Here is a 72,089-nt window from a genome sequence, read left to right on the forward strand (position 1 = left end):
CCTACCCTACCTGCATGCCAGCACATACCCCCGCCCTCACCCTCACCCCCAGAACCCCAACTCCTCACATATGTCCCAACATCACAAACCATCCATCCCAACACCAAGCCCTGCATGCAACAACAAAGCATGGACACACATCACTAAAGCATGCCCACTGCACATACCCATACAACCCCCTAAGTCATCATCACACAAGGTCCCACACAGGAATGCAAGCACTGGGGTACACGGTCACCCACCCATTGCACACCATGACACACACAGATGTAATAACCATCCTTTTGTACCCCTGCAGGACCCCTACCCAACGTCACCGGACAGGAGGGTCCACACATGTCCACACCACCAACAGAAGAGGCCCACAGTGATGACAGCAGCTCTGTCCAACTGGATCTATATGACCAGCCCGGCCCATCGGGGACCTCGGGACAGTCGGTTCACCTCACCCATTCACAGGCCACCACAGACCTTCCCCCCTCTGGAAACACCAGCACAGCACCCACCCAGCGGGCCCATACCTCCGTCCCCAGGACACGTCAATCAGCTGTGTGTCCAGCACTACAGGGAACCCAGGATAACCCACCACCCCAACAACAACAGGGACCTGGGGGCAGTGGCAGTGGGCACACGGTCCAGGGGACGGAGGCCCAGGAACACAGGGGAACTGGGAGGGCTGCTGTGCGACAGGGGGCGGACAGGCCAAGGGAACCCTCTCTCCACGAGGCCCTCTCCTCCATCATGGGAGCCTACCACCACTCGCAGGAGACGATGGCAACGGTACTGGCCAAGTTTCAGGAGACCCAGCGCCTGCAGGAGGAACAGTATATGGGCTTGAGGGAGGAACTCAGAACCATCAGCTCCACCCTGGGCACCATCGTAGGGGTTCTGAAGGAAGTACTCAACACCAGGAGGTACACTGTGGCACTACAAGGGGCCCCTGACACTAGCATGGACGATGAACTGCCCACCACCTCTGCCGGCACTAGTGGACAGGACGCCCGCCACAGGACCACCACATCAGCACCCCACCCCCTGCAGAGGGAGAATCACCCCGCAAACGGTCCCTGAGATCCAGGACAAAGACAGAGCACGATGCCAAGACCCCCGCCAAGAAATGAGACCACCCTGATTGTCATCCTACTGTCCCACTTTGTCACCCTGTCCATACTTAAACTGCCCCAGCTCCACTTCCTATGCCCATATGGGCAATGCACCTGTGAGACTAATAGACTGGACTCTGCCATGGACATTCCTCCGCCATCACCCCTCACCATTTCACTACCCCCTCCAATATTGAGCACTTAAATAAACACCCTTGAAGCACAAAACAATCTGGAGTCTGTCTGTGATTTCGAAATAGTGTATTAGCAATTACAGTGACAAAATGCTCTTTCAATTGTAATGTCAACATACCTATGTCACACAGCTCTAGTCCATGAGGAATCTAAGCAGATTTCACACAGTGGGACCCACATCTGTGAAATCGTAAGGGAAAGTGACAACTCAGTGACCATACACTGGGTGAAAACGACAGACAGTAGAGAGGTAGTAGTGTTAAAGTACATGTAGTAGGCAGGTATGTACTCTTACCTGTGTCTCACTGGAAATATTGCTGGATCACTGAGTCCCTGTTGTTCATGTCTTCTTCCTCTGCTTCCTCGTCTTCACTGTCCACAGGCTCCACAGCTGCCACAACACCACCATCTGGACCATCCTCCTGCAGAAAAGGCACCTGTCGTCGCAAAGCCAAGTTGTGAAGCATACAGCAGGCCACGATGATCTGGCACACCTTCTTTGGTGAGTAGAATAGGGATCCACCTGTCGTATGGAGGCACCTGAACCTGGCCTTCAGGAGGCCGAAGGTCCGCTCGAATACCCTCCTAGTTCGCCCATGGGCCTCATTGTAGGGTTCCTCTGCCCTTGTCCTGGGATTCCTCACTGGGGTCAGTAGCCATGACATGTTGGGGTAACCAGAGTCACCTGCAAATGGTGAGGGACAACTGTTAGACACGCACTAACCTGTAGGGATATCCCCAGACCCAGACAACCATTCCCACTGACTTGCTTCCAGGTGCTCACCTAATAGCCACACCCGGTGCCTCTGGAGTTGACCCATCACATAAGGGATGCTGCTATTCCGCAGGATGTAGGCGTCATGCACTGAGCCAGGGAACATGGCATTCACATGGGAGATGTACTGGTCGGCCAAACATACCATCTGTACATTCATCGAATGATAACTCTTCCGGTTTCTGTACACATGTTCACTCATGTGGGGGGGGGGGGGCAAAGCCACATGGGTCCCATCATGGCACCTATGATGTTGGGGATGTGTCCCAGGGCAGAGAAATCACCTTTCACTGTAGGCAAATCCTCCACCTGAGGAAAAACGATGTAGCTCCGCATGTGTTTCAGAAGGGCAGACAACACTCTGGACAATACGTTGGAAAACATAGGCTGGGACATCCCTGATGCTATGGCCACTGTTGTTTGAAAAGACCCACTTGCGAGGAAATGGAGCACTGACAGCACCTGCACTTGAGGGGGGATTCCTGTGGGATGGTGGATTGCTGACATCAGGTCTGGCTCCAACTGGGTACACAGTTCCTGGATTGTGGCACTGTCAAGCCTGTATGTGATAATCACATGTCGCTCCTCCATTGTCGACAGGTCCACCAACGGTCGGTACACCGGAGGATGCCGCCATCTCCTCACATGTCCCAGCAGACGGTGCCTATGTAGGACAACAGCGAGCACAGAGTCAAACAACTCAGAGGTACGTACCCACAGTTTACACAGAACACCATTCATACACAAAAGATGGCCTGTATGTGTGTAGAGTCTAGGCCTAGTTATGTGTGACGCAGTTTAAAATGAAGCCATGTGGACCCCTGAAATGGAAGCTGCCTGACCTGTAAAGTGTGACAATGGGATGTGAGGTAACTGCACTGGCGTTGTACACCGTTGCGGTAGGCGGTCGAAGACCGCGGCGCAATGCTACATTGGTTAACATTGGACCCTATGGGTCCCAGGAGCCAATGACGATGTACGCCGGCGGTGACGGTACGAACCGCCACGGACGTGACCGCCATTTTCTATCTGTTCAATCACTCGATACCTGATCTTCGACAGGAGAGGACCTACACTGCAAGTGCTGCTGTGACCTCGGTCTGGAAGAGACAATGGCTCGAGTGTCTGGGGAAAGGGCCCCTGCCTTCACATCGGAGGAGTTGGAGAAGCTCGTGGATGGGGTCCTCCCCCAGTACACGCTACTCTACGGTCCTCCAGACAAACAGGTAATTACACAGTGAGCATGTTGTGTGGGCTATGCCTGTGTGGAGAGGGCTGGATGGAAGAAGGAAGGGGGGAGAGTGCTGCGTGCATGAAAGACGGTGAATGCATGTGCCACATGGCAAGGGTAGGGATGGGGGCCAATCAGTTTGACGGTGCAGTTGGTAATAACTTCTCTTTTTCCCCTGTACATTTCATGTAGGTCAGCGCCCACCAGAAAAAAGATATTTGGCGTGCCATCTCCAAGGACGTCCGCACCCTGGGGGTCTACAACAGACGGAGCACCCACTACCGGAAAAGATGGGAGGACATTCGGCGCTGGAGCAAGAAGACGGCGGAGGCTCAGCTGGGGATGGCCTCCCAACGTGGGAGGGGTGCCCGTCGCACCATGACCCCCCTGATGTTCAGGATCGAGGCGGTGGCCTACCCGGAGTTGGATGGGCGCTTGAGGGCGAGTTCCGTAGGCAAGGCCCCTCCGTAAGGCAGGCCATGTGGCACCCCACCTCTGTAGAGTGCCAAGTACACCTAGTCATGCCCCTGTGTCATCTATGTGTGCAGATGTCGCCCATAGCCTTGTAGGCCATTTCCCAGGAATTGAACGGTGGACCCCAAGAGCGCAGCGTAGTGCAGGGGGCTTCTGTGTCTGTCGTGTCCGCCAACGGTAGCATGCACTCAACATGTCTTTCTTCTGTCGTCCCCCCTCTTTTTGTGGTCTCCCTGTTCTTGTGTGCATTAGCATCATCAGGCGGAGGAGCAGTGGCACCGGAGCATGAGAGAGCTGCATCCCACATGACCCTGGAGGGCGAGACTACGGACTCAGAGTTCACCAGTGGGACGGAGGGTGAGGGGAGCTCCACGGCGGGGACAGGAGCTGACACCAGCGACACGGACTCGTCCTATGATGGGAGCTCCCTTGTGGTGGCGGCAACATCTGTGCCCCTCGCATCTACAGATACAGCCGCCACCCCTCCTACCAGCACCGCCCTCCCAGCAGCCCCTCAGCCTTTGCCCGTGCCCGCTCACCCAGGAGGGTGGGCATCACCTTCGCCCCAGGCACCTCAGCCCCTGCCCCAGTCACCCCTGCTGCCCTCTGTGAGGAGGCCATTGACCTACTCAGGTCCCTCACTGTTGGTCAGTCTACCATTTTGAATGCCATCCAGGGTGTAGAGAGGCAGTTGCAACAAACAAATGCATTCCTGGAGGGCATTCATTCTGGTCAGGCGGCCCTTCAGCGAGCTTTTCAGACTCTGGCCTCAGCACTGATGGCAGCCATTATCCCCGTCTCTAGCCTCCCCCCTCCAACTTCCTCCACCCAGACCCAATCCCCTGTACCTCAGCGTATCCCAAGCACACCTACAGACCAGCAGGCACACACGTCAACACACAAAGGAAGCTATGACAAACATAAGCACCACACACATGCAGACACACCAGCATCCACTGCCTCCACTGTGTCCCCCTCCTCCTCGTCTCCCTCCTCCCTCCCAGTCTCGTCTACACTCACACCTGCATGCACTACATCCTCAGCCACTACGTCCCTCTCCAGCACACCCACCACCACACCCCGCTCACGTGCAGTCACCACCCCCACTACCATTCACATGTGCCCTGTGTCCTCTCCCAGTGTGCCTGTGACGCCCCCTCCCAAGATACACAAACGCAGGCACACACCCACCCAACAGCCATCCACCTCACGACAGCCTCCAGCGGGTACACCTCCTACAACCACCACCTCTTCCTCCACTCCCAAACCCCCTCCAGCTACCCTTCCCAGTGTGTCCCAAAAACTTTTCCTGTCCACCCTTGACCTCTTTCCCACACCTCCCCCACCCTGTCCGTCTCCTAGGTCCCGAACTAGCACCTCAGCCACAACATCTCCAGGACCAGTGGTGCCTGTAGTCATCGGAATCTGGAGTGCACTGGCCACCAGGGCAGCCAGTGTGGCACGGAGCCACAGCACAGACAGTCCCCCACCTGTGAAGCATCAGAAGTTGGCCAGTGCCCGGCGGGAGAGGGGGAAGACTCCAGCCACCAAAGCCGCTCCCAGGGGTCCCGGTGGGAGTGTGAAGTCAGCTGTGACACCTTCCAAGGTGGGGAAGAGCCACAAGAAACCCGGCAAGTCTGGGAAGAGCAGCACGGCGGAGAAGACCGCCATCATGCCCGATGCCCCGGAGCCCACCTCCAGCACAAGCCCAGCTGCCCAGGACAGGACCGCCAGCACCAGCCCACCTGCCCAGGGGGCCAGCACCAGCCCACCCTCCCAGGAGGCCACCGCCAGCACCAGCCCACCTGCCCAGGAGGCCAGCACCAGCCCACCTGCCCAGGAGGCCACCACCAGCACCAGCCCACCTGCCCAGGAGGCCACTGCCAGCACCAGCCCACCTGCCCAGGAGGCCACCGCCAGCACCAACCCGCCTGCCGAGGAGGCCATCTACAGCACTAGCCCCGCTGGGCCATGAATGACCGCCAGCAAAAGCCCCGCTGGGCCATGAAGGACTTCCAGCACAAGCCACGCTGGGCCGTGAAGGACCGCCAGCAAAAGCCCTGCTGGGCCATGAAGGACCGCCAGCAAAAGCCCCGCTGGGCCATGAAGGACCGCCAGCAGCTGAGACCGTGCAATGGAGACCGGCATCTCAAGCACCGCTGAACAGGGCACCTCCAACTCAAGCACCGCTGAACAGGGCACCGCTGTGTCAAGCACCGCTGCACAGGGCACCGCCATCTCAAGCACCGCTGAACAGGGCACTGCCAACTCAAGCAGGCTGAACAGGGCACCGCGTCTCAAGCACCGCTGAACAGGGCACCGCTGTGACAAGCACCACTGCACAGGGCACCGCCATCTCAAGCACCGCTGAACAGGGCACCGCCGTCTCAAGCACCACTGAACAGGGCACCGCCATCTCAAGCACCGCTGAACAGGGCACCGCCATCTCAAGCACCGCTGAACAGGGCACCGCCATCTCAAGCACCGCTGGCCCATGAGCGGCAAGGGCACTGACGCAACTGAGTCCATCACGGGCAGAATGAAGCACTCTGGGCACCATGCCCCCTCCAGAACCAGTGGAGAAAGGCATCTACCACCTCTATTCTTAGCAGGATGAAGCACTCTGGGCACCATGCCCCCTCCAGAACCAGTGGAGAAAGGCATCCACTACCTCTGTCCTTAGCAGGATGAAGCACTCTGGGCACCATGCCCCCTCCAGAACCAGTGGAGACTGTTATCTACTTGTGAGATTGTGGCTTTGCACTCCCCAGGATTGAACAGTGGGCAAACCATCCACTGTAGAGACTTGAGAGACTGTGGCTTTGCACTCCCAAGGATTGAACAGTGGGCAAACCACCCACTGTAGAGACTTGTGAGACTGTGGCTTTGCACTCCCCAGGATATGGCAGTGGGCAACCCACCCACTGTAGAGACTTGAGAGACTGCTGCTTTGCACTCCCCAGGATTGAACAGTGGGCAAACCACCCACTGTAGAGACTTGAGAGACTGTGGCTTTGCACTCCCCAGGATGGAACAGTAGGCATGTGGCCCCCTCGTGGATTTGGCGTCGTGCACTCAAGCAGCTGAGGTGCCCCCCCTTTCCCTCCCCCTGAGGTGCCTGTTTAGTTGCTCTCTGATGCCCCTGCAGTGTTCTCTCCGTCATGGTCGGGGATCTTGTGTGGGCCTCGCCCATACCGTGTGGTCCCAGTGTTCCACAGACTTTTTTAGAGCACTACCTGGACTACTATGCATGGTATATATTATGTACATGGTGTATATATATATTTCTGCCTACTTGCTTTTAATATATTACAATGGTTACACTCATTTTCTATTGTCTTTGCATTCTTCCAGGGGGTTGGGGCGTGTAACTGTGATGTATTAGTATGCATTAGTGTGTGTGTGTTGTAGTGGGTGAGGGTGGGGGTGTTGCGTGTGTCCCTGTTTTTTCCCTCCCCCCTCCCCTGTGTCGTAGGTGCAGTACTCACCATGTTCTTCGCCACCGGCGTTGGTGCTCCTGGTAGAGGAGCAGGAAGACTATTGCAGGTAGAATTTGGAGTTCCGGGTCCATGGCATCCTCGTGGGGTGTGTAGAGGCGAGCCTTTTTCCTTCGGATTCCTGTTTCCGCCGTGTTTTTATCCGCAGTGAATCCGCCCCGGAAAAGGTGGCGGATTGGCCTGTCATAATAGTGTGGGCGGTACATTGTCTCCCGCCTGTCTGTTGTCGGTGACCGCTGAGCTGTTTGTTTGTACCGCCGTGGCGGTCGGAGTGTTAAAGTGGCTGTCTTTGTTGGTGGTTTCCGCCACGGTCGTAATTGCAAATTCTTTACTGGCGGCCTGTTGGTGGTCTTACCGCCGCTTTAACACCGACCGCCAGGGTTGTAATGACCACCTTAGGTGATGCGGTCACCGCCATTTGGCCGCTCCACGGTCAAAAGACCGCGGAGGCCATTCTGGCTTTCCCGCTGGGCCGGCGGGCGCCCACCAAAGGAGCGCCCGCCGGCCCAGCGGGAAAGGCCCTGCAACATAGAAGCCGGCTCCGAATGGAGCCGGCGGTGTTGCAGGGGTGCGACGGGTGCAGTTGCAGACAGTGAAAATCATGATGGGGCCCTGTTAGGTGGCATGGCACCCGTTCCCGCCATCCTGTTCCTGGCGGTAAAAACCGCCAGAAACAGGGTGGCGGGAAGGGGATCGGAATCTCCATGGCGGCGCTGCTCGCAGCGCCGCCATGGAGATTCAGCCCAGACAGGGGAAATCCGGCGGGAAACCGCCGGATCCCCTTTTCTGACCGCGGCTTTACTGCCGCGGTCAGAATGGGCAGGGAAGCACCGCCAGCCTGTTGGCGGTGCTTCGGTGGTCATCCACCCTGGCGGTCGATGACCGCCAGGGTTGGAATGACCCCCTTAGTCTTTTTCTCCCCTCCAGCACACACAAGGTGTGAGGCAGTGTGCATGTGCTGAGTGAGGGGTCCCCAGGGTGGCATTATACATGCTGCAGCCCTTAGAGACCTTCCCTGCCCACAGTGCCCTCGATACCAGGGGTACCATTTACAAGGGACTTATCTGTGTGCCAGGGCTGTGCCAATTGTGGAGATGAAGCTGCAGTTTTAGGGAAAGAACACTGGTGCTGGGGCCTGGTTAGCAGGGCCCCAGCACACTTTCAATCATAACTAGCATAAACAAAAGGCAAAATGTTAGGGGATAACCATGCCAACAGTGGCATTTCCCTACACTATTGTATGCAGCCTAGGAGTGAATACACAATGAAAATGTAATGCAAATAAATGAATAAGAAATTCTGCATGGAAGGGCAACTGACAAAAATGAATAACAAATCTCACTAGAATGAGGTTTTGCTAAAATAATAAGAGCAATAAAATGACAAGTGACTAGGTTAAAGGGCACAGGCCTCAGACCCAAAGCTAAATCAAATGAGCCTACATAAATGCTAAAATAGCCTCACAACAATGCAGAGAAAAGAGTTGTGCCCAGAAATCAGTGCCAGAGAAAAGCCCAGTGCCAGTGATAAAAGTGCATACTACCATTGCTGAAGTAACTGAAGAATCAAGTCAAAGTGACAGTGTAACTGAAGATCTTGTAACAAGGAGAGCAACCGTGCCAAGTCAAAGATATTTGGCTCCTGAGTGGACTTATTCCACAGCCAATGAATGGGAGAAGTAGTTTGTTGCCATTTTGTGTTAACAATTCAACTCCAGCTGAACATTTTGGAAATTGAAGTTGCCCTGGAATTGAACTCTGAAATCTCATTGCCGCTTGTTGAACAAAGACATTATTTGTTGGAAGTGCCTATCAGTGATTATCAGTTGCCTTATTAATAGAGACATTTTGACTTTTGGTAGGACTTTTGGAAGTAGAGAAACTCTTGTTGAACTTTCTAGAAGATCAAAGATTTTTGTGCATAATTGCAGCAACTTTTTTTTTCAAAAGACTATTTAGATTTTTGCTTTTCTCAAATAAGGAAAAGACTAAAAGGAGACAGTGAAAAACTAAAAGCCGCTTTGCATTTTTGATGCGTTGAGAATTGAATTTTTTAATTGGAGTCATAATGAGGTCTGAGTCTAGACAATCCATGAAACCTGGTCGAAGTAAGGAGAAAAAATATAAGTATGCGTGTGTAGGTTAGCGAAAAACATTAACAGTGTTGGAGGATTCTTTGAACCTGCCCTGACCTTTAGAACAGTGTATGTCCACAAAAATAATTTGACTTGCATTCTTAGCCCAGTAGAAAAGGAGTTAATTCGACAAGTAGAGTAAAGAAGGAGGGCAATGAAAGCCAAAATAGAAAGGGGAGTAGGTTTCCAAAATTGGGAGAGAGACCCCGCTTATGTCACAGTAAATAATAAACAAGAGTCCTTGACCTTAGATTGGCAACATGTAGGGAAATTATGGGGGTCATTTTGACCTCGGCGGTCTTTTCCCAAGACTGCCGAGGGACCGCCGTGCGGAAGACCGCCAGTGGTGGCGGTTTGCCGCTCGGCGTATTATGACTCTTGGCAGCTCTCCGTCCTTTTTCGGACGGAGAGCCGCCAACAGCCATACTGGCGGGCGGCGGGGAAGTGGAGGTAGCTCCACCTCCACCGCCACGCCAACAGAACACCGCCCATGGAATCACGTCCTGTGATTCGGCGTGGCGGTGTTCTGTTGGCGGTGTGGTGTTGGCGGAGCTGCCCCCATGGATCCCGTCCCCTCCCGGAGGATCGACGGAACAGGTAAGTCGATCGTCCGTTAGGGGAGCGGGGTGGGGAGGTGTAGTGTGTTGTTTGCGTGCATGGGGGTGTGCGTGTGTGTATGTAGAGGGGGTGTGTGAGTGCGTGTATGGTTGCAGGGTGTTGCGTGTTTCCCACGAGATTTAGTATTTTACCGAGACCTTCAGAAGACTATTCCTGAAATGCTAATGACTTTGAATATTTCTTTTTCCAAATTCTTTTATCCCCTTTTTGATTAGTTTTTATGTGTATGTCCCAGCACATTCTAGCCCATGATTTGGTCATGAAAGAGTTGTCCCTCTGTCCTGTAATTCTATTTGAAGTTCTATTGAATTTAAATTGATGTATTTCCAAGCTCGGCAAAGACACTTGACACTTGTTTTGTATTGTGGCCATTGAATTTTGAGTTTTGTTTATGTTAGTAAGACTAAACTTTTTCGTCGCCTTGGGCAACCTTCGGTGATAATGTACATTTATAAGTTTATTGCAAGAAAACCAAGGCACACCGAAGTAGTCCACGGCATTTGAAGTATATGAAATAAGTCAAAGAAAGTCCCAGATACGTCTTGTTGTTGCTTATAGTTTATTCGTCCCACGCTATGATGATTCCAGTAGCAACAGCCGACACGTGTTTCGTCATCTAGACTTTTTCAAGGCTGTAAAAAGTTGATATATGATAAACCCTTCCGGAGGAAAACCAGTCCTTGCAACATGAATTACAAAGATACAGACCTCGACATACTCAGTGGGATAACGCCAAGGAGAGAATAAAAGGCCCGGTAATGCAGCCATCTCATTTTGGGTTTGTTACAAGTGGTTCAACCACTACTACTGGTTCTGCTGCTACTGCAACTCCTCAGCCAGTGCCGCTTTCACTAACTATACCTACATCAGTTCCTCTATTCCCCCCCAGAGTTTCTTTGGTAACAGCGCTAAGTTTAATGTCTTCCTGAACTAGTGCTAGTTGCAAGTCCTCTGTCAACCTGCTGCATTTCCCAACGATACTGCTAAAGTTGCCTTTGTAATTTCCTTTTTGGGTGGGAACGCTGCCTCTTGGTCTGTCCCTCCGGTTGAGCGTAATGACCGTCTATTGTATAATTTTGATCACTTTAAGAAGGCTATGCGTAAACTCTTTGCCAAACATTTATTTGTATAGGCCAGAGAACATGAGTTGCTAAATTTGAGAAAGGAAAACAAGGATCTTGTGACCTATATTACGCTCTGTCCTATCCTGGCCTTCGGGATGATCTGAAAGATGTTTTAGCAAAGATTGTTGATCCTCCCACCAACTGTATGAAGTTCATTGATTTAGTTTTTTGCTTAGACAATCGCTTGGGGGAACGTAAAGGTGAAAAGTCCTGTGGTGACACACATCTTCTAGTAGTAAAAGCAGAAAGAAAAGACTCCCCTAGCTCTTCTCATGGTACTTCTGAGCCCATGCAAATGGGGACCATTGTCAAAAGAAGAGAAAGAGCATAGAAGAAGACTGACTGTGCCTTTATTGTGGCAAATGTAAAAACAACAGATGATGGAAGGAATGCAGAACAAATCAAACATTCACCCCCAGTCACAGATCCGGGTTTAATCCATCAGTTTTTTTTGCTTGCTATGCCATTCCAGTTTGAACCCAGCATATGCAAATCAGTCTTGACCCTATTCCCCATGGGAACAGTCCAGCATGAACTGCCAGGTCAGGCCCTCTGTGGACCAGAAATAATCATCCTGGGATCAGTTTCAGGATAACACCCTTAATCAGCCAGGGTGAATGTTTGATTGATTCCACATTCCGTCCATCATTTGTTTTTGATTGCTTTTGTCGCCATAAGTGTGCCGGGTATGCCCAGACATGGGTCTTGGGCTCACTTTGCCACTAGATTCAAGCTAGCCTGGCTGATGAAGGGTGATGCCCTGAAACCGGTCCCAGGATACTTGTTTCCAGTCCAGGGAAGACCTGGCCTGGCAGTTTGGGCTGGACTCTTCCCATGGGGAACAGGGTCAAGACTGATTTGCATATGGCTGGGTCAAAACTGGGCTGGCATGGTGAGCAAAAGAATTGAAGGATTAAACCCAGATCTGTGACTGGGGGTAAATGTTTGATTGATTCCATATTCTGTCCATCATTTATGTTTGTTTTTATTGTGGCAAGGCAGGGCACTTTGCCAAGGGTTGCACCAGTAAACCCAGTTTGCTCTATAAAGCAGTGGGAGCGATGATGTAAATGAAGCCATTTTGTTGAGCTACTCCTCCCCAATGGTCTCTCACCAATTAGCAAACGCCATGACCTTGTCCCTCGTCACCTTACCCTCATTGTGTCTTTGACCCTTTCACCTCATGCTCGTAAAGTTCTTCCTATTTTACTAAACTCAGGAGCTATGGGTAATTTCCCTGACCTCAGTTTAGCTAAAAGCTTAGGCAACGCCATGCTGCGAAAAGAAACCCCAGAACCAGTCCGAGCTGTGGATGGCTCGGAATTGTCTTCTGGTCTTATCATTGATCAGATTAATCCGTTAACCATGGTTTGTGCTAGTAGTCACTCTGAGCAGATTCAATTTGACCTAATTGATACTCCAGTTTTTGGAGCAATCCTGGGCATTCCATGGTTACAACTACACAACCCAAAAATTGATTGGGTCACCAGAAAGGTAACCATGGGTTCAAACATTGTTGGCATTCTTGTTATCAAGAATTTCCTATTCTGATTACCCCCCTTGCACTGCGCTCATCACTAATTCCAACAAATATTGAGCCACAGATGCTACCAGCACCCTATCAGGATTTTCATGAAGTGTTCTGTGAGCAGAGTGCTACTCAGTTGCCACCCCACAGGTCATATGACTGTCTAGACTCACCTCAAGGGGTAACTTTGCCACACAGTAGGGTTTATGCCTTTTCTGAACCAGAAACTCAATATCTACGAGAATATCTTGAAGATCTGTTGGCTAAGGGGTTTCCACGGCACTCTACATCCCCAGTTTCATCACCTTTGTTTTTTTGTGCCAAAATGGAACGGCGAACTGCGCGCTTGCATTGACCATATCACAGTGAACAAGGCAACGGTGAAGGATCGCTACCCTCTTCCATTCATACCGGTACAACTGGATCAAGTATGCAATTCAACTATATACACCAAGCTGGACCTATGAGGGGCCTATCACTTAATTCATGTGCATGAAGGTGACAAGTGGAAAACTGCCTTCCGGGCAAAGTTGGGGCTGGACAAATATACTGTCATGCCTTACGGCCTCTGCAATGCTCCTGCAGCCTTTCAATTGTTTCTAATGAGGTGCTGCAGGAGTTCCTTGATGCCTGTGTTATAGTTTATATAGACGACATCCTTATTTATTCTACTTCTACTGAAGAACATGTTGAACATGTCAGAGCTACATTGCAGCGGTAAAGGGAACACCAGCTGTTCGCCAAACTAGAAAAGTGTGTTTTCCATCTTTAGAATTGATTTCCTTGGTTACATCATTGCACCAGAAGGTATTTCCATGGATCAATCTAAATTGCAAGCCATCCTAAACTGGGAGAGCCCAAAGTCTGTGAAAGAGATCCAACAGTTCCTGAGGTTTGCCAACCTTTATTGGTGGTCCATGGCCGCAGTAGTGACCCCAATTACCCATTTACTGCAAAAAGGTGTGACCTTTCACTGGGACCAGAAAGCAGAAGACGCTTTTCAAAGTCTCAAGGAGACCTTTACTCAAACTTCGTCATCCTGATCCCTCACACCCTTTTTTCGTGGAAGGCGATGCCTCCCAGATGGCAGTAGGAGGTGTCCTTTCCCAACGTGACCCTGATACAGGCTGTTTTCACCCAGTGGCTTAATTCTCTAAAAAACTACTCTCTGCAGAGCAGAATTACACAGCGGCTGAACGCGAGATGTTGGCCATCAAACTCACCTTCAAAGAATGGCGTCACTATCTTTATAGGAGCCAGACCTACCGTACACATTTACACCGACCACCGTAACCTCCAATTCTTTCAAGCCACTAGAGCTTTAACACCTCAACAGCTTTGGTGGTTGTTATTTTTTAACAAATTTGATTATGTTGTCACTTACAGACCAGGCTCGGCCCAACAAAAAGCAGGCACACTATCCAGGTTAGGTTTCACACAAGAGGACACAGACTCAGAACAGGTCTGTTCTATCATACCTGCTGAGAAGATTGTGTCAGTTTGTTCACCCCATGATTTTCTTGACAATCTACGTATGGTTCAACAGACAGCTGACTGTCACCTAAATGTTTCTTTACAAGGAGGATTCCTTTATCATGCAGACAGTATATACAGTCCCATACCAGATTTGCAAGAGACCATCTTGCAGTGGGGACATGATTCAACCCTAGCTGGCCATTTGGGTGAAAAAAAGACGTTAGACATCTGTAAAAGATAGTTTTGGTGGCTATCCGTGACACAAGATGTCATGACTTACACGCCAAACTGTTCTATCTGTGTCAAGGCCAAGACTCCTCATACTCCCTCCGTAGGGTTGCTTCAACCCTTACCCATCCCACCTGCTCCATGGCACACAGTTAGCATGGAATTCATTACTGATATTCCAGTCTTTAACGGGTACTCAGTCATCTGGGTGGTAGTAGATTATTTAACTAAAATGGCCCATTTTGTTCCCTTGAAGAGTGTCCCCAATGCTTCCATTCTGGCAAGCTTGTTTATTCAGCACAATATGAGGTTGCATGTTTGCCCTCCGCAGTAGCATGTGATCGCGGACCCAATTTGTCTCTCGATTTTGGTGAAGTTTTTGCTCAACCTTGGGGATCGAGAAGCATTTGTCTTCTGCTTATCATCCTCAATCGAATGGTCAAATGAAATGAGCTAATGAATCCCTGGAGCAGATTTTAAGATGTTTTGTGTCCTCATGGTCCAGCGAATGGGAAAAGGCATTACCCCTGGTGGAGTTTGTGTATAATTATGGCACTCATGCAGCCACAGGAGTGTCCTCATTTTATTGTATATCTGGTCGACATCCTAGAATGCTCTCCATTTTAGACCCAAATAATCCCTCCAAGGTACCTTCAGTACAAGAGCATCAAGTTCAGTTATAGGAAATTCAATCACAGACCCTAAAACACTTAGAACAAACTGTATGCATATGAAAAGGCAGGCTGACAGACATAGACAACCAGCCCCCGTTTATCAGAAAGGTAACCAGGTTTGGTTATCCACGGAGAATATCCGGCTAGCAGGATCATGAAAGTTACAACCCTGTTTCATTGGCCAATTCCTCATCACAAGAATAATGAATCTAGTAGCTGTTGAATTAGCCCTACCCTCAGACTATAAAGTGCACACTGTATTCCATGTGTCCTTACTCCGTCCCTAAAGTGTAAGTATTGGACTCCAAATGCATTCATGGAGTATTAAGCTATCTGTTGGCCTGGAAGGGGTATGTCCCGAGGATAATTCCTGGTAACCTGCTAGTTCAGGCTGTCAGTTCCATTTCCGTAGTCCGACCAAGCCCCATCCGGTTGGGCGTTCTTTGCTGGGGGTGGCTGTTATGATTCCCCCACCTTTATCTGCTTCTTGTATTGTGTGCAATAAACTACCACTGGGTTGTTGGCTTGATCATGTTCAGTTGGGGTGGTTATGTTAAGGTGTAATGTTTACAGTAATTTGGCCAAAGTTTGTTGCCTTTGTAGGTTGAAAAGTATGTACATCATATTTTTTACCAAGGCTTGTTTACCCAGTGTTGCTTGATTTTATCAAGGCTTGTTTACTCAATATCCACAAGGTTATTTGGAGCATCTACGAGGTTAATTAGAAACACCTGAGCTCCTGCATGTTGTTGGACAGCTGCCTTCTCTGATTGTTAGGCAGCACTTGTGTTTTCAAAAGCCATGTGCTAATCATGACTCATCACTCATGCCTTGTGTTTCTAGAGCCATGTGCTAATCATGACTCATCACTCATGCCTCATTCCTGCACAAACTATAAAAAGCGTCACAGGTATTAATCAGCGCTTGGCTTTGTTCCGGTTCTTCTTGAAGCTGACATCGAGGGCCTGCTCCTGGGAATTCCCTGCAAAGCTTCTGCATTGTTGCTAGCAAAAGAGAGGAAACATCTTATTCAGCCTCTGTGCACTGGCAGCTGTTTACAGGAGCTAAGTGGAGGAAGCATGCTCTGTTGAGCGAACCTTTTTTTTAGATTAAGAACTTTCGTGAATAACTAAATGACTTTATTTTCAAGAAAGAACAAAAGTTTTGAGGTCGATTGAGAAAGTGTACTGAAATGCTTAAAGCTTTGACATTTATTGTGCATCTGTACCCTGCCTTGTTGATTAATTCTAAAATCGGAAAAGACATCAGCATGCAAAGAGAGTGTTGTGAGATGAACAACCTTCATATGTGTGTGACTTTGCTAATTACGTGTGTGTAGCTTGTTATGATAACGATCCTCATTTTGCAGGAACTCTTTTAGTATTGTCTTGAATTGATATTAGTGATGCCTCAAAAACAGAAAAAGCAGGCTTTCACTTGACTGTATAAGTCAGTGTACATTTATTACTTTTATGGAAAGAGTTTTTGTTGTGTGTTCATGTGCTATAAGTTTTCAGTGTGAACAACTACACCAAGAGTGATTACTCTAAGCAGTGTGAGACAAAGAGAAGATCCAGGCAATGATGGTGCATTCCTGTAAGCCCAATTGAGTGGAGAGGAAGTGTGAGGAACATGTTGAGTGACAGGTGATTAGCTGAGATAATAGACTGTGTGCATAAATACTGTACAAGAGTGCCCTCAACACATCACTTATCCCTGTCCTTTCCCTTATAGCTTTGGAAACGCAACAACTAATGCTGACAGCAATTACCTGCACCCCAAAGCATCTGGAGCCCTGCTGCACCAGGCAGCAGAGACAATATCCCTTCTTCTCTCTTTTTCTCTCTCTATCATCCAATCCCCTCACCCTTTTGGGGACACTTGCTGGGACTCCCGTATTACGTCTGCAGTGCTGAGAGGTGTCCTGGAAGTACGGGAGAAACAGTCATCTCCCCTGCAGACAACCTGCCTTTCAGGTGAGTAGTCAAGCTCTTACAATACCAAAAGTACACAAATTCAGAGAACTTACTTGGATAGTGAGGAAGGAGGTGAACCAAGAAATAGAAAGATTGCTTAAGGAGAACATAATTGAGCAGGTCGATGCTGCAGAGTGGATTGCCCCAATTGTTGTTGCAAGGCGAGCTAATGGGAAAATCCACCTCTGTGTGGATTTGAGGAACTTGAACAATAATACAGTAGTGGAAAGATTCCCTTTCCCCAAAATAAATGAGATGTTGGCACACACTAAAGGGATGAGTTGGTTTATGCCGATTGATTTACCCTTGGTGTACCATCAAATCAGATTACATGAGGATAGTAAGGACTTGACAAACTTTATGGGTCCATCTAGGTATTGTGAAAATCAAAACAAGTTATTGGTGGCCAGGGATGGATGCAGAAATGGAAAGAATTATCAGGGAGTGTGAGTTGTGTAAAGGAGCTGATAAGTCTCAAGTGGTAATGAGACCACCCAATATCCTGTACCTTGTCCTGACATGCTGTGGGAGACTATTGTAGTTGATATTATGGGCTCTTCGAGGAAGATGGTAGTAGCTAGTACGTGTTGGTAGCCATGGATTATGTTTAAAAACGACCAGAGGTGGAATTTGTGCGTAATGTCAACGCTAAAACAGTAGTGACATTTTTAGATGGTATTTTTCCAAGAAAAGGACTTCCTAAATGTAATGTGTTGGACAAATGAGTGCAGTTTGAGAGTGAAATTATGAAGGATTTTTTGTTATGGAATGGTATAAAACACAAGTTAACTTTTCTTTACCTTCCCAGTGGTAATGGAGAAGGTGAGAAATTTAACAGGGTGATTAAGGGAACCTTACAAATGGCAAGAAGTAAGAATTTCAACTGGAAGGTGAGCATAAAAAGAACTATCTGGATGTATCGCACTAAACCTACTGTCACAGGCTTTAGCCTGTTCACAATCATGAGAGGTAGCGTTCCTTACACAAAGGATAACGAAGGTTGGCTAGTGAAATCCAGATTATTGCATTGGTCCCCTGAGATCAAGGAAAACATTTTGGAGGCTCAAAGGGAGCACAAAAGATATGAGTACTGCGAGAAGGGAGCTAGACAGTGTAAAATTAAGGAAGGAGATATAGTCAGAGTGCAATTACCTTTTAAGGTGAGCAAGGGTAACACTTACATTTCTAAGCTCTTGTAAGTTTGTGAGATTTTCAATAACTCAGCAAGGCTAGAAGATGGCAAGGTTTGGCACATGAGTCACTTAGCGAAAAGTAAAAAAAGACGTGCAGAGGAAAAAGATTAGGTAAATGAGCAATATGGATTGGATGGATTGTGGATGTTTGAGGATAAGAATATGTAGACGGGTCTAGGAGGTCTTCAAAGGAAGAACAGTGAATATGGAAATTACATTGGTGCAAGTGGTGGGGCGTTCATAGAGAATAATGCTGTTGATGGCGAGATCGAGGAAGGTAGACCCCTGGATGTTCCATTGAGTAGCAGGTATGGTAGAGGGATTAAACGGCATGCATACCTTCAAGATTATAATGCTTGATAATTCTCTATATTTTTTTGTAATTCTTATAGTTGTAGGTTACATCAATAGTTACATTTATAACTTCATTTTGAGAATCATTTACATGACCTTTATCCTGAGTATGTAACAAAAACCCTAATTTTATTTTTGAGAAGAGTTTTTTCTTGTGTGGCCAAATGGGTCACACTGTTTAAATTTATTTGTTTAAAAGTTTGATTTTGTTTGTATTTGAGCTGTGTTTTCTTATCGTATATCAGTGTTATAATGGTATTTTTCTTGTTTAAGAGGGAAGATGTGCTGTGTTTATTCTTGAATTTTGTTTTGTAGTGTAATGTTGGAATGCATACACTTAATAGTTGACCGCAAGCAGCTAGACATTCTAGGATGTCAGTTGCTCCCTGGAAGCTGTTATGGACGGTCGTGCTGGCCCTTGTTTGCACAATAAAACTTCCTTCAACTACCTTGAACTCCTGTACTTACTACAGTTCTGAGGGTTTGAGTTCCAGGTGGATTCTATATCCTCGTTCATCAATGAAGAAGAGCACACATTTCGCATTTCAAAGAGGTAGATTGTTGTGTACGTGGACTTATTATATGCTATGGATGTTCTGTTCTAGATGTTTTACTTTATGATGTAAAAGGTCTATTAAGTGCTGCGTGGAGTGACATTAAAGGAATAATGCATAATGTGTCTTTAATGAAATTCATATTCGCTTGGCATATAATTTGGATAATTGTTATTCTCCCATTGCAGTACTATCCTAGGTGTGCCCCCATCCGGCAATAAAGTATGTGATGCTTTGTCTACTCTCCAAACAGAGAGGTCCAGAATCACAAAGGGGTGTTTTGCAAAACATATCGGTGGTCATAACGAGTTTGGCAGTCTCAGGACTGCCATGTTGGCATTGGCGGTCGTACCGCAAACAGACTGGCAGAAAAGACTGCCAATTATGACCATGGTGGTATTCACAACAGAATCTAGCCAAATCGATGCCCGCACCGCCAGTGCGGTCAGGCCGGCACGGACGGCGGTAGGCACCTTCAGGCCGGCAGAGACCATTTTTTCCGTCAGACAGATTACGTGGCTGCACACCGACAAGGTTCCCGCCGCAGTCGCACCACCACGGAAACCCTGGCGAAAACCAACTCTACAAAAGGAGACACTCACCTTCAGGAACACATACCCGTCTGGAGCTGCCATGTTACCTGAACTACACATCTTCCTGCTGCTCCTGCTCCCCCAACGACTTTGGAACCAGTGATGACAACAACAGCAACCGTGAGGACACACACTTACCTGACACCGTTGCACAAATGTCAATGTATAGATGTGCACACAACGTACACATCCTGAACGGGTGGCGATTGCGACACACACACATACTCTCACACTGACACGCACACTCACAGCCACATACACACACGCACATACATAGTACACACACTATGGCCAACATACACACTTTCAAAACACACACCAACACCCAGATACACAGCACGGGCACAGTCTAACACTACAACACACAACACAACCAAATAACACAACAACGCCACAACCGCTACACCACGAAATCACTGTCATACATCCATAATACGCACCTTTACTTGACAAATCATACATACACCACAACCTAACAACACACACTATCAAACATCCATACAACAAGCAATACGTCATATCCCGCCAACACACATCACAATGGATGAGACATAACAATCAACACACAAACTCACACACACAGTACAACCACAGAAGGGCACACAACACTAAAAAATAACACGTCAACACAATTATTACATACAATATCAACATAAATCCATGTCCCTTACTCATACATTCCCATCACACAATACACAGCGGGACAAATGCAATGCATACACCCACACATGCTGGCCACATACAACTGGTAGCACTATCAAAACACACACAAAACATACTCACTCACAAACGTAAGCAGGCAAGACCAAAACAGCCATAAGGAATGAAAGGCAGGGCAAAAAAGTAACCTTGGAACCAACAACTGGTTGGCCCAGATGTATGGGAATAAATAAATAATTAGAAACAAAACTATGTACAAGTACAGTAGGCCAATGGGCAGTCCAATGCAACATGTGCAGCATGCATAGATTGCACATTCCTGTGCCCCTACTTGACTCCTGACTGCCATACAACCTTCACAGGTAGGGTCATCAAGTGGGCAGGCAGGCACATTAGGGGATGGGGGGCTGGAGGAGGGGTTTGGGTTTGGGAGGTGGATCCTTGGGTTTGGGCTTAAGAGGGGAGGCTTAGGTCAAGGCTTAGGGGAGGGCTGGGAACTCTTGGGAGGGGTCGACTTCTTGGCGGGGTAGGGGCATGGGTACCTGCAGAGGGGCTGGAAATGACATGGAGGTGGAAAGGCTGGACACGGGGAGGGACACAGATCTTTGGGGGGGGTCACACAGGGTGGGAGAGTAGTAGGGAAAAGGTTCAACTCCGAGAGGAAATTTTCTTAGACACACGGGGACGGTCATGACAAAAGGATTTGGGAGTGGAGGAATAGGGAGTAGTTGTAGGAGGTGTCTTGGTGGATGTTTTGGGTGCATTTGCGTGTGACGAATGCTTGTGTGTGCTGGATGTCTGTTGGGTGGGTGAGTGTGGGCATTTATGTGTCTTGGGAGGAGGGGGATAGGAGGTGCTGAGAGATGCTGTGGTGGGTGGGTGACTGTTGGGGTGGTGACTGCAGGTATGGTGGATGTGCTGCATGTGGATGTGTCTGTGGTTGTAGTGTCTGCGGATGTGGTGACTGGGGTGGATATCTGCGGGTCTGCTATTGTGCGGACTGTGGGTAGAATTGGAGTCATGGCTGTATCAGTAAATATGGGTGTGGTGTCTGCATGTGTGTGCGGTGTAGTGTCTGTGAAGGTGGGGGTGGTGGCGGCGTCTGTGCAGGTTGTGGGTGTTGGTGTGTCTGCAGGTGGGTGTTGTTTGTGTGCATGCTGGTGGAGGGTCTTGTGGTGCTTGTGTTTGTCAGTGGTGCCCTTGGATGTTGAGGTGGGTGCATGCTTGTATGTCTGTGTACTTTGGCTGGGACAGGGAAGAGGGGTGTGGGATTGGGAACAGGAAGGGGGAGGGGGAACGGAAGACAAAGGGTGACTGGCTGCCATCAGTATGTCTGTAGGCCAGCCAGTGCACCGTGAACGTCCTCCACTAATGCATTGCTCTGTTGGACATGAGTTGCTAGTCCCTAGATGACATTCACGATGGTCGACGGACCTACAGCGATCGACCTCATGAGGTCAATAGCCTCCTCACTGAGGGCTGCAGGGCTGACAGGGGCAGAGGCAGCGGCAGAGGTGCCTGCGGTAAAGGAGACACCCACCCTCCTGGATGAGTGGGCATAGACAACTGGGTAGGGAGCTACAGGGAGGGCGGTGGTAGTAAGGGGGGAGGCGGACAAAGATAGTGCTGGGGTGGTCCCAGAAGGGTCCGCCACCACCAGGGAGTGTCCACTGGAGGGGGGTTCTGAAGATGATGAGGTGGAAGATCCAGTAACCCCGTGTCCCGTGGCACTTCCCTCGCCCTCCGGGACACTGGGTCCCTCGCTGTTGGTGGTCTCAGCACTCCAGGTCGCGTTGCCAGCAGCATCTTCTCTCACCTGTTCCCGATCTCCTTCACCTGCTGATGCTGATGCACACAAATAGAGAGAGAGGGAGGGAGAAACAGAGAGGGAGAGAAGGGGTCAATATATTTCACACACACATATGTAAACATGCAAAACTGTATATAAGTATTGCCTTGTTAGGCTAACTCTGTTGCCAATACACATATCCTACATCATGTCACAACTTACTAGCCCAAATAACTGTGTAACCCTATGTTGTGCCATCATGGTTGTGCAACATAATGTGACAATCTTGACACAATGACATGTTGAGGCTGTGTATATGTTGATAGCTCTGTTAAGCTACTCAGAGGTACAAAGGCGATGACGAAATAAAGGTAGATTACAAATATATAAGTGTGATCAGTGTAGAACTGCTCAGTCACCCACACATGTTCGATTACATATGTTACACATGTCCTATCCAACTTACATGTTAGCCAATGTGCAGCAATGAGGGTGTAACATTTGCATTTCCATGGTCTGTATTGTATGTCAGCAGTGCTACGCATCTCCTACAGATGTTTGGTGTGAGCTAATATACCATGTGCTGCAGACGTGTGCCTACTGCATGACTCATTGTACATTCTCTCCTCCCAACATAGATATCCTGCAATGAGGAGAGTGAGGCAACCACCAGTGTACCGTCCACTAGTAGACCTGGCAACCATGGAGGATAGGCATGTCATCCAGACATATTGTCTGAATCGTCAAACCATCATGGATCTATGTCGACAGTTGGAGCCAGATCTGATGCCAGCCATTCGCAATCCCTATTGCATACCTTCCATTGAACAAGCATTGTCAGTGCTACACTACCTGGCCACAGGCTCATTTCAGAATACTGTCGCCTTAACAGCAGGGATGTCTCAGCCCATGTTCAGTGTGGTGTTGAAGGATGTACTGTGTGCTTTGTTGAAACACCTGGACAACTACATCAGGTTCCCCCAAAGAGTGGGTTTGGCCTATGTGAAGGCAGACTTTTATGAGATGGGACACATTCCTCATGTGGTAGGGACCACTGATGGCACACATGTAGCCCTGGTCTCTCCCAGTCAAAATGAACAGGTGTATAGGAATAGGAAGAACTGCCACTCTGTCAACATGCAAGTGGTGTGTCTGGCAGACCAGTACACCTCACAAGTGACAGCCAAGTTTCCTTGATCAGTGCATGACTTCTACATATTGCAGAACAGCAATGTCCCACACATGATGGCATGACTACACACAGAGAGAGCCTTGCTGCTTGGTAAGTATGCATTGTTATGTGTTTCAATGTTATGTCACCTGTCATCACATTCTGGCCAGTCGCTGATCCTATTATTTCAATTTTCCTACCATTGTGTTCACAGGTGACTATGGCTATCCAAACCTTCCTTGGCTGTTGACACCAGTGAGGTACCCAGCCATGCCAGGGGAACTCCATTTCAATGAGGCCCACGGGAGGACAAGGCATGTAATCGAGCGAACTTTTGGCCTCCTGAAGGCAAGATTCAGGTGCCTGGGCCTATCTGGAGGGGCCCTCCTCTACTCGCCCCACAAGGTTTGCCAAATCATTGTTGCCTGCTCCACAAACTAGCCCTGAGACGTCAAACACCATTGCTAGCTGATGAGGGTGAGGCAGCTGGACCAGCTGCTGGAAATGCTGATATGGCAAGTGATGAAGACCCAGAAGGAGCACTTGACTCTAGGACAGAGCTCATCAATCAGTACTTCCAGTGACATACAGGTATGTTGAGTGGGTCTTTTCAAGTCTTGAATGTGCAATTCAGAAGTGGATTGCTGACATTACACCTCCTGACTTGATTCATCAGTGGGGGTGTAATGAGGTCCAATGCCAGTGTGTGAGTTGTGGAAGCAGACAGGTAAGATGTCAGGTGTACAGTAAGTTCAATTCTAATATGTGTTATTACAACAGATTCCAACATTACTTCCCTAATGGACTGACCAGTATTGAGCTATGTTTCCTGCATTCTCCTATTCTCATTTACTTCCACCCACTGAATGTGGAATATATCCTGTGTTTCTGCTACCTATGGCTTGAGGTAGTCATTGTCAGTAGCCAATGGAAAGTTATTACAGACATGAGAGGTGTACATGACAAATAGCTGGTAAAATGGATCTTGTCAAGAGCCTGTGACTGATGATGTATAGGTTCAATCCGAGTGCCCCTGCTTTGGAGGTATTCTATAATGGGCACAACATCTATGACCTGCATATGTACTTTGTGTGGCACCATGCCTTCCATCCTGATGGTATATCTGTAATGCTCTCATTGCAGATTGGTACGCGGACTATGCCCTGGTGTTGCTCTGGATTTCAACCTCACTCTCTGACATCTGTCCAGTGACATTATTTTTGTCATGTGTGTCCTGCTGAGGGAGGCTCCATCTGATGGCCAATACACTGCCAGTTCGAATCATGGGGGCATTACCAGACCACAGTTGGAAATCATTACATTTGTTGTTGTATCATTAGAGACAACTGTGTTTTATTGTGCATTTAAGATGTTCAAAAGTCAAAAGAAATGTGAACAAAATAACAAAAAGGTGATGAGTGGTGACATGGTAGATGGATTCATCAGAGTAGCTGCTACAACTGTTGCTTACACAGGTCCTGTGCCCTTGTACTATGGGGAAATGGAGTCCTGTCTCAGAACAGTCAACAGGGAGTCTCAGTGGCAAACAAAGGTGACAAATCAAGAGAGGTTCACTTACAGGCAGTGGGTTTTGTCTTGGCATCTGCTCCAGCCGGATGTCCGGATGGACGTCCATGTTTGCGGGGGGCTCTTCAGCTACAGAGGGAGGGATGTCTGAGGCATGTGGTTCCCCTGACAGGGCCTCCATTCCACTAGCTGCCGCTGATGTAGATGGGGTAGATGTAACTTTGCTATTGGAAGGGGCCTGATGGTGGGTTGAAAAACCACTCAGGGTGGTTTTGATGTCCCTCAGCACACCTGCAATGGAGTCCATGGTGGCATTGTGTGCCTCCCACTGCTGCCACTGCTGCATGACCTCCTGGTGGGGTTCCCCTTGCAGGCTTTGATTCTCCCCAACATGGTGATAATCTGGCCCATCCTGAGAACCTTGGTATGCTCCCATGACTTGGGAGATGGTTTCCTGGGCAGTGGAGTCCCTTGGAGGCCCCATCCTCTGGCCTACAGCATCACTCCCACGCACCCAGCCCCCAGGTGCTGTGCCCCTGGCACGGTGTGCCCACTCCCAGTGTTAGCGGGACCATCATTATCTGGGGTGCGAATGTTAGACTCAGGTGCCTGTACTGTTGGGCACACAATAGTTTGAACTGTCCTTAGGACACAGGCTTGGGGGGCGTATGGTTGACTGTGATGTCGATGCAACAGGATTGGGGGGATTGATGTGGGCAGGGTGAGGCTGGGAGCCGTTGACTGACCAGGTGTCCCAGATGGGCCAGGTAGGTCGTCACTGTCCAAACATCCAGGCAGGTTGTCCTCACTGGGGCCTTCATTCTGAGGAGGGCTGGCAGTGTCTGGTATCTTCTCTATTGTGGCACTGGTAGGGTTACCTGTGGACGGAGTGATACACAGAGTTCAGTTTAGAAAGTGTGTTTCGTTACCTCTTTGTCAGATGCATACTGTGGTTTTACATGATTCCCTGCAATGACAATGACAGATGCTGCACAGCATACCTTGTGGTACATACAAGTGTGTGACATGAGTTCCATATTCCACGTTGGGTGCTGTCATTCAGGTTTGGTACATATAGCACTGCGGATGGGTTCTGTTTCTGTCTGATACTGCACATGACTGTTCAGCTTTGTTACCTATGTTTGCTAGATATCACACAAAATGGCTGCACATTGCACCATTGTGTCCCATTGGCAACACAGTATGTGAGTATGCAAGGGTAATAGTCCTGTCTCTGGATGTTGTGCATGTGCATGGAGTCTGCCATCTTACTTTCCAAACCATGGTCAGTCCATTTCAGGCTTGGTAATACGGTTCAGTGGCCATTTGGATTTGTCACTGAGCTGTAGCTGTGTTTAGCCTTGGTTGCCATTGAGGTGTGCCATTGCATTGCTGTCATTGCCATGTACTGGTCCTCAGTTGTACATTCTAGTTAGTGTAGCTAGTACAATAGTCATATATACATGAAATGTGATGTGATGTGCACATTCCAGGTTTTCACATTGATGGGTTAGTGCATTCTGGGAGTTGTAGTGATAGGATTTGCCTATAGTATCCATGCCTATGCCAAGGGCTGTGTGTGGCAGTTGGGCAGTGCTGGTGGTGGAACTGCCTCTTTCCCGCCCTCCAGTGTCCTGGTGGTTTCGGAATTTGGGCTGTTTTTTGGCAGAATTCACAGTATGTGTCGTAATACGGCGAGCGGATGACCACCTACATGGCGGTCTTTTGGCGGCCACCACCGCAGTGGTCTTGCCAAAAGACTGCCAAAGTGGTAATGAGGCCTATAGCGTTTTTGGCAGTGTGACGAATTTAAAAATCACCTCTCTCCCCATTATCGTAGGTGGGAGTGTTTGCCATCATTGAATGTCTGTTTGGAACTCCTATAGAATTCTTTCAATTTGTTTCTTGAAATATGGTTCTATTCAAAGCTATATTTATTCTCAGAAAATTTTGGAAGCACCCACCTGACACCTCATATTTCCCTCCAGCTGCCAATTTTCTATATCACTTATTCCAGTTTATCTTGTATGCTGTATCCATAAACCCTTGAAGTAAAGACAGTGGGGGTAATTTCAACCCTGGCGGTACAGGACCGCCAGGGCTGAAATGACGGAAGCACCAGCAACAGGCTGGCGGTGCTTCCAAGGTCATTACGACCGCGGCGGAAGCGCCGCGGTCGCACCGCCGTGGCCGGTGGTTTCCCGCCACAATGGCCCCGGCGGTAGTAATCCGCCAGCATCGCTGCCCAGGGGATTACGAGTCCCCCTACCGCCAGCCTTTTCCTGGCGGTTTGAACCGCCAGGAAAAGGCTGGCGGTACGGGGAGTCGTGTGGCCCCTGGGCAGCGCTACTGGCGGATTACTACCGCCACTGGCATGGGCATGGGCAGTGCAGGGGCCCCCTGACAGGGCCCCATGCGTCTTTTCACTGTCTGCTCTGCAGACAGTGAAAAGCGCGACGGGTGCAACTGCACCCGTCGCATGGCCGCAACACTGCGGGCTCCATTTGGAGCCGGCTCCCATGTTGCGGCCCACATCCCCGCTGGGCCGGCGGGCGGCCCGCCGCCCAGCAGGGATGTCATAATGGGCACCGCGGGAGTGCAGCCGCATTGGCGGTCTCACGGCAGTTAACTGCCGCCCGCCAATGTTGTAATGAGGGCCAGTATTTTTGGTATTGATGGCTTGGGATCTGTGAGATAGAGCAAGATATTGTCTGCGTATAGCGAAATCTCTTTTGGCTGCCTGTGATCTGAAGGAATACCTTCATGTCTACCATAGATCAGACCCAACGTGCCGAATGTTCTATGCATAGGGCAGACAACAAAGGTGAGAGCTGGCCTGACTGGTGCCTAACTCCAGTATTAATAGGATCAAGAAGTCCACGTAGACTTTCACCGCTGCTGTTGGCGACTTAAAGGTCCAGCGCACCCAACAATAAAAAACTCAAATCATTTCAAAGTCAGTTGCATGGCTGCAGGACTAGGATGGCCATTAGTCTGGAATTTCTATACTGTCTTAAGTCATTTTCTGTATGCTATTGCATTTGTACTACTGGGTGGTTACATTGCATTTTCTCCATGCTGCGGTACTTTATCTTTGTATCATGTATTTCAAAATCCAATAAATACACTTGTAAAGTCAGTAGTAGGTATGCCCAATGGTATGGCATTTTGGCATCAAGGGACATAAGGGTGACATGAGGTGCATAACAATAGGTAGAGTTTCATATCATAGGCAGAGCCATCTTAATTATCCTGCTGTTTTTTTTCTCACTCCACCATTCGCACACCATTGTTTTGATTTCATTTCTTGTTCCTTCATCCTCCAACTTGTTTTCTTCTTTTCTTTTGTCATGCTTTTTCTGCCTTCCCCCTGTTTCTTCATTATTTTTCTTCTCCCATTTGCTCCTTCTTCCATTCTTCTTCCTTTTTTCTGTTTTAGTTTTCCATGTCTATGTATTTTTCTTTCCTTTTCTCCTCTTTCCTCATTTATTCATTTTATCTGCCTCTTTCTTACCTTCTTTCTATGCATTTCTATTTTCTTCCTTCCTTTTCATTTCACCACCTTATATTCGACCATCCTTTCTTTATCTATTTCTTGTTTTGTACTTTCCACTTCAAACTCTCTTTCAATTTTACCTTTTTCATCTCACTCTTTTCTTCTTAATTTTATCTATCGTTTCCTTTCCTTCCATCCTGCTCCCTTATATTTTTGTTAGCTTTCTTTTCCTTTTCACTTTTTATGTCACATTCTTTCTCTTTCTTTCTGTTTAGCCCTTTCCATCTTCTATTTTTCCATCTCTTTTCTTCTTTCTACATTTCATTGCTGTATTTCACCCCTCTTTTTGGGTCTATAATTGTAACTTCTTTATCTCACTTTTCATCCTTTATATCCTTTCTCGTCATGTCTTCCTTACTTTCTTTGGTCTTTTCTTTCATCTGTTCTTTTTGCCTTTCTTCCATTCTTTTGTATTTACTTCTTTCTTATTTTCATGATTTCTTACTTTTTCCACCTTTTCTTTCTTGCTTTTCATCTTCCTTCTTCCTTTCCTCTTTGATGCTTTCAGCCATTATTTAAGCTTTCCTCATCATCATACTCATTTAGGGCCAGATGTAGCAAAGTCCGATTTTGCGAATCGGAAATTGCGAGTCAGTGCGACTCGCAATTTCTGATTCGCAAAATCGGATGCAGTACGGTGTCTCAGAAACCGACAATGGGGTCGCAAAGGCCCACCTCATTAATATTAATGAGGTGGGTCGCATTTTGCGACCCCATAGCGAGTCCCTGCACTCACAGGGATGGTGGCCTGCTGAAGTCAGCAGACCTCCATGTCTGTGACCTCCATGTCCACGTCTGTGACTGCTTTTTAAATAAAGCAGTTTTTTAAAAATTTTCAGCCCGTTTTCCTTAAAGGAAAACGAGTTGCAAAATAAAAAAAATAACGAAACCATTTGGTTTTGGATTTTCAGAGTAGGCAGTGGTCCACTGGACCACTGCCTGGTCTGAAAAACCCTTTTTGGCAACATTCACAAAGGGGAAGGGGTCCCATGGGGAACCCTTCCCTTTTGCGAATGGGTTACCACCAGTGTGACAAAGCAATTTAGCTTAGCGATGCGAGTCGCAAATAGGAAGGGGACACCCCTTCCTATTTGCGAGTCGCATTCACAATTTGCGAGTCGGTACCGACTCACAAATTGTGAATGAGCATCGCAAAAGGCATTTTGCATGGCGCAAACTGCGATTTTTGCAGTTTGCACCATGCAAAATGCTTTCTACATCTGGCCCTTAATCCTTTTGCATCTTGCATTGCTTATTTCATCCTTTTTCTACCATTTCTTTGTTCTTTTTTCTTTTATCCTTCCTTTGTTCTATTTTTTGTCCAATTATGTCATTGATTCTTTCTTTCATTTTTTAAAATTTCCCTTTCATCGTTTCTTTCTTTTATTTACACTCACTCGATCCATTTGTCTCTCCCACTTGATTTTCTTTCTCGTTATCACACCTTGTCTCTCTCACTCTTCAGCACATAGGTGGTCCGAGCGCCACATTATGACCGTGGCGGTCATGCAGCGGTTGGACTGCCAGCACTGCCAGGATTAGTTGTCCTGGTGGTCTGGCGGTTGTGGCTGTCCTAATCCGGCAGGGCAGTGCTGCAAGCAGCACTGCCCTGGAGATTACGACCTCGTGCTCCGCCAGCGATTTCATGGTGGTAACACTGCCAAGAAAAGGCTGCTGGAGAATGGGTGCAGAGACCCCCCGGCCAGCACGTTGCAATGTTCACTGCTTTGCAGACAGTGAACATTGCGACGGCGCTGGTGCACCGTGCGTCCTACAGCATTGCCGCCGGCTCGATTACGAGCCGGAGAAAATGCTGTAGGCTATTTCCAACTAGGCCAGCAGGCGGCGACGACGTAGCAGGAAACTCATAATGAGCCCGGCGGGCGGGTAGCCACTATGGCGACAACCTCCCCGTCGGAAGTTCGGCAGACAGGCAAAACCGCCACCGAACTAATAATCAGGCCCTTAGTTTGACTTAGTTTGTTTTGTTTCACATCATGCAGCCCTATCCTTCAGCTTCTTAATAATATAATTTTGTAATATTATTTATGCTCTTTTTGTTTGGAGACATGTGTCACTAATCTGAGTTTAATGTGAAACAGAAATGTCCCAGCTGGTCCAGCGGCTGCCCTTGCTGCAGCTTCTGGAGCCGGACCTCTCAATGATTTTGTCCCTAAATGTTTCCTCTTTATGTGTCTGTGCGAATATTACAAAGCTGTTGCCTTTGCTGTGCCAGTACTGTGTGTTATGGATGTGTGTTTGGTGTCATCTTTGCCTTATTATTGTTTGTGGAGGGCATTTAGGGTTCTCGCATGCTTCAAGGAATCTACATAGCACCAACAGTAACCGCAGTTGGCTTAGTAAACCAGTTTGTGAAATGTAACCTTTTCAAGACCCAGGTGTCATAGCGTTCATTAGTGCTTGGTGGTAGGCATTTGGGCTTCTTGGACACTTATGCCCTCTACATAGTGACAGCTAAGCCCGAGGGGCACCAAAGCCCTGCACTTATTTATTCCAAAAGAGTGCAGTTAGAGTAGACCCAGTGACTTACATCTTAACAGGCACGGATAATCCATTTGATTTACATAAGCTATGCATCAAGTTAAAGCTGCATGTGTTGTAAAATGCTTTACTACTTGGTGACAGACCTTTGGCCATCTCACAAATTTATAGGCATCTATGTTGTACCAATCTAGCAAACTGTGCAGCTTTTATAGTCATAGTTAAAACCCATTGAAGTACATTTTATTTAAATGACTATGAAACAATTAAAAGAGGAGTCAAAGTTGATCACCAAAGCATAACCTTTGAAGGGCATATACTGGAAACCAAAAACACCCCTGGCATCGCATAGGTGGTACAAGGGTGTTCCTGTGCATCCATGCATAATTATTTACGCAAATCTTAACGTAGCAAAAAAATTAAATGAGCCAGGGTTTTGCTCTAAAAATATATGCCCCCGTGAGGCTGGCATGTTTGAGAGGCGTTTTCTTTTCTTAAAACATTTCTAAGTTTGCATGTAATGTACCCTTCCTGACAAAAACAATGCCAAACATCACACATAAACGTGCACTATTGTGAACGTTTGTGTGTGTGCACGTGCACAATGGTGGAAGGGTATGTTTGTGCCACAAAGCAGCCTAAATTGTGCCAACACATGGGATGACAGCAACAGTGGCAACATCTTAGTAAATTTGATGCTGCTTTGCTCTCTCATTTCATGCAACGCACAGAAGCGTAGCTCTAGGTGGTGGATGTGTGGTGTGTGACACCACCCAGATAAATGCATTATTGGCTTCACAGATGAGTATTGGGCCCTCAGTTGGGTCTGCTATATTTGTATTGCTTTTTCTCATGGTTCTGGTTTCACTAAGAGCTTTTAACCTATTATTTTTTTTAATCAATAACTTAAATATAGATAGTGACCAGTTTCCCAACACAGTAGTAAGTCTGCACCCATGTAACTATTTCTTGAATGGATGCAAATTTACTACGTTATGGAATTCATAAAAATAGGCAGTAGTAGGCTTGGAAAGCTGTACCAGTCTCAGATTTCCAGGCACACTACCAGCAATCAAAAACTCGAAAGTGGGTGGGCCGAATGATTGCAAATAGTCTAACCACTGGAAATCTCTCAGGGTAACATTCGAAATAATCTTTATTTGCCCACTGTGCCATTCTAGATAAAGGGACTGATTTAGGACGTTGTGGACAGAGTAAAGGCAGACAGAGTGGCGGAGGACTTAACCTCAACCACCATATTTGTATTCTGCCTGCAAAATGTAGAGATGTCCCCTTTCCCCCCGGAACAGCCATAATGGCAGTTTCTGTGAATGTAGGAAAAGTTTGACGGACATCTCAATCAAACATAACAGTTGGCCATCAAACCTTTCCAAAGTTTTTTGTTTTGCAAAACAAACTCCTAAAGCTGGCATTTGTTTTTGAGAAATAAAAAACTACCGACCCCACTCCATGGAAGTTATCTTCCCCGGTGAGCAGGTCCTTTTCTATTTTTTTACTGCCCCTCACCACTAGGCTATGCCTGGTGGTAACGGACAATTAAAATAAAGCCATTTAACATCCCACTCTAAATATATGGTTAGGTAACTCCAATGGCCCCTACTCCTTTGGGCTGTCGGAGGACATTTTACACTGACAGAGTAAATATTACTCTTTCAGAGTAAAACTTTAGGTCCGCCAAACTCCAAAGGAGGTTGGTGGACTTTGAGTTTGGTCCACCTAATTCAAATCAGTACTAACCCTGCTCTCCATGGGAACAGTCCATCCCAAACCCTGCCCATCTCACCCATTTAGCCTGCAACCCATTGCTATTTCAGTTGGTTAATTTGAGATTCACACCACCGAATGTCCCCGACTAAGCTACGTCCCTATCAACCCAGCATACCAACTTTGGTTGCTGCTCCGTGCTGCGTGATTTGCAAGTAAATCTGGCCCTAAATGCTTTCCTTTCCTTACTTTGCCAATCAAGACCAGTACATTAGTCCTTTAATGATTAAATAATGACACACAAGTGTTCTTTTTTTAAGTCTTGTTCATTCATTTGGCACTTGTTAAGTCACGCAGCATGTGCATAGCCACATGATGTCTCCTGCCAGCTCAGCTTTGGTTTTGTGCCCTGGAGGGAAGCTGCCAACCCCCCTGTTGCTGCTTCTCAGAGGGTGTTTGCTCACTGGTTGCAGAATAGGCTTTGATATACAACTGGTCTCAGAGGGTTAATGTTCAGTGCTGAGAAACAAATCAACCACAAGAACGGAAATAACAGGCTGGTTATTCCAATGCCTTTGTGCCTCCTCTTTCTTGGGAAAAGACTTGATGCAGTTATTCTCAGCTCACTGATTATGAAGGGGTAACGTGCTGTTCCTAAGAGAACAGAATATGTCCCTCTACCATCTGTTTCCTTATTTGTGCCTTCTGTCTGTCAGGGATTCAATGATTCAGATTTTAAAGTAATGTATTCCACATAAATAAACAAACAGGCGACAGCATATTCACATAAACTACTTTTGGTGTTTATTTTGTGTTTCTTAAAATGTTTAAACCATCTAGCCTTCTACTCTACATTATATTCTGGTCTTATGCATCTGAATCCACCACTTGGGCAAGCTGCTTTGAGAAACATTTAGGGGGTCATTCTGACCCTGGCGGGCGGCGGTTGCCGCCCGCCTGGCGGGAACCGCCATTTGGCCGCACCGCGGTCAAAAGACCGCTGGTGCAATTACAACTTTCCCGCTGGGCCGGCGGGCGCTACCCAAGGCATGGGCAGTGCAGGGGCCCCCAGGGGCCCCAGGACACCCGTTCCCACCATCCTCTTCCTGGCGGTGAAAACCGCCAGAAACAGGCTGGCGGGAAGGGGGTCGGAATCCCCATAGCGCCGCCATGGAGGATTAGCCCAGCCGGGGGAAATCTGGCGGGAAACCGCCGGACCCGGTTTTCTGACCGCAGCCTGTTGGCGGTGCTTCAGTCATCCGCGGCCCTGGCGGTCTTTGACCGCCAGGGTAGGAATGACCCCCTTAAACCCCTATGATATTACCACCGCTAACCCTGCTTGGGTGCCAGAAACCGGATCACAAGTTGTCCAGTGGTTCCACAATTTTTCCCTGCACAAATTTGATCAGGTCAAAACTTGCAGGATTAGTGTAGTGTAAATACAGCACATCACACGTTTTGCAGTTCACCAAGGTGAGGATGGGCATCTGGTGGAATTAACACATCATCTTCCATTCCGAGGTGCATAAATCAACATGAAAAGGTAATGCCACATTTAGTAAATACGGCACCTGTCTCCATCAGTATTTACCATGTGAGATAATTCTTCTCAGAACAGACAGCTCTGAGTGATACCCTTAGCGGACCCACACAGTGATCATTCCTGCCCTCACTGCCTCAGGAAGAAAACTCTCTGGCTCCACCTGTTAGCAGTACAGAAAGGCAACTTTCAGATTGGATCTTGCATCAGCACCTGCTCTTCCTTTTTAACTAAGAAGAAAAGGTTAATACATGGGAAGCTCCTTGTGGCATTCTTTCTTTACTTCTCATAATCAACTCTTTGCAGTACTCTGAAATGAAGCTGCAATGAAATGCTCAATTAGACTGCCACATGTTGGATACTGCTGGTCCTTTTCCCTTCTGTTCATGTGTTCACTTGCTGTGACCTGCAGCTGCTATGAGACTCCTAGATTACTAGTTTTCTAGTTACTTGGAAGTCGGGAGACACTAAGGGCCTGACTTGAGAAAAGTGTCGCTGCACCTGGTGCAGCGCCACTTTTCTTGCACCCCTTAGCGACCCCCTAACGCCACCATATGTGCGACATATCTAAGATATGGCGCACCATGGCGTTAGTTAGGGAACTAGTTTCAAAGTTTTTGACGCTAGTTCCCAGCTTTGCAGGATTAGCGTAAAAAATGTTGACACTAATCCTGCAAAGCCCATTGAGGCCCATTGTAAACAATGGTGTTCCTCTTTTTAACGCCTGCTCTGAGCAGACGTTAAAAGTGGCAAAAAATGATGTAAAGAAATCTCTTGGATTTTCTTGCACCATTTATTCGGCCCCCCTTACAGGGGAACGCCCTCTTTGCATACATTATGCCTGGCACAGTCATAATGTAGCGCAAATGGTTACAAAGTGGTGCAATGCATACATTGGGCCACTTTTTAAATTTGGTGCAGTGATTCTGGCCTTGTTTGGCCACATTAACATAGAAAAATAATGATGCTACTGTGGCGCAAGGAGGCGCTAGGGGCTGTTAAATCTGCCCATAAGATTTTTAACAAGCGTTTCTTTTAGGGATGGGGTGAGTCCCTATTGGTCATGATATGGATGATGGAGAGTTAGTCTGTTGCAAGCCATACAGCAGGCTGTGTCATCTTAGAACGTGCTGTTACCTTTGATATCATGTATCTCTCCATTCTAGTCCACTAGTTGACACCTGTTGACATCCATGGCTTGGCTTTAGCTACTTTCATCTTTTCTTTCTTACCGGAGTCATATTAGGAGTCAGATTTGGGATCCTCTTCCCAATTAATCTAAAAAGTCCTTGACTCTTGTGGCTTTCCACAGTGGCCTGCCCGCTCCTCTATCCAATATTATACCTGCATCCAACCATTGGAAACCTCCATTAGATCCTTTGACATCAGCTCTGTGGATTCTCCACTATGTCTGTATTTTGAATTACCTCTTGTCTGGCCTTCAACAGTGTCTCACTTCCTGCATTTTTGTGGTTCAGGCCTGGAATACTACACTGCTGTTTGACTGAGGTGATGATACTGGGGACTAGGAGAGTTTGTAGACACATGCCTTCTGTCCAGAGAGATTGCGTGCCCTCCTCCCACTTCGAAACACCAGGGATTAACAACCTAGCATTTCACTTTGACAAGTCTCAATCCCTGGGGGATAACGTTGTTTCTTTGACATTGGCTTGTTTTAATCAAATGAGGCAGCTCAAGAAGGCTTTGCTATTCAACCCACTGCAGACGTGTGTGTTGGTATTAGGACTGCGTCTTGTCATGGCTTTACAACACCAAGGCTTGATACCTTGGGTTAGGAGCAAAATTTACATCTATTTGTTGCAAATTGTCTGGGCATGTTCTTATTTGCTCCCCTCGATCTGGGTCCCTTGTTTTCTAGTTGCTAATGGTACTGTATCATAGTGATGGTGTTGCTATTCCATTCTTTGTTCCAAATTTGAACTCTTTGCCAATCTGCATTCACCTGATTCTGAATTATGTCAGGTTTTCTGCATTTCATTTATGAGGGCCCAGTTACTAGCTGAGTTCCAGTTTTTTCAAATTGAATGCTGAGACTGGTCTCAAAACACATTAAAATCGGTCTATTATTAGGATAGGTTCAAGTTGCAAGTAAGAGACATAGAAAAAAGCACCACCAGGAACCGAGACACACACCCAAGTCTCCTAATCTTTTAACTCCCAAAGTCAACAACTCTATGGCAGTGGAAGTTGCAGGAAGGATCCTAAACTAAAGATTGATGTACAAGACTATGGGCCTGACTTCGAGTTTTGCAGATGGGGTTACTCCTTCACAAATATGGCGGATATGCTGCCCTGTGATTTTCATTCTATTATATCCAATGGCACTTGTAATACGACAGATGGGATATGTCACATTTGTGATGTAGTAAACTGCCTGCTAACTCTAAACCAAGTCCTATATATGGTACACTAGGATACACATAGGACACCATCTGACCCAGGACACAGCAAATACCTTTTTATGACTCCTTTTAATGGAAAACAGGCAGCATTGAAGGTGCTTTTAGGTGTCAGGTAGATCCTATAGAAAGTATAAAAATGCTTCTTCTTTTGAGCTTCAAAAACGTCCTGTAGAGTAAAGTAAATCCAGAGATACTTTGCACAAATTAGGCTGCTCCGTGCTTCTCAAGTATCCTTTCCAGAATGCTGTGAAACCTTCAAATTTTCCTTCTTCGGTTTTACTAATTCCCAGTACCAGGCTGACACCTCTTTCTGTTAATGGTTTAGCGTCCTGTACCCTTCCTTCATATTATCATATGCCTTTTGTGTACCACGTTCGGTTTGACCACCGAGAGGCCAATAGAAGGTACTTAAACCTACAAAATTCGCCCCATTGCTTCCACAAGAGTATTTCATGTGATGAGTTCAGTACCATCCCTCAACTTTATCCAGCATTTTATCACTGCCTTCATTTTCGGGAGATTAAGTTATCCCTCCAATGAGGGTGGAGTCCTCAGAGAATCTCAAAATGGCGCATAGGTTGAGTGGTATTTAGTGCATAGAATTGTCCACACATTATGCCATGTTTATAAGAAGCATGAAGCACTTTCAACCAAATCTTTTTTTTTTTTACTTCAGGTGCTAAATATATGAAGAAAGACTTCCTGTCCTCTATCGCCTAACATGCAGTCGTGTAGGTTCTCTATGCATCTGTCATTGGGGTTTCAAAGTAAACCTCTGCAATACTTAAACTGGAAGGATTAGCAATGCAGCTGAACATCTGGGACTGCTACTGCCCCTTTATCTATACTCTCCTAAATGTTTTCCACTAACGAAGTTCACTGTAGGCAGTGCTCAGTTTCAGAAAGGACAGAACGAAGAATGGCAACAATGCGCTTATGTGCGTAAGTTGCTCACCCTAAAAAAATTCTGGCATGAAGTAAGTGGCACAATTTCAGAAATTCTGTCATTGAAGGTTGAGGTAAGCACTTATTTGATAATTTTTGGAGTAGACATGCAGTTAAATGTTTGCATCTCTACTGCCTTAAAGAAGTGTCTCTTTTCGATGGTACGCATAGCTAGGATGGAGACTTGTGCAAATTGGTTGAAATTAGAACTACCAGCTTCCCAAAATTGGCTAAGTACTGTGGATAGAGTCTGTATGATGGATTCAGAGTGACAGCAGCATAGAAGAGCTAGTGACATATCGTCAGGCTTCATGACATGAAGGCTAGGTAGGTTCAATTATTAACCAAATTGCTGATAGAGGTGGGATTTGGGAAAACTCTCTTCAGACCTGTTGGAAATGGGGTCTTTGCTTGGCAGTCAGGTTGCCCCCTGTCCAAACAAGGACCCTCACTCTAGTCAGGGTAAAAGAGAATCCCCCTCAGCTAACCCTTGCTTACTCTCTTGGCAGCTTGGCACGAGCAGTAGGCTTAGCTTCAGAGTGCTAGGTGTAAAGTATTTGTACCAACACACACAGTAACTTAATGAAAACACTACAAAATGACACAACACAGGTTTAGAAAAATAGAAAATATTTATCTAAACAAAACAAGACCAAAATGACAAAAATGACAAAAATCCACATTACACAAGTCAAGTTATCAATTAAAAAGCAAAAAGAGTCTTCATATAGTTTAAAACACACACTAAAATGTACTTGCATCGGAAATCCAGCCGCGCGATGACCCAAAAACCATGCAGCACAGGTTGCGATCTCCCAGCCTCCATCAGCGATGCTGTACGTTGTTTCTCCTGCTCCATGCGTCGATTCTTTGGTTGCGTTTCTGGCGAGTGTCGATTTTCAGCTGCGGAGCCGGCGGCGCGTCGTTTCTTCAGCCGCAGATCGGAGTCGTGTTGATCTTTTCCCTGCACGGCGCTTTGTGCGTGGATTTCCTCCTCTTAGGCTGCCAGCTTCTCCTTTAAGGGTCCTAGGAACTGGATGGGCACCACAGGGCAGAGTAGGAGTCTCCTACCTACCCCCCACCAGGTCAGAGTTTACCCTCTGATATTGGTCATCCAACCCAGAGTCACCACCCTGCGGTTTGACCACTGCCTGGCGAAGCAGGACTTCCTTCGGAGCACACCTACCCCTCATCAGGTCAGAGTTCACCCCCTGATCATTCAACCCAGAGTCACCACCCTGCGGTTGAACCATTGCCTGGCACACCAGGACTTCCGGGGGGCACACTTACCCCCTCAAGGGACACACCATCCCCAAGTGCCACACAAGAGTCTGGCTGGCGCAGGTCTCCTGACCCCTGCCCATCTGGCAGAATCTGGATTCCCCCCAACCCAGAAATGGTCTCGCCGAGGTCATTCCTGGGGGGCTGTGCTCTCAGAGCTGACCCCTGACCCTCCAGATTCTCCACTGGGGTCTGCAACCCCATCTCAACCCTCTGTCTGGAAGTCTGCACCCCCTCACGAGGAGTGGTACTGCCAGACACCAGAACTGGTGGGACGCTGGCTACAGCCGCCCCCCCCCCCATGTTCTCCTGACACTGTGGGGTCTCCCTCAACAGATGGCCCTACAGTACAGGCTAGGCTCCCCTCCTGGTGTTCCCTCATGGAACCCTCCAGGACCTGGGACTGGATCTCAGGCACCTTGGGCCTCAACCCATCCCCATTCCCTCTCCTCTGAGACTGGACATGGGGCCCTCACCCATCCCACTACACTGGGACCTACCTGGGACACTACAATCCTTCCCTACCTCACCTGGTTGGGACATACCTAGGCCACTCCTATCAGGAGCACCCCCAAATGCCTCAGACTCTATGGTACTCACCCAGAAGTCTGCCTCCATTGTAAGCTCCCTGGGGGTCGGAGAAATCACACTCCACCTGGTGTTGGCGTAGCTCTGGAAAATAAGGACTAGACATATGCTCTCCGGCAATTACATCACACAGCCCCTCACATGAATTAACCAAAGTACCTTTCACCCAACCATCCAGTGTCTCTGCTTTGAAAAAGCACCCCACATCACCCCCCTGAGACTGGTGAAACAGTACCTGACTGTCCCTGACACTCAACCCACACTCTTCTAGGATGTCTTCACACTCCATAACCAGGACTTCTACCTGGGGGGAACCCCTCTCCCTGTCACTCTCACCTAGAGTCAGTAGAGTGTCCCTCCCACCAATAGGAATATGACTCCCCATGCCAGTTCCCCAATCCATCTCAGGGACCCTGTGCATCACTGGAGCTACCTCATACCCCTGAACCTCCTGGCGTGTGTTAACTTCCTCCTTCAAGTAGGGCACCACAACTCTGGGCATGTGCACTTCTTCAGCAGTACTGGATACAAGATATTTGCTGCCACCACCTGAACTGGACTGGACTCAGCCCTCATGGCTTCCAGCTTCAGCTCTTCACAGCTCAGCTCTTGATCTGCCAACCTTTCTTTTTCCAGGGCTAAGGCTCTCTTCTCCTCAGCTCTCTCAAGCTCTGCATCTAGCTCGTCCAGGCTCTGAATTCAAGCTAGGAGCCAATCATCTCTTTCTGTTCCCTCCTCAGGGCCACTGCCCTCCCCCTCAGAGTAGTCCTCCTCCTTGTACTAGTCCTCCTCCTCAGACTCATCTGGTGGTGTTGCCTGACAACGTTTCAACTCATGCTGAAACACAGCTGACTCAAGATCCTCCCTTCTGGATTTCTTATTTACAGCCAGTCCCCTTTCCATGCAGAATGCTTTAAGCTGCCACTTTTTATAGATAAATAGGTGCCAGAAGTTGACTTCCGTTCTGCAAAGGCTTCACAACCAAAAACCAGAGTCCCAAGATATCAACAATATATCGAGGATGACATCAGAGAACAAAAGGAGAATCACAAGACAAGTAGTATGTGGTCACGCAGTGGTCTGAAATCAAAACAGTAGTGTACACTTAATTACTGTATGTCAAGTACAAATACAAGTCCAATCCCAACCGCTGATCACCAATGTCAGAAATGGGGTCTTTGGTTGCCAGTCAGGTTACCCCCTGTCCAAGCAAGGACCCTCACTCTAGTCAGGGTAAAAGAGAATAACCCTCAGCTAACCCCTGCTTACCCTCTTGGTAGCTTGACACGAGCAGTAGGCTTAACGTCAGAGTGCTGGGTGTAAAGTATTTGTAACAACACACACAGTAACTTAATGAAAACACTACAAAATGACACAACACAGGTTTAGAAAAATAGAAGATATTTATCTAAACAAACAGGACCAAAATGGCAAAAATATCATGTTGTTTAAAACACACACTAATACAGTTAGCGTGAAAATGTACCTTGGGTGTGTCAAAAATAACCCCGCACGGGCGAGTGTGCGTCAAAAAGGGATTGTGATGCGTCGATTGCACTCACGAGCGAGACCTTGCATCGTTTCACCTTTGGTCGGGTCAGGCACGTCGTTTCTTATCTCCGCAGGAGAGCAATGCGTCGATCTGGTCAGCACTCTCGCGTCCGGGCAGGCCTTGCGTTGTTTTTACACACCCAACGGTACTTGCGTCGGAAATCCAGTCACATGATGAACCGAAAAGCATGCAGCGTGGGTTGCGATCTCCCAGCCTCCGTCAGCAATGCTGTGCATCGTTTCTCCAGCTCCGTGCATCGATTCTTCGGTCGCGTTTCCAGCGAGCGTCGATTTTCAGCCGCAGAGCCGGCGGTGCGTCGTTTCTTCAGCCGCAGATCGGAGTCGTGTGGATCTTTTCCCTGCACAGCGCTTTGTGCATGGATTTCCTCCTCTTAGGCTGTCAGCTTCTCCTTTCAGGGCCCCAGGAACTGGATGGGCACCACAGGGAGTCTCCAGTCTCCAGAGACTCCAGGTGCTGGCAGAGAGAAGTCTTTGCTGTCCCTGAGTCTTCACACACAGGAGGCAAGCTCTAAATCAACCACTTGGAGATTTCTTCTCACGATGGAAGGCACACAAGTCCAGTCTTTGCCCTCTTACTAACTGCAGGATAGCTCCACAAAGCACAGCCACAGGGTGGGCAGCTCTTCTTCCTCAGCTCTTCTCCAGGCAGAGGTTCCTCTTGTTTCCAGAAGTGTTCCTAAAGTCTATGGTTTTGGGTGTCCTTCTTATACCCAATTTCTCCTTTGAAGTAGGCCTACTTCAAAGTGAAGTCTCTTTTGAATGTGAAATCCTGCCTTGCCCAGGCCAGGCCCAAGACACTATCCAGGTGGTTGGAGACTGCATTGTGTGAGGGCAGGCACAGCCCTTTCAGGTGTAGTGACCACTCCTCCCCTCCCTCCTAGCACAGAAGGCTCATCAGGATATGCGGGCTACACCCCAGCTCCCTTTGTGTCACTGTCTAGTGAGAGGTGCAACCAGCCCAACTGTCAAACTAACCCAGACAGGGAATCCGCAAACAGGCAGAGTCACAGAAATAGTATAAGCAAGAAAATGCTCACTTTCTAAAAGTGGCATTTTCAAACACACAATCTTAAAATCAACTTTACTAAAAGATGTATTTTTAAATTGTGAGCTCAGAGCCCCCAAACTCCACATGTCTGTCCACTCCCAAAGGGAATCTACACTTTAATCGGATTTAAAGGTAGCCTCCTTGTTAACCTGTGAGAGGGACAGGCCTTGCAACAGTGAAAAACAAATTTAGCAATATTTCACTGTCAGGACATATATAACACATTACTACATGTCCTACCTTAACCACACACTGCACCCTGCCCTTGGGGCTACCTAGGGCCTACCTTAGGGGTGTCTGACATGTAAGAAAAGGGAAGGTTTAGGCCTGGCAAGTGGGTACACAGCCAGTGCTGCAGGCTCACTAGTAGCACTTGATGATTTACAGGCCCTGGCACCTCTAGGGACTTACTAGTACATCGAAAACACCAATCATGGATAAACCAATTACATACAATTTACACAGAGAGCACATGCACTTTAGCACTGGTTAGCAGTGGTAAAGTGCTCAGAGTTCAAAAGCCAACAGCAACAGGTCAGAAAAAATAGGAGGCAGGAGGCAAAAAAGATTGGGGATGACCCTGCATAAGCAAAAAAGTCATTCAACAAGCCCCTTACAGCATAACCATAAATCAAGCAGTTAAGAACCTTCTCAGCAACCAATTACAACCTGAAGGTGAATGAAGACAAACATTTATATACATATAAACGATGATATGTATAGGGCAAAACTATCTATCATGTGCAAGTATTTTCACATTCCACAGAACATAACCAGATTCACTGCACACATATATGGAGCATATGTATTTATGACTACTTTTTGGTGTGCAAAGGGTCCATGATTCATGAGATGTGATGTCCAAGTGGGACATCATACTCCTTCCCTCCCTTCCTCAACTATACCAATAAGAAGCATTGTACACTCAGCGCATTTGCAAGTATGCTTTGTTGCATGTTGTTTTCTTATGTGCAGCAGTTAGAAATAAAGGTATTGAACCCAAACTGGAGCACAAAGAGCTATATCCACGCAATGAGATAAAACCACAGTACATAGGCATTGTGAGTGTGGCCCAAGTTGTTTCCTTCTGTATTATGATTCTACAATGGAATCCGTGAGGAAATAAACTTTGTTATGTTATGGCTCTAATTAAGTATCTCAACCATGGATTCTAGATTCTGAATCTGGTTACTTGCTCCTATGTTGTTACAAGAGTGGAAAATGAAAGTTATTTTTCCACTTCTATTCTGTTACTGAGGAACGTGCTTCCCCAGATACTGAGCAAGCTGCGGAAAGGTGAATGGTGCTTTCACCTGCCTTCCCCCTCCTCACTCATGTCTCAGTAGACCCAAAGGAGGCTCAGAGACGATGGTGGTGTGGGTGGTGTGGGAGGAAGAGAACAAGGTTTTTCAAAAACACAAACAAACAAACATTGTTGTGAGGGGAGGTTAAAAGCAGAGGGTGATGGTGATGCTCGGAAGGACACCATGCACATCATTTATGAATACATGTGAGGGGACTGTGATGCTGAGGGTGGTGTAGGTGGGTGGAAATATGTCAGGATGTCATGTAATGTTTTCTTTATATGGGTAATGGAGAGAATAGATATTTAGGTGGTGGGAAAGTGAGAATAAGCACAATGTTTTACTTCTTGGGTTGTGAATGTCATCCTCCTGTTTTTATCTGATGTCACTGAGCGGCCACTGGTGAAAATCATTCATGCATGCACTGCTCCACTTTGTAACGCCTTGAGCCACATTATGCCTGTGCCAGGCATAATGTATTGAAGGGAGCATTCCCCCGTTAGGGGAGCTGCAGAAATGCGCAAAGAAATCTAAGAGACTTTGAATCACTTTTACCAACATATTTAACGCCTTCTCAGAGCAGGTGTTAAAAGGGGGCACACCATTATTAATGGGACCCTATGTGCTGTTCAGAACAGCACATCACTAGCGTTAAAATTCTGATGCTATTGCCCCCTACCCTGCGCCATGGTGTGCCGCATTTTAAATATGGTACACACATGGTGGCGGTAGGGGGCGCTAAGGGGTGCAAGGAATGTAACGATGCACTAGATGCAGCGCCACTTCTCTTAAATGTGCCCCTTAGCATCAAAAATGTTGGTATCCAGAGATATCCAAAATATTAGTCAACATGTAAAGAAGGAACCTTCACAGCATTGAATAATACCATACCCAGCAATGGAACAACTCCGGGGCCTTGACATTTGCTACAGTTAGGAACACTAGAAAGTTCATTTAGACACACGCACACAGCACTGTAATAATCCATGTCATCAATGAGACTTTGCTTCTGCAAAACTTGTGGGGAGAGAAAATTGTGAAAACGTGGCATAACTAAATCACATCAATAAACACACTTCTGTATCTTATTAAATTTGTTTTAACTGCAATCATGTTAATTCAGTGTGTGCATGTTGGATCATTATAAAAATTATTATTTTCATTGTTTTTTTATACAAATACACACCCAAGGAAATAGCTACCACAATACCATGCTTAGGGAAACTATAAAAATGTTACCAATTTGAATGTGTATTGTGCAGTGCAGCACACATGCAAAGTCACAAAGGTTTGGACAAATAAAACTATTTCTCCTTTTTGAAGCCTGCCAAAACAAGCGTTATTTTTGGGCGCAAAGCCCTATTTACCCTTCTTTGTAGACCGGTTTGCATCACTTTTGTAGCACGATCCAGTGCAAAATATTAGTAAATCTGCCCCTTTGTGTGCAAACACACGTTCAGTGTATAGGTCAGACATACTGCATGACGTCTGAGTACAATGGCTTGAGGACAGTGAAGACCACGTGAGAGACATAGGCCCGTATTTATACTTTTTATGCGCCGCATTTGCGTCGTTTTTTGACGCAAAAACGGCGCAAACTTGCAAAATGCCATTGTATTTTGTAGGTTTGCGCCGTTTTGCGTCAAAAAGCGGCGCAAATGCGGCGCTAAAAAAAGTATAAATACGGGCCATACATTTTGAAACCATGACGTAAAGCCAATACGTGTGCTCAAGATAGTAGCGATATATATTAATATTAAGTGATCCTCTCTCCTTTTGTTTGATTTTGAAATTGCTTGCTAGGGACCAATGCGAAAGGGTGAGCTGATAGTGGTACCATGTTGCGTCAGGTTGGAAGAAACTTGCTTGCTCTACAGTATGAAAAGCTGTGGTAGGTGTCAGCCTTCATGCTAAGACTGTGACGTTGCAGTGAGCACCCAATGAGGCTGTATGTGTTCTCTACTGTCCAGGATGCTGGGTACTTGGTACGAGACAATACGTTAATCTGCAATGTTTGCTTGTCTATTCAGGGTAGCTTGCATGAGGGGGTCAAGGCTTAGCTTAAAAGAACTGTTATGAAGTGTGAAACTTGATAAAGTATAAAACTATGGTTGTTCTTACAATAAAGATGAAATGTCCAGCTAACGTTATTACAATGGTAAACGAGCAAACCTTTCATAACCCCTTAACATATATCCAACATGAAAAGCAAAACGAAACAAAAGTTACACTGTACAATAAACACACAAACTATGACAATACATACAAACTATCACCATTCAGAACCTAAATCGAAATAAAAATGTACTGTAGCAAACAATTCAAAAATACCTTTACTTTTCATAAACGTTTTCAACAGAAGTGTGCAATCAAATTTTGCACAAACATTTGCCCTGAAGTCCAAGAAGAACATTACCACGGATATACTACTTAAAAAACAAGATTTGCACGAACGAAATGGTGAATAAATTGCTCTTTGCATTGCTTGGTCATTTCAAACGTTTCTTTCGCGCCGGTCGGTCAGTGCAAATGACTGTGCAAAACTGAACCACACCCCAGCAACATCTTATAATCGTGCACCCGGCCGGCAAAGAACGATAACGTTTTGCACAAAGGTCGAAGGTTACAGTGCTGGTGTTCTTGTACCGAACAGACTACAGAATTCATAACTTAGGGCCAGATGTAGTAAGCGTTTTGCATGGCGCAAACTGCGAAGATCGCAGTTTGCGCCATGCACAACGCGCATTGCTGTGCACATTCCCATTTTGCGAGTCGGTACCGACTCGCAAAATGGGAATGCGACTCGCAAATAGGAAGGGGTGTTCCCTTCCTATTTGCGACTTGCACTGCGATGCAGAATTGCTTTGTGACCGCGAACGCGGTCGCATAGCAATTCGCAGTTACCACCAGTGTCACACTGGTGGTAACCCATTCATAAAAGGGAAGGGGTCCCCATGGGACACCTTCCCCTTTGTGAATGTTGCCGTTAATGTTTTTTCAGAGCAGGAAGTGGTCCAATGGACCACTGCCTACTCTGAAAAACCGAAACCAAATGGTTTCGTTATTTTTTTGTACTGCAACTCGTTTTCCTTTAAGGAAAACTGGCTGCAATACAAAAAAAAAAAAAAATTCTGTATTTAAAAAGCAGTCACAGACATGGAGGTCTGCTGTCTCCTGCAGGCCACCATCCCTGTGAGTGCAGGGAATCTCAATGGGGTCGCAAAATGCGACCCACCTCATTAATATTAATAAGGTGGGTCTTTGCGACCCCATTGAGATTCGCAGACGTGTCTGAGACACCGTTCTGCATCCGATTTTGCGAATCAAAAATTGCGAGTCGTACCGACTCGCAATTTCCGATTCGCAAAATCGGAGTTTCCTACATCTGGCCCTTAGACCCACTACATAAAAGGAATCTATGGAACTGTTTAATTTAAATGTTAACTTCTTCTAAAAATAAATGTAAAAATATCACCTCTAAATGCAGGTGTCGTTTAAATTGTGGAAGAACTCATCGAATAGGACAGTCAGTGCCTGAAATCCCTGCTGGGTCACGCGCTTTAATAAGTACATCATATTGTACTCACTGGGCTTCAAATTGAGTGTTTAGGATCATTTTCATGGTATCCAATGACCACATAATGTTTCTCATCAGTGATGAGGTCATGGGTATTAAAGGTATGTTAATGGCATGCTCTACAGGCCCAGCAAGAGCACTTATAGCTGTATACATTGATTCTCAAACTGCCATAGAAAGGAAGGGAGCATGCCATAAAGCATGCCTATCTAGTTTATTTTCCATAAAGCCTGTGGAAGCATATACATTGCATTGTAATTGTAATTGTATTGATATAGCGCTTACTACCCCTGACGAGGTGTCGAAGCAGTTTTCGGTGAGTAGCACGTTACTCCGGAACCCAGAAGGATTAGGGGTGGATTAGTATAAGGAATTATGAGAAGGTATTAATATTAGTATAGGGAGGTATAAGCTCATTTGAGCAGAGGACATGTGAGTCTGTTAGTTGATTTGAATAGAAGAATGGAGGAGGGAAGAATCCAGAAGAGTTAATTGGGAGATCATAGTAGTAAGATGAGGTTTGGTATGAGTAGAGGAGAGGTGGAGGATGCAAGAGTCTGTAAAAAGATATTAAGGTGATTATAGTAGTTAAATGGGTTTTGGGATGAGTCAAAGGAAAGATACATGAGGGAGAATTTAGTAGGGTTGTTTGGGAGATCATAGTTGTAAACTAAGGTTTGGGGAGAGCCAGGAAGGGTATAGGAGGAAAGAGTCTGGGAAGGGTTATTTTGGAGATCATAGAAGTAGAATGAGTTTGGGATGAGTCAGAATGTAGAGATAGAGAATAGATTGATAGAGGCATAGGGTCATGGTCAGACAGAGTAAAGCTTTCGAGAAAGTATTCTTTTTCTCTTGAACAGTAGGATTAGAGTAGTAAATATATAGATACATGATTACATAATCAAGGGAATAAATGTGTAAGGAATATATCATGTTGAGATTTATAGTTGTATCATATAAACAGGCTTGTAAGAGTTACAGTATTTGAAGTTAATTTATTTGTGTACTATAACAGTATTTTATATTTCCTCAATATTTCAATAGTGAAATGCTAGTTGATAAATAATTAGAATAATATTACCTATTGTGATACATAAATAAACACAGACTCGTAAGCATCTAATTAAGCAACTTATATAGAAACTGTGCAATGACCAATGAACATGTCAAGTGTAGAATAATCTACACATATATATATACGTAAAACATACACATATACAAAATACATATATATACATAAATACACTGACAAATACATACATATATATTTAATTTAAGTAAAATATACATTTGTTAAGCAGGCCTAAAGAGTATGTATATATTTTAGGATAACATAGTTATTATACATATTTGTACAACGAAATACTCAAATCTAGATATATATACATAATCAAATTATAACATGTTTACCTCCATGGGGATATGCAGTCCTTTGCTGTTTGAGCATGGTGGTTATGTAGGAAAGAGCCAACTCTTTAGTAGTCTTCTCAAGATAAGATAGTTATCCATGGATTGTGAACATTTCGAGAACGGTGATCTCTTTATTTAAACTGGGCCATTTTTGCTACGGTTTTTCAGCCCACAATTGTCTTAAGTGCAATTTTGGGGAAGGTTTGTGTTTTTTGTTGTGCAATGCAGTGCAGACCTGCCATGTGTATATTTATTGCTGTTCTGATCCTCTGTGTGCGTAGTGTCAAATATATAATCAGTTCATTAATAACATACCCTTCCAGTCCGAAATACTATGCGCATTCAAACTCTGAAACATTCCATTTATTGGATGCGTGCTGTAAAATGTAGATAGGGATGTGTGTCAAAACCCATAGGTAGATGCATGGAAACGCCCATGCACCACCCATTGAACGCCCCCTTGATGCAAAGTAAGGCAAGGCAGTGGACTGTGCAGCTTTGAATTACTTTTGGTAACAATCCAACACAAATCACCACTTGCACTGAATTGTAAATTCCATTACAACATTTTGAATCTGGTTTACATTAAAAAAGTAATACAAACCTGACACAAAGTCTTTGTAAATCTGGGCCCAAGTTTATGGCATGAGGATGTATTTCACTGAAATGCACATATAGCAAAAACATACACTATAAAGCATAGAAAAGTGACTAGGATGAGAGTTAAGGTTTGGATGTGGTCAAGGGTGTAGGTATAGTGTAGGTATAGGGCTAGGTTTATGGTTAGGAACAGGGATTAGGATTAAGGTTAGAGTTAATCAATTGTTAGTAAAATGCCCCACTTGTCCTCCCTGCTCCTCCTTATTTCCCCTCCTCACTTAAACCTGACCTGCTCATATGTTCCCATGGCCCCACATACCCCTAACAGAATAACTATAAAGCAATGCCCAAGATGTAATAAAAAAGCACTAATAACCGTTAAAACTTATTATCAATTGTTTTCCTAAAATGTACTCCTAGTGTAAGTTTTCCTAACAAACTGACAACATTTGCTTGTGAGTATGAATGTGCGTTTTTTAAAAAGCTCATTTTATAACCACTTTCCTTGCAGGTTTGAATGTTAGAACTATTTTTTCCTCTAGACAATTTAATTATAGTGCAACACTCCAGATTTTATCCTGAAAGTGACCATTGAGAAAACGTCACGCAATACAGGTTGCAATCATATTATTTGCAATAAAAACAAACAGCTTGACCCAAGCTGAGCTGCTCCTACACACTCCTCGTCCATGAGCCCCATCCTCAGCCCTAAAGACAAGATTGTTTTTTAACATTAAATATACCTTGCTTAGCATACAAAGCAAAACTGTTCCTTTCACATTCATGCTGGCAGTTATGTAAAATGAACAAGGAAGGACGGCAACCCAGTAGCCCCTTGTGAGCTTGGGTAACAGTATAAACTAAATGACCTACAAGGGGATCATTTACAAAAAGATCTCTAATGAATTAGTACATATTTATGCATCTTAGTGACTTTGGATGCACTGAACCAAAGCTAAGAGAATGAATCAAAAAGCAAACTTTTTAGAATTATACAGAAAAGGGAGAACGCTTTGTACATTAAGGAACACGTGTGCCAAATATTACAATTTGTCCGTATTCAAACACTAGATACTCAGTACACAAGTAAGTCTCAAAGGCCTCTTAAAAAGTAAAACCCCACATCTATCTCGTATGTTAGTTGCATACAATTTAATACAGTGATTCACTGAGACCGATGTGGTCACCCCACTCTTAAAGCATGGAACAGTCCTGTAGAACGCATCCTTGTGGTGTAGAATATGTTCCAATGATGGTTGTTGTATGTGTAGGTAGTGGAGTATAAGTCGTTTCAGTCTCTTATTGTAGTAAATATGCGAGACCATCCCCAGGAGTAAATATATGGTGGTGATTTTGAAGGACTCCTGATTTTCCTATTGAACGAGATAGCGAAAGTTAATGATTGTTATGTAAAATTGTACTTTTTGCTTTTCCGTGACAAACATTTAACACATGACTTCTTCCATGCCATTGCTAGTTTAAGCAGTCATAACGGATAACTGTGAACAATTTCTCCCCGCCCCTTCGCGGCCCACCTTGTCTCAATCCTTTGCACCCACATCCACCCTCTCCGTGGACAGTGTCACAGTCTCCGCTGAATACTCTAGTCCTGCTCAGTCGGCCCAGTATCAAGTGACACCATTAGTTCCGGGTCCTGCTCTCCTTGTTCTACCCAGTTCAGGCCATAGTACTTTCTCCATTTCCCCCAGACCTTCTTCAGGCAACCACTGCTAGTATAAACCACTCTTTCCGCTGACACACACATATCTATGCTCGAGATCCATTGACTTCTTGTCAGGCACTGCAAGGAGCCTCACTTTTGGGTAATATTTCTTTTTGCCACTACAAAACAGAGCAATAACTCGGCTTCTGAGATCCACTTTGCCTAGGAGGATGTACTTTGGTGTCATTGGGATGGGAGCACTGAGCACCATCTCCAGTTCTTTCACTACTGTGGCCCAGTAGGCTGCTATGGGGGGACACTCCCAAAGTGTATGTAAAAAAGTGCCCTCGACCACCTTACTTCTTAGACACTTAGACCCATATTTATACTTTAGTGCCACATTTGCTTCATTTTTTTACGCAAAAGCGGGGCAATACAATTGTATTTTGTAAGTTTGCGCCATTTTTGCATCAAAAAGCGGCGCAAATGCGGCGCTAAAAAAGAATAAATATGGGCCTTAGGGTTCAGTGCTCTGTCCATCATGAATACTTGACTTCTATGATAGTATGTTCTACGAAGAACTTTGAGTTTCTCCAGTCTCAGTCTAGATTTAAAGACCACCTCTCTGGGGTGCCTTAACTCCACCTTCCAATGAATATCTTCTAATGAACACACGTCTTCTTCCCATGCTCCTTTGAGAGATTGAAGTGTGTCTGGTTTATTGTTGATCATAATGCAGTATGTTTGTGAGACCACTCAGTGTAAAGCTCTTCATCTCTGATTTTGCTTTTGATGGAGGTATGATCCGAGATTTTGTTCCAGGCTACACCGTCTACTCTAAAGACATACAGCAGTTAAGTGTTATGAGGGATGAAGGTCAAATTCTTGATTGTTGATTTCAAATGATTTTGTCCCTTTTACGTCCACCATTTCCCAGATCGTCAACATGCCTCTAGTCTCCCAACTTTGAAAGCTTGTCAGTTTCTTGACTTTTCTGAGCCTGCCCCCCAACACAGTGGTGCACTTTTAGTCACCATACCTCTCCTACCCAGGTAACGGGTCACTTTGTCCCAGGCATCCAGGGTGGTCTTAGTCGGTCCAAGTAGGGACTGTCGTTGGCAGGTGGAGTATGGGTAGTATATATATATATGTAAGGTCATCCATCTGTGTACTTTCCAGCCTGGTCACCAGGTCATCCCTCGTGGTCAATCCCAATTCATTGATGACCTGTAGCTGAGATGCCCACCAGTACAACCTGACATCTACCAATGCCACTACCTCCTTTGTAAATAGATATTTGTAAGGTGTGGCTTTTGATGCTTGGTGTGCCCCAGTCCCATGACAACACTCTACTGGTCTTGTTAACTTGTCAAAGTAGGAGTCAAGGACTGTGAAAAGGGTGTTTTGCAACTTACAGAGCAGTTTGGGGTGTGTGATCATTTTTAAAATTGCTGCTCTAACTAGTAGGGAAAAGGGGAGCTTCCTCCATCCCTCCACTTCTGTTTGGTATTCTCTAAAGACTACTTCTAGATTTTGATCCAGAACGACCTGTCAGGGTTAATCTTGATGCCCAGGTGCCTGAATCCTCCTCTTGTCATCAGAAAACTATGGAAGATGTAATCTAGGGTGCCCCATTTGCCCTGTCAATACAGTAGTTATTGCTTACAGTTTATTCTAAATCCTGCGTACCATTCAAAGTCCTTGAAAATAGACAACACTGCAAGGATGAACATGTCTGGGTTTGTGAGATATAGCAAGATGTTGTCCGTGTATAGTGAACTTTTTTCCAAGTACCCCTCTACCTCCAGGAAAACGGTCACGTCAGCTTGTACTCTCAACCAATGTGCCAGTGGCTCTAGACACAGCACAAATAAGAGAGGGAAGAGCGGGCATCCTTGTGTGGTACCCCTCCCAACAAAAAAGGACATCAACACCCCTATGTTAACCAGCACCTCCGCTGTTGGAGATATATACAGGAGAGCAGCCCATTTACAAAAACTGGAGGCAAAGCCGAATGCTCAGTGTCTGTTGCAAGTACCTCTTATCCATTCAGTTGAACGCATTTTCTGCATCTAGTGACAATATAGCAAGGGGGGCTTATGAGTGCCTCGTCTCGTCCATCCAATTATATAGTTGCCTAACATTCAGTCGAGTCACTCTGCCTGGCCTGAACCCTGTCTGATTACTCTGGATTAGGGTGTTAAGTACCATTGCTAAGCAAACCACTGACCTCTTGGCCAAAAGCTGAACTTCCACATTTAAGAAGGAGATGGGTCTGTACACTGCACACAGCTTCCTTGGTTTGCCCGGTTTGGGAATCACCATGATAGCAGCAGGGCATAGGTCAGATGGGAGTTCCCAGGACTAACAGTCAGAAGGGTATATCATCTAGGAATCTTCTTATGTGTTGGTCAGATGTTGGCTGTCTGTGATAGTAGTCTGCAAATGCTTGTGATACAACCTCGTGGCAGACATTCTTTTTCCACTCCCAGATTGGAGTTCTCCCACTCACTGGGTCTCTTCATCTCTCCTGTCCAGCCATGCTAGTAGCCTTGCTGATTTGTCCAAAACATCGCTTAATCATCTTTGCTGCAACAAGTATTGATTTTTGGCCGCTTGTTTCGCTGCAACCTTATATTCCTCCCCCAGAACCGCTAGTCTGCCCAGGGCATCAACTGAGGTTTCACCCCATGTGTTTATTGCTCAATAATTTGCTGTTCTAAAGTTACAAGCGTCCGGTCTCTACGGCGCTTGGCTTGTGCCACCAGGTTTGTGCTCTGTCCCTGAGGACGGTTTGTAGGCTTCCCACAGCATGATAAGGGAGTCTATTGTGTCAGTGTTGTCTTTAAAGTAGAGTTCAGATCCAACGTACAGCCCCTTGGATACCTCTGTGTCTCTTAAGTCCCATGTGTTAAATCTCCACCTGGATTTGGTGGTCTTTTCCATCTTTTGCCTTATTGCAATTTTGAGGGTGGAATATTTCCTCTAGCTAGGTATTCTGCCTATAGTATTGACATGACGTGTGTGGTAGGAATAAAGACATAGTCCAGACATGAGATTGAGTGGTGTCCCCTTAAAGTAAGAGCAATGTATGGTCGAGGGGTGTTCGGTTCTCAACAGGTCAGTGAGCCCCAGCACATTTATAAATTGTGTTAGAGCAGAGGTCACCACAAGGGGATTGCTGTCTGTGGTGGTTCTGTCAGGGTACCTGTCCATGATGTCATTAAAGTCACCCCTACTGTGTGTATGTCTGCCTTGGCTTCTAACACTATGGGTTCTATGTTGTCCAAGACTCTCTGCTGGACTCGGGGCGGGGGGGCTTTTACACTGAGGATAAAAAGGTACTTTGGCCCCAGGCACCTAGGACTCCCACAGAGCAGCCATTCGGATCCACCCAGCTTCTAGTGAGCTGAAAGTGAGGGTTTTTATTCATTAGCATTGCGACTATTTTGGAGCCTGTGTGATATACCGTATGTATGCGAGGGGCAAGTGAACTCCTCTATGGAATCACCTTCACTGTGATCCTAACAAGTGGGTTTCTTGGAGTAGGACCAAATCTGGAGCCTGCCTATATATATATTGGGCTACCACTATTATCTTGATCTTGTTTGCTTGGCCTTTCACGTTCCAGGAAAGGACCCTCAACAGATGTGCCTCAGGAGCCTTGTGTAATATGGTGTGTGTCGAATGTGCCATGTAATAAGGAATTGCTGTGAAATAACACTACTGTGCTGGCCTTGAATCTTGAGAAATCTTGTTGAGAATGAAAACCAGCGAACAACCCTTCGCCCTCCGCCTCCACGCCCCTCTCTACCTTTGGTATATATGTACACTTCAAACTACCCACTTACTCAACTTTAAAAAGGTCTGTCACCCACCCATTTCTCCCACCCTACCCTTACTCTGTGTTGCATGGCTGCCCCGCATGTGGTTTCCCCCTTACCCATGACTGTAGAAGTTATTGGCTGAGCCTGCCTCTTTCAACCTCCCAGAGTCTGGGATGTCCATGGAGTGGTCACTGAGTCTTACCAAGTGATCCTTTCATGTGCGAGCCATTATCAGGTCCCTCCCCCCGAAGTGCTGTGTCCTGTAGATTGATCAATCCTCCTTTGTCAGTGTTTCCTGTCCCTTCACCCAGACCCGGGTTTTGAGAGACCACCCCCCCAGCCTCCACCCCTGTCCTTGGGGCGAGATATGTTCCTCCTGTTGGCTCACCTCCTTGCGTTCTTTGTCTGCCACTTTCCAATGCCCCCCATCTAGCGTGTGCTGAGCATGCAGTTGCACCGGCACCACTCCTTCAACCAGTCCCTGGCTGCCTCTGGAATGTCAAAGATTTATGCACAAGCTTTGGCTGGAAAAAGGAGCATATATCGGATGTTAAGCACTTGCAGTTTCTTTTTGACATCTACAAAAAATGTTCGCTGCTTTTGAACAAGCTTGATGTGGAAAGATCAGTTTGGATGAATACTTATTGAGTATTTGATGTTTGTCTCTGGCAAAGTGAAGAATTTTGTCTCTATCTTTAAGGTTCAGGAGCTGTGCAATGATTGGGCGTGGAGCGGCTCCCAGAGGAGGTCAAGGATGGAGCACCCAGTGCATTCTACTACAAAGCAGGGTATCAGCAGACCACCCCTTTAGGACCATGACCCTTCTCCACAACTCTCTAGAAAACTCACAAATCTGAGGTTGTTTTACTGGCTTCCACCCACTGTGTTTTCAGCCCATGCCTCCAGACGTTTGAAGGTCTCCTTTAAGGCTGCTATCTGTTGTTGTTGCTGAGGGGCAATTCCTACCCCTTCCTGCGTGTACTTGTTTAAAGGGCCACATATGATATGCATCCTTGGACACTGCTGGTGGTATGGGCTCCTCATCACTGAGTAGTATGTGTGTGACCAGCCTAATTCCAGCTGGGCTGCACAAGTGGTCATTGCCTGTTGTGGTCACCCCTCTCAGGTCTTTTTCACGGCCCACACTCTGTAGTTCCTTCAGGGCTTATGTGGCCAAGTGCTGAGGACTCCACGCTGGGATATATTACCCGCTGCTCAGTGCTTCACCTTCTTACTGGGCCTTCTTGCTCCCCCCTTGCCATGGCACATAAGCCCATTCAGCTGACCTCGACTAACAACAAGGCCCCCACTTCTGTGAGTGGCACCAGGCCTTGCATGCCCTTGCCCCTCCTTCTCGCCCTCCAGGTGCCTCAATTGTTGTGCCTGAGGGGGCCGACCCAGGGAGGCAAACAGTAAGCCCCTCCCAGGCCCTGGGTGAGTTGCTGAGGGAGACCGACACAGAGGGATGGATAGCATGCTCCTCTCAGGCACCTCACTTTCTTTCCTGAGCTGCTCTGGTGCAGACTGAGCTGGCAGTGGTCATCCTTAAGGGGGAGCCACCCCTGGTCTTGGGTGCCTCCTCCTCACCTGCTAAGTTCAGGGGGAAGCGAAGTCTATCCCCCAACTGCTGTGCCACCAGTCACTGAACACTCGGTCTGCTCTTCCACGTCTTGGGAGGGACAATGGCCTCCCGACCCTCACCTGGGATCTGGTCCCCTCCCACTGACGATGGAGGATTTCAACTGTTGTGGACAGATTTCATCCCCAAGTCAGGTGTTGGGCGCCCTGAAGCTCATCGGCACACTGCTTTCCATCATTGCTGCAGCATGAGGGCAGGATTATTTAGGAATAATGCAGACGGGCCACATAGCTGATGCACCGTAGATCTGCCATTGTTGGCTCCCACCAGATCATTAATGGTAATGAATATTCTTGTATGTGTTAATAAATAATGGAAAATATCCTGAGTATACTTCAAAGGGCCAGGCATATATGACATAATTGCATCAAGCCACTTCGATGGAGATACTAGACTAAGGGGGTCATTCTGACTTTGGCGGGCGGCGGAGGCCGCCCGCCAAAGTCCCGCCGGCAGAATACCGCTGCGCGGTCAAAAGACCGCCGCGGTAATTCTGAGTTTCCCGCTGGGCTGGCGGGCGACCACCAGAAGGCCGCCCGCCAGCCCAGCGGGAAACCCCCTTCCATGAGGATGCCGGCTCCGAATGGAGCCGGCGGAGTGGAAGGGGTGTGATGGGTGCAGTTGCACCCGTCGTGATTTTCAATGTCTGCGTGGCAGACACTGAAAATCTTGGTGGGGCCCTGTTAGGGGGCCCCGGCAGTGCCCATGCCATTGGCATGGGCACTGCAGGGGCCCCCAGGGGCCCCACGACACCCGTTACCGCCAGCCAGGTTCTGGCAGTCAAAACCGCCAGAACAAGGCTGGCGGTAAGGGGGTCGGAATCCCCATGGCGGCGCTGCTTGCAGCGCCGCCACGGAGGATTCCCTTGGGCAGCGGGAAACCGGCGGTTTCCCGTATCTGACTGCGGCTGTACCGCCGCGGTCAGAATGCCATGGGAGCACCCCCAGCCTGTTGGCGGTGCTCCCGCGGTCGTTGGCCCTGGCGGTCCATGACCGCCAGGGTCAGAATGACCCCCTAAATCACAGGTCAGCAGGGTAAAACTGGATATGCAAAATGCAAAAAATGCATTTAGATGCAACTACCCATCAAAAGGAAATCCACCTCGATGGGCCAAGTCAGCATGCAAAGAAAGGTGAGTGAAAAAGAAAACAGATGCATTTTTATTGTTTGCTTAGTTTGACTTCCTTTTTTTGTTCAGGATTTTATTTTGACTTTTTGTGGGTGTTTTCATAAGTGAAAATCACCGGGATGACAGATAACAGGTTACCAAGCAAAAAAATAGTAACAAAAAATAAGAAGGGGGATTGTGGTTAGGACGGGAAAGGAGTGAGACGCGACTTGTCTCGGCTCTGGATCCCCGTGGGCCTAGAATGCTGCCACCTGTCCTGGGGGACACATCACTCACTACATCTGCCCTGGACAGCACCATGGACCCTGCTAGGGAGCTGGTTTGGCCGCTACAGGCCCGAGACACTGCCCGGGGCCCATGCCCGAGACTTGAGGCATGGGACGGTCTCGGCAGGCTGCTATCTTAACTGCTAACTCACCACTCAGGAGCTGGTTGGCTTGGAGAAACTGGCATCTGAGGCCATTCATTACGGGGACTGGGGCTGCATGTCTCAAAGCGGGCAGACCCCCCTGCTGAAGTGAACTGTGAGTACCTGACTGGGGTCGGAGGGGAGATCTGAAGCTGGGGCCTGTGTGGGGGCTCCCCTGGATGCATCGGCCCTGGGCACAGCAGTGACTGTCGTTACGGTCCTGCCTCCTCTGTTGGACATTGTGGGGCCTCAATGAGCTGAGGTGTGCGGCTGACAGTGATCAAGAGTGGCTGTGAGCAGGTTGGAGATCAGCCTTCCCACCACTTCCCTCCTATGGAGTACAGAGCGCTTGTCTGTCTGTCTGGGGAGCTAGGCCTGAGGCAGAATCTGGTGGAGATGGCAGTAAGGGCCCCAGGGCCTGGAAAATCCCCATGCCTGCTTGCTAAACTGTCTTTTGGTGGTGCGCAGGTGGTGGTACCTCACTGCTCTTAGTTCTGGCTGCCTGGAGTGTTCTGCTGGTTGGTTTACCCCCATAGGGCCCCCAGTCCTTTGGATCTGCTTCCCCCCTCATTGGGGCCTGGGTCTTGAGACATGATACACGGTGTTTCCTGTGCCTGGCACACGCTGTGGATTTGTGGAGTGAGGCTGCTGCCCAGAGCTCAAACAGTCACATGATCACCCCCAGAACAACATGCCACAACTTAAGCCCTCTAACGAGAATTCAATGACCTCGCTTTTGACCACAGCTGACGGGATTCCTGTTGAGAGCATGCCCTTAATCACACCTGGAGGCTCGGCACCGGTGTCCGAATTCCAGAACTATATGGACCATTTCTTTTAGGAAATCCACTCTGAAATATTATTGAGAGCGGACGTCAAGTCTTGCATCAAGGAAATTCGCAAGGGGTCGCTGAGATCACGTAGATGACTTAGAGTGGACAGTTAATGCACACAAGGAGGATCAGGAGATGCTCTTGCATAGAGTGTCAACCCTCGAGGACCAGCAGGTCGAATTGCAGGCAGGCCAAACAAGAGGACCTTGAAAATAGAAGCATCCGAGGTGTGCCCCGGGGGACAGAAGGAGCTAACATTATGGCCTTGACAGTTGAACTACTGCAGGTGGTCCGGGATGATGTGGATGCTTCCACACTGGTTCCCGACAGTGCCCACCGGGTGAGATCAGCAACACGTCGTTCTAACTCAGCTCCCGAGATCCTGGCGCAAGTCAATTTTTTCACAGTAAGGGAATCCATCATGCTGGCCTCCAGGGGTAAAGCAGACTTGGTGTTCCAAGGCCATACCATCCAGCTTTTCCAGGATATATCCCTGGTCAATTTGCCCAATAAAAGAGACTTTAAAGTGATCACAGGCAAACTGAGAGAACTCGACATCCGCTATCAATGGGTGCACTCCTTCACTCTCTTGTTTTCCTGGTGGGGAAAACGGCGATCCATGTGCTCCCTGTCTGAAGCTAAGCAGTTATTGGGGGATTAGGATGATCCACCCGGTGGGGGCTCATCCCCACCCCAAGGAGCCCCTACAGACAGTTGGCAGCCTGTGTGGAACACGGTAAAATGCCACTGCCGTGACAGGAAATAAAAAGAGACTGAATCTTGAGAGACCAAACAGGACATCAGAACCCATCTGCAAACCATGGGGAGAAAACCCTCTGCTTCTGCCACCGGATCTTTGTGACTTGGCAATGAATACACACTCCTAGGATGGATTCACTTTTTCTCTCCTGCTGTGGGTCCTTGGGGCCCTACATCTTGGATCAGCTGGGCCATGGCCGTTTGTGCTTGACTCATAGCAGGTTGGTACACAATGACTTCCCAGCTGCCCACTCATCCCCCTTCACACCCCAGGAGGGTGACATCTCTGGCAGGAACTGTGCACCTACAAGCTGATCTCCAAGGGATGCAGGGGACTATGATGGGGCCTGTTGACCCATTATTGTTTGATTATACAATACTGATTGATTGATTATACTGTTCCGTTTTTTCTTTCCAGGTCAGGCCTATCTTGGGGGGATTACACTCGGTACACTCCACTTATGTTCCACACACTACCCTATCAGAACACTCATGCCCGCCCAGGGCACTGACCGCGTCACTGATTCCTTTGTCATATGGTGCGACACCACATACAACAAAGTTGCTTTCTTTGAATGTCCAGGACCTAAATTCACCTAGCAAGCACAAGCAAGTGTGGATGTACCTTTTACAACATGACCCAGAAGTTATTCTCCTCCAGGAGATGGCACATCCGAAATATTCACATCGCTTTTGGGTTCACACCCCCACAAAAATATTGGGAGTGGGCATCTTATGTAAGGCGGGCTTTTGTGCCAGTATTCTGAAAGCTGTTAAAGACAAGAAGGCTGTTTCATAACTCTACAGGTCTTGAGGGGCAAGTGCCGACTTATACTGCTCAATCTTTATGCTCTTAATCAGCCACAAGATGCCTACATCCAGAGTGCCTTGCAGGATCAGCTGTCTGGGGTAGAGAGGGACATTGTAGTGGGGGGTGACTTAAACCTGTTATGGGACCACGAACTGGACAGATGTGCTGCAACATATCAGGGTACGGGAGCGATGACTGCACAACTTAAATGTGACATCCTGAACCTGGGGTTGGTAGATGCGTGGTGTTACAGGCACCAGCAATGTGCGATTACTCATTCTACTCTCATGTGCTTACCTTATACTCATGCATCGATTACATCTTCCTCACTCACTGTCTACATAGGGACTTAGATACTGCAGTCACCCCAGACATCTCCATCTCTGACCATCCCCACGTAGAGCTGGTATGGACCAGCAACACATATCCCCGCAAGCGACGGCCACGGTGGTGCCTTGCTTCCCATCTTCTTAGGGATCCAGGAGATGTAATGGAAATCCACAAGGGCATTAAGGATTACTTTGATCTCAGTGCTCACCCAGACACTTCTCTGCACATGCTTTGGGATGGGTTCAAGTCAACTATTCGGGGTGATCTCCAATATTGCTATTGCCGGAGCACGAGAATCTAGATTTATTGAGGAAGGCTTAACAGCCAAGATCAATGCTTTGGAGCGGCTAGATAATGCCACTCCCATTAGGCGCAGCAAACGCCAGCTGGCGATCCCGCAGGGCCAGTTGAGGGTGCACAGGACTAATAAGGTTGAACACTCCCTCTTAACCCTGAAACAAAAATACTCTGAGGGGGTGAACAAAGTATGGTCGCTGCTTGCATGTAAATTCCACCAGTGCCAAGCTAAGACGCACATAGCTAAACTCCGGATGGGTGACATGACTTGGGCGACCACTGAACGTGATAAGCAATGGGCATTTCATGATTACTATCACATCAGGTAAACACAAGATGACATTCCCCAGGACTGGATTGATGCTTATTTAATGGGATTTAATTAGGATCCCATTGGTCCCAGAAATGCAAAACTCCTTGATGCCCCCATAACCCTGGAGGAATTATGTCAGGCAGTTTGGGATCTACCACTTTGAAAGGCACCAGGCTCTTATGGGCTCCCTGTCGCTTTCTACTGGATATTTCTCCCTACCCTGCAGGACCTGCCACTGTTGCTCTTCAATTCCTTTACCCATGTCACAGGCCTTATCCCCACCATGGGAGTGGCTGAAATTGCACTTATACCCAAGCCCAGAAAAGACCCCACACATTGTTCCTCCTATCGTCCCATTGCCCTCCTGAACACAGATATCAAGATTTTTACTAAGATACTGACCGCTAGTCTTTCTCCCAGTTTTTTCCCTGGCTTTGTTGATCCTGACCACTTCGGATTCACCTGCAATAGGCAGGGCATGGACAACATCCGCCAAGTTGTTGACGTGGTCCAAAAGGCCCACAGCCGTAATGCTCCGGGCATGCCTTCTCTCGCTTGATGCAGAAAAGGCATTTGACCAGGTGAGCTGGACTTTTCTTTGAGCAGTTCTGGGTAAAATTGGTCTGGGGCCGGGCATGATCACCAAGATCATGGCTTCTTACATACCTTCGACAGCCTCCATCTGCATTAGTGGTCAGTATACCACACCCATCCGCATTTCCCAGGGCACTCGTCAGGGCTGTCCATTATCACCTCTCTTTTTTGTCTTGGTGGTTGAGCCCTTCACTATTACCATTCAGCGAACTGTGGAAATAGTTGCCATTCTTAATGGCAGTCGAGTCTTTTTGCTGACAACCTCTTACCCTCAGTCAGCCAGTAACCTCCCTACAGGCGGTAGTTGAATGCCTCTCCACCTTTGACACTGTCTCGGGTTTTAAAGTTAACATCACTATACCCCAACAAGCCCTTCCATGCTGCAGGAGCTGGTACTGTTTTAGTGGGCTCCATGCACAATTAAAAACCTGGGTCTCAATCGCACCCCTACCCTGGCTACTTGGACGCAGATGAACTTGCCAACTCTCTGGCAGTCCATCTTGGACGACCTATGGTGCTGGAAACCCCTTTATATCTCCTGGCTAGGCTGCATCAATGTCATAAAAATGAACGTTCTTCTCTGGACTTTCTACCTCTTCCAATCCCTGCCTACCCAAGGATGATATCCAGCAATTACAAAGGAACATATTTTCCTTCATCTGCTTTGCATGCCCTAACCTCCTTGAATGTTACTGAGCAGCCCACTTAAGCTACATCTCTATAATGGCAGTTCACAAGAGTGACACACATTAGTTTCATATGGACCGAGCGGTGACCTGTCGCCCTCCATGGGACCTAGGCTGGCTCCTTAAGCGTGCCTCATAGTGCCTATATAGCCACCTCCATCCAAATGGTGCTTGATATCTGGGACAAAATAGTGCTTCGGATGGGTACCCTTCCCCTAACTCTCCGATTGATCACAATCCCGAGTTCACTACGGCTCTGGAACCCCATGTGTTCTGTATCTGGGAGGTGGACGAATGTAGCACCCTAAGTGGGCTGCACTATTAGGCCCTTTAAGCAATACAAGACAGACTTTAGCATCCCTGTATCAACACGTCTTCAGTATTACAAATTGTCCCATTGGGCACTATACCCTCCCAACCAGTAAGGGGCAACACACGACTATATTCCTTTTGAAAAGCTCACCAGGGCTTATAATGGCTCTAGAGGATTGATTTCCAATACCTACAGAGAACTTCAACACAAGGCACCTCCTCGCGTTCGCACCAGCTCAGTAGACAAGACTCCTGATTCCTGACCACATTTGCCGGGTTGGATCCGCTCCGCTGACTTTGCGTGCGCAGCAGGAGTCATTCTTGAAAGGAGCCGGGGGTGTATTTTCCATGCGCTAGGGCAGTTAAGTTTTGCACCCTGGGTTTTGTCTACTAAGCCAATTTGCCGACTGCAGGTGCACGTACTCAGGTGTGCACTGCATTCAGAGAGAAGCACTTCAGTCCAGGCAGCAGTCGCGTCTGCAGGAGTTCAGCTCCTACTGCTTGAAAAGCTGTCAGTAGCTTGATGTTGGTATTCTCCATCCCTCTCAAATCCCGCCTTGATGGTATTTTCAAGTTGGCATTTTCAAGCACTTCATTCTTCCACAGTCCTGAGGAGGCCCGTAGTGACTAGGGCCGAAACGCGTCAACATTCTTCTATGGAGAAGTCATTGAAATCATGAACTGATTTAGCGCTATTATCGAGCCTACATTCACAAGATAGAGGACAGGAATTCTCCTCTGACTAACTCCCTTGTGGCACAACGACATCGTTTGAACGTTTTGGGGGACTGAAGTAATGCTCTAAAGACTCTCATTTTTGTGTTGTTCGTTATCAGAAACTGATCATTGTTTTTTGTTAATTATATTAATGACTTCACTGAATAGAAATATGTATTCACACGTAAGGTACTAACACACTGAGTATAGGGTTGATTGTGCAATTTTTTGTATGGAGTAAGTAACTGTTGTAAAGAAATGTTAGAAAGACCAGTGATTAATGTATTCACTTTGGTAGGACTGCAGCTTGAACTTTTCACCACATTGTACCATTTCCTTAGTTTACCTTATTGCAATGCCCAGGTTTTGATGGATCATTAGGGCACACCCCGGTACATAATTTCAGGCAAAAAATGGCAGATGTCCCATCCTCTCTTAGTTTAGGTGACTAAAATCCCACCCCTATTATAAGCATCTTTAGATATGACAATTCTATTCCACTAATGCAGCAAATATATTTCCTCCACAACACTGGTCGACTGAACACCCAGCCCTCAAATTAAATACATAAAAACTTCAGTAATGAAACAAAACTCTGAGAGAAGGATTGTGGTATTTTTTGTCATACTATTACTGTGGCCCTTTGTTATCTTGAAGAAACGTTTTAATGGCATCTGTTCCAGAGATTCATAGGCATAGAAGACGCATGCAGTCCTGTGGAACCTGGGGCAATGTCATGAATAAATATAAAATTGTCACAGATGAGGAATTCATTGTGAAAATCAATCAGGTCGACATAGAGTTAGTCTCGTTGCCTTGTAAAACAATCGCCTCTCTTTTATGGATTTTTACTTTTCCTGGAAACAGAAGTCTGATATTTTCAGTGAACAATATAATGATATACAACCGATATTTCACCTGCACATAACTTTTAATTGATTCTTCTCAAGCTTATAATATTATCACTTTGTGAGGAAATGTGAAAAGTTAAATCTCCCCAAGTGACATAACATTCTTTTGTCAAAACATAGTATAACTAGAAGAAAACAAATGAAGAGCAAATAAAATGTTTATATTGGATTCAATAGTACACTTTTGTACACCAAACACCATCGTATTTGTTTTATATTGGTGTTTTCAAGTCTATTTTTATTATTGATGGTAGCCTTCTTTCTTCTAGGGGTAATACATAACATTCAAAATGGAAACTTTAATTATTTTACATTTCTTCTTTTTGAGTGTAGCACCTGTTGGTTTCTTTGAGTGTTTTCAGACTGAAGCATTCAAAGATTCAGTTGGGTTTTTATATAGGCCATATTACCAGGCAAGAATGTAATGACAGTGCTATCTCAATGAAAGAGAAGCTTAAATAAAACACTGAGGCCCATATTTATACTTTTTTAGCGCCGCATTTGCGTCATTTTGTAACGCAAAAGCAGCGCAAACTTGCAAAATACAATTGTATTTTGCAATTTGCGCCATTTTTGCGTCAAAAAGCAGCGCAAATGCAGCGCTAAAAAAGTATAAATATGGGCCTGAGAGTGTGTGGCCTGAGGCCAATGGTGACGACAGCAACTCGAAGAGCTCCCGCTCCAGGGGCCCCAATACTCCCATATCCTGAAGTGCATTCAAGAGCTCCGGCGAGGTGGTGTGGACCCGTTAGGAGGGTAAGTGGCCCCTTTCTGCACTGGGAAAGGATGCAGGAGGGTCCGGACAGTGGTGAGCCAGAGGGCAGGCAGCAGACGGAGCGGCACAAGATGGCGGCTGCGTGTGTTGAGGTGGCGATCGGAGCTGCCTGAGAGTAACCAACGTGGTCTCCACAGGAGTTGGTGATGACCAGGTGACGGGAGGCCCGAGGGAAAACAAGGACACTGGCAGAAGAGCCCCGCCGGCTCCGGAGGAGGACAAGAGGAGAGAGGGAGAGAGAAAGGCAGCTAGTTGGCGGTAATAGCACTGGGAGACCGGGGCCGCTGCTGCAGAGAGGATGACAGCCACCCACGAAGGCCTCAACAAGATGGAGTAGCAGTTAGCTAATTCAGTAGCTGACCAGAGCTGCCCGGAGGAAAGGAAATATGCGCAGATGATCGGGGGAGGGCTGCAACAGCGAAAAAAGGCGTGGACCCCCCTGCACCGACGAGCAGCGACTCGACCCCATAGGTGGGAAGCTAGCAGTGACAAGGATCGTGCCCTGACAAAGTTGCTGGGAGAGCGGCCAGCACCGAAGGAGATTGCTGAATTGTACAGGAGGCAAAGCTGCGCTGGTGTGGGGGCGAACAGACCCGAGTCCACCTCCTGCAGAATTTCCATGAGGGGGATCGAACTCTTGAGGAGAGGGCAGAGAAGGTGACTACCTGGGGTGGGGCCCCCTCAGTTAGCTACTGTGGCCAAACACGCTGGGGAGACCTGGGGCACCGCTGACAACTCTCTCCTCCACGGTGTGTACAGGACTGCCCAGCGCGGTCAACAGTGGAATAGTGGTCCTCTCCCACTTTTCTCTCCCTACTATAGACAGGCTGTTTAACAAAGGCACTGCGCCCCCTAGGACATGGACAGTCAGAGGAGCGGAGATGATGGTTAGGGGAGCAGGAGAGGTAATTATCCTACTTAGTGCTGCCTGTTGATGCTACCTGTACCTGGTAATGGTTATGGCCGATGGGAAGAGCCACTGCACAAGAGGGGATACTGGGTGAAACGCTTATGCCTCAGACTGACAAAGTAAATTAATAATAGCTGTGACACAAGGAGGTGCTGTTAGAAGCAAGGCCAATCTGATTCAACCCACCCGGTCTTACGTGAAAGTCGACCTAGACATTCTGGCACAGCCACAGGGCACTTTGCTACTGGGCAGAAGAAGTGACAATGGGGAAGGCTGCAAGGAAGAAAGACACTGTCCCTGATCAATGAGGAACCAGATGCGGATGGGGCTGTGCAGCAGGGCCCGACGCTGTGAGATGTGATCTAAGTCATAATGATGACTAGGGAGGCATAAGCAACTAAAATTGATACTTTGGGGATGGATTTGAGTCTACTGAGAGATGATCATGGCTGGCAGAGCACGACACAACGACAGAGAGAGAGGTGGCGGTCATGCCCCTGGCGATTGCAGAGCTGACAACTTGCTTGACAGCCATGTAGGTGAAAGTTAAGACTTTAGAGCTGCGAGCTGAGGATGTGGAGAATAGATCCCGCTGCAATGATATCCGTCTGGTAGGGTTGTCGGAGTGAGTAGAGGGGAGCAGTATGATCACCTACCTCAAGGGTTTTATTAGGACCCAGTTTTCTCAGGAGGGACTGTCGCCCTTTTTCGCACTCGAACAGGCACATAGGGTTTCGAATAGACCACCCCCGCCAGGGGCTCCGTCACAACCAGTGGTAACAAAGCTACTTATAAACACTGGCATTACATACTGGAACAGGCCCAACAGAAGGAGGAGCTTGAGGTGGACAACAACAGAGTACAGGTATACCCTGACTTCTCCTGTGAAGAACAGAAGTGGCACGCTACCTTCAATGAAGCTAAAAGATGCTTCCACCACATGGGGGTGACTTATAGCATGCTGTTCCCAGCACGCATTAGGGTGGTGAGGCTGAGAGAGTCCTCTTTTTCCCTTCTCCACAGGAGGTCTGGAACTGGATCAACAATCATCTGCAACCTGGACCCAGCAGGGTGCGGAGAGCGCAATGCCCCTCAGGCACTAGAAGAAGAAGAAGGGCCTACCCACGTAGTGGAAAAACCCAGTTGGAGGAGGAATCGCACAGCGAAAAGAGGAAAGCGGTAGAGTCAGTGGTGCACCTGAGTGACTCAGGCAGTAGGTCCCTGTTGGAAGGTGGGTCATTGGTTGTGTGGCCTGCACAAGTAATGAGTCCACACACGACCGCCACTGGGAACCAATCACCCCATTGTAGCACTTGACTCTCATAGGGTAGCGTTGCAGAGCAGTCCAAGGCTTACTCAAGGGAGGTGGTGTGGGCTAGTAATCCCCATTCACGAGCACACAAGCATGACTCTCAATAAATATACCAGTCTGTGCTTTTTTTGGTTGATAAAGTAAAAGTACATTTATTGCTCACACACACTACTCAATACTATGCAACAATCTACAAATATACACAAAGTGATGGAATCACTCTGGGAAAACATTGTGTAATCTCTCATGTCTTCTCAAGAGAGGATATAATCCAACAACCCACATGGCAAAACAATCCCTGGTATCCCCTTTGCGACATTTGAACATATGAAAGTAAGGTGAAATGAACACACCTACATTTCCAATTAAATACATCTATCTTACCAAGAGGTGGCTGTCAGTGTCATTATTCAAATTAGCATGATCAGAGAACATATAGAACCATATTCAAGCAATTTAACCATTAGGATTACTTTTTGATCACTTTCAAATTACTTTTAATTGACCATCAAATAACAGTTCAATACATTAGGTAATACTGGCCTACACCACTAGTAGGCACAGTGCCACAAGCTGGAACAAAAGTTCACATAAGCTTGGGCTCCAACCACAGGTTGGACCCTTGGGGGGTTATCCTTCTTTTGTCCCACCCTACCTAGGGTGGGGACACAAACAACATTGGGGGGAGGCTGCGCTGCTCCTGCAGCTCCCCCTGTCCCTGGGAGTGAATTTGGTGGTGGCCCCATCTTTCCTGGGACCACCACAAGCTTGTTTAGGGGACCATCCCCCGGGTCCAGCCCCGCAAAGCATGCTGGGGCGGCCGCATATTGAATGAGCAGCTCTCCCGTTGCACCGGGGAGAGCCGTGTTGCTGCCCAAAGCCGATGCTGGTCCCTGGGGGGTGCCGGTCCCACCCAGGCACCCCTGCTCCAGGTAAAGTCTCCCTCATTGGAGGGTGGCGCAGGGAGCCCACCCCTGGCCGCCCTCGCCGGCTCCCCACACGGTCAGCACCTCCGTGTGCTGCCGCAGGAGCCGGTCTTCTCTGTGTTGTCTGCCTGCTCCAGCGGGCAGACACGTGGAGGCTCGCGGCCACACAGGCCACTTGGGGGAGTGCAATGGCACTCCCCCCTTCCTCCCTGCAGCTTCGGGATGGGGTCCGGGGCCCCTCCTGGGGATCTTCACGGGGGGCGCAATGGCGCCCCCGACTTGACTTCTGATGGGGACCCCAGGATGGGGTCTGGGGCCCCTCAGACCAAACTTCAGGGGGAGCGCGACAGCTCTCCCCGGCTTCTGCTTCGCCGCCGGCTCCTTCACAGCTTGCGGCCCTCTGGAGGGGGTGCGCGACAGCGTCCCCCCACTCCTTATTCTTCACGGAGCCCCGGGATGGGATCCAGGGTCCTAGCCTCACATCTTCACGGGAAGCACGTTGGCGCTCCCCGGCTTTACTTCGGCCGCAGGGAGCCCCGGGATGCGGTCCGGGGTCCCTACCCACCGCTGCAAGGGGGGTGCGTGACAGCGCACCCCCATCGACTCACATCAAGCCAGGCTTCATGGGGCCCCGGGATAGGGTCCGGGCCCCTTTCTCTTTCAGAGGGGGATTCCGACGGCACTCCCTTCGCTCCTCTTCCTCCGGGGGCAGCCCCCGGGCCCTGCCCCACCCCGGGGGCACAGTTTCGAGCAGCTGCGGAGCCCCATGCGCCTCGTAACTGCTTCTCCAAAGGTCAAAGGTCCCTATCCTTTTTCCTGGGATATCTTGGGCCGATTTTCATCATTCTTGTGTCGTTTTGCTCCTGGTGACAAGCCCTTGTCACCAGGAGCACTCTCCTCAGGCCTCCTGGCCTCGAAGGGTCCCATATCATAGGGAGCCAGTCACACTGACTCCCTGCACCAGCCTTTCCTCTGGGTTCCCTCTTTTCCTTCTGGGCAGCGTGGTCTCCTTGCGATAGCCCAGTCCTTCCCCCAACTAGTCCTCTGGGGGTTTAAGGGGGCCAGCTTGCCTGGCCCTGGCATTCGCCTCGCTGGCCTGGTATCCTTCAGGGGCAGAGTCCCTGCCCCAAGGGCAGTCAGGAGGTTCTTCCTTCCAGTTATCCATGACGCCCGTATGCAGTCCCAGCGTCCAGCAGTGAAGCACAGCCAAGAGAGAGAGATCTCCCCTGTGCAGGACCTTTTAAGTGGGGGCGGAAGTGTCCAGCAGGTCTGCACCTCTGGCCTATCCGGATGTGCCACATCACTTCCTTGCCCCCGTCCCCTCCTTCTTGCACAGTCTTCTGGGATAGCTCAAAATGGCATCCTCCAGGAGTTAGCTGCCACATGTGCTCTGAAAGTCTCAGACCCTCCTCACTGACATTCCTGCTCAAGCAACTGGACAGAGCAGTAATTGGCCCTAATCCTGAGCTGAGTCAGAGAAAGATGACAACCCTGGATGACCCATAAGTTGTACAACTATTCTCTTGTAACCTACTGCATCATTCTTTTCTTACAGGTTACAGTGTACTTTGGTGTGACTCTGGTCTCGGTGGACCCCAGAGAACTGGAGTTGCACCCCAGGCCCTCCTTTCCCATTGACATTTAATGGAGTATCCCTACAATGCAAATACCTTAAGCACACTGACATTGGCATTGAACTGAGTGTCCCTACAGTGAAAAGACAGTAAGCACACTGACTCTCCCTCACATGTGTTCACCGCTCTGATGAGACCTACTCCAGGGCACCACCCACTCTGCATAGTTCCTCCTGCACCAGCCTTACCTAAGTGCAGTTCTTGGGCTGCGCACACCAGGAATCCTCCTCCCACAGCCCTCACATGGGTGCACATCCATGTGCACACATGATCACACGTAACCTGCCCGGGGCCTCCTGACCTTGCTGCACCACAGCAGCCTTTCCGTAGCACGGCGGCACCAGCAGTAAACACGCGCAGTCCATTTTACCATGAGTTTACTGTGCGTGAGTCCCCTCATAGGAGGCTTCCTCACAGTTAAAAGTAAAAAACCAGGTGGTCAAAAAGTGAAAAATCAGGGCACACCTGATGGTCAGAACCGTCCTCTAACAGTCCATGCCTGTAATGGGGAATGGCTGCGTGGAAGACTCTGAATCAGATGCGGCCTCCAGCGGGTTGAATACTTCTACCATAATACTCCCTCATGTCACACATGAAACTGCGTATTATATTATATAGGGACCGGACAAGGGTTGCCTGTTGCCTATCGCCAACTGCGAGATATAGTGGACACGGTCTGACACTCCCCAGGAGGTGAAGGAGTTTACGAGGACTACTAACCAAGGATGCACAAAATTGTTCATTGTTTATTATATGATCCTGATTGGGGCTCTAGACGGGAAGCCCGGCTGAAGTTTCTGGCCTGCAATTTCCCCATGTTTATTATGTGGATCAACCCCCATTGTTTGGTTGAATTTGAACCGGTTTGGACAGGGGGCTTTGCCACATTTGTCCTGGGGAGGGGATGGGTGTTGAAGTTTTGGGAGTTTACTTGTTTGCATCATTGCATTACGCAAATGTATATAATTGGGGGGTCCAGGGGCACACGAGCTGGGATTGGAGATGGAACTGCAGGACATTCAGACCATTTATGGTTATCATCGCTCAACAAATGAACTATAAATTGATGCCCTGGAATGTTAGAGGCAGGCAATGCATTTCCAAAAGGTATAACAAGGTATAACATCTTCTCATATTAAATAGACGGGGCATATATAGAGCGCTACTACAAGAGACTCATCTGATGGCCCAGGAGAGGGCAGTGTTACAACGCAGATGGAGATGCCAGACATATTACACCTGATAGTCTGTCTTTGCTAGGGGGTGTTCTCATCTGGGTTGGAGTGGCGGGTGCCTTTCCAATGTACAGCACATATAGCGGATCCTGAGAGGAGGTATGTAGTCGTGAGTGGGAGGCTTGAGTGTAGGGACCTGACGATAGTTGACATTTATGCTCCAAATGTGGATCAGGGCTCATTCATAACGAACCTGTCAGGGCAGTTGGCCAATTATTTGACACATACTATACTGATTGGGGGGGACTTCAATTGTATTGCGGATGTAGGGATGGACAGATCACACCCCCGCTGAGAGATGCACCAGCGAGGAGACTGGCGCGGACTTTCTTGGATTGGCAGGGGAAATGGGGTTTGGTGGACATGTGGCAAGTGATGCATCCCCATGACAGGGATTATTCATATTTTTTTAGTTTATATAATTTGCATGTGCGACTTGACACATTTCTGTGCTCCCCTGATGTGCATGGCACGGTGACGAACGCAGAATATGTGGCCTGTACGATCTCAGACCATAATCCTATATTACTGAGCTGCGACTGGCACTGTCCTAGACCTCAGATACCCATTTGGAGGCTTAAGCCTGAAATGCTTGAGGATCAAGTAGTCAGGGAGGAGTTAAGACAGAGTGTAGATGATTATTTCGAGGCTAATGAAGGGACGGCCTCGAGCACGCAGGCAGAATGGGAAGCATTCAAAATTACTCGCAGGGAGCAATGTTTAGCAACAGGGATGGGAGTGAGGAAGACCTTAGTGGAGGAAGTACAAGTTGCTGAGGAGGAACTGTGCCAGATTGAGCGACAGAGGCCCGAACACTCAGACATGCAGCAGCCTCTGTTACATAAGAAGGAGGCGGTAGCAGCTAAAGTAGAGAGGCTCAGCTGCTTTGACTCTAAGGGATGCATGGCACGTGTGGATGAGGAGAGGGATAAAGCAGGCACTTTGTTGGCCTGGATGGCCAATCCTGCAAAGAGAGGGACCCCAATTCTGGAATTGGAAACGGATGAAGGGGACCGAGAATTTAGGCAGCAGGGGATTAATGATTGCTTCCTTTGGTACTATACTCGGTTAGGCCTCTCGGGAATTATAGGGCCTACTTCCCCCTTTCGATGTTAAATGTCA

This window comes from Pleurodeles waltl, chromosome 5, assembly GCF_031143425.1.
Source record: "Pleurodeles waltl isolate 20211129_DDA chromosome 5, aPleWal1.hap1.20221129, whole genome shotgun sequence".
Taxonomy (NCBI): Eukaryota; Metazoa; Chordata; class Amphibia; order Caudata; family Salamandridae; genus Pleurodeles; species Pleurodeles waltl.